The following is a 72,089-nucleotide window of genomic DNA, read 5'->3' on the forward strand; positions in this document are numbered from 1 at the left end:
GCCTGCCCCTCCGTAGCTCATATTTGACAGGATCACTGCCGGAAGCGCTAGCACAGCAGGATAAATTGTGTTCTTTTTGTATTCCAAGCAGCAGCTCGGAGTGAAGCCTTTTCACAATCCCCTGCATACACCTTCTTCAAGAACAACCCCACTTTCAAAGGCCTGGCAGTGGGTATCTGAGTATGAGTCTTATGCCCACAGAGCTATGCTGGGGGTGAATTGCTGGGGCTGCAGTGCGGGGGGGAGGTGGCGCATTTCCAAAGACACTTCAGTGGTTGTGTTACCAAGATATATCCTACTGCATCAGAGAGTGAGCACGAAACCCAACAGCAACATCTTCCACTGATTATAAAAAGCCAGACTGGAATTACAGCCACAGCAGCTTTTGAGGGGTGAATGAGCAGAACAATCAATTAAGGCTGTAAACTCTAGGCAGTGCCACTGGAGTTACTGGGGTCTATTTGGCTGAGCTAAGTGAGGCCCTACACCAGCCTAATGGCCTAGCTCCCCTCCAGCCAGCCTGCCCTCAACTGGGCCCCTTTCCCTGCTCCAGCCAGTCTGCCCCCTGCTGGGCCCCTTGTCCCCATTCCAGCCAACCCCCTCTTCACCAGACCCCTTGTCCCCACTCCAACCAGCATGCCAACTGGGCCCCTAGCCTGTCCCCACTCTGATCAACTCCCTTCCCTTCACTGAGCCCCTGTCCCCACTCCAGCCAGCCTGCCCCTAGCAGGGTCTTGCTCCTGCCCCCACTCCACCCCACCCGCCCCTCTCTGGCCAGCCTGCCACTGGGGAGAGATCCCACAGCCAGACCACTTGCCCTCCTCCTCCTCCACTCCAACCCATCCACCCTCCAGCCAGTCCCCTTGCTCCCACTTTGACTAGATCCCACAGCCAGCCCCTTCCCGCTCCCCATTCCAGCCAACCTGCCCCCAGCTGGGCCCCTCGCCTGCCCCCCCCAACTACCTCCCCTTCACCTGCCCCCTCCTCTTGACTCCAGCCAACCTCCTCCCCTTCACCTGTCCCCTCCTCCCCACTCCAACCAACCTCCTCCTCTTCCCTGCCCCCTCCTCCCTACTCCAGCCAGCCTGCCCCCACTCCAGCCAACTCCTTCCCCTTCTCCTGGCCCCCGGTCCCTGCTCCAGCTAACCAGGTACCTCGCCCCTAGCTCTGGTCAGACCCCCAGCCAGGCCTCCATGTGCACCCAGACAGGGCCAGTGCAAGGAAGTTTTGCGCCCTAGGTGAAACTTCCACCTTGCACAACTCCCCCCAGCCCTGCGGCAGCTCCCTGCCCCGCCCACCCTGAGGCACCGCCCGCCCCCAGGCAGCTTCCTTCAGGAAGCCATGCGGCAGCTCCCCACCCCAGCTCACCTCTGCTCCACCTCCTCCCCGAGCATGCCACCCCCGCTCTAATTCTCCTCCCCTCCCAGGATTGTGGCACCAAACAGCCGATTGGCGCTGCAAGCCTGAGAGGCAGGAGAAGTGGAGCGGCCGCGGCGCTGGGAGAGGGAGTCTGAGCCTCACGTGTCAGCGCGCCTCCGGCAGCTCAGCCCAGGAATGCTGTAAAAAAAAAACTGGGGGCACCGCTTTTTGGCGCCCCCAAATCTTGGCGCCCTAGGCAACCACTTAGTTTGCCTTAATGGTAGCACTGGCCCTGCACCCAGCACTTGGCCTTCATGAGTAACTCACGGATTGCCGGGATCTGTGCTATGCCCCACCCTTTAAGCAGTCCCTTGGGAGGATCCTTTCAGTATTCAGACTCCCCGGGGTCAGAGCCTGCTCCAGGGGTAGCCACCCTGCCTCAGCACCTCCGAGACTGGGCCATGGGGCCAGCACTCCTGTTTCCGACTGGGAGCTCTGCCCAGTGAGTCCAACTTCAGTTTGGAGACCTTTTCTCCCTTCAGGGATCAAAGCACATGAGCAAGTATCTGCAGCGACCCCCTGCAGCCCTTTCAGACCAGAGCAGGGTTTATGAGTGTAACCCTTCTGCCCCTCTGAGTTGGCAGCAACAAGGGCCAGGTTCAGTATCCAGGGGTTCCATTTCAATAACACAATGCATAACCGGCTCGAGCCCCCACCCAGTGACCTGGGACACTTACATACCACACCCTCCTGGGCGCCTCTAGGAGGCAATACTTCCCCTCTCGCAAGCACGGAGTCTGAGTGTAGCGAAATCTTTTTAATAAAGGAAGGAATCAATGCGGCATCCCATTGGAGAAACACCACAAACAGAGTTATAACACAAACCATAACCACTCCCCCCAAGTACATTTGGCAATGTCCTTTCCCCCTTAGGGTCTTAAGTCCAATCACTCCAAAGTCCAACAACCCAAAAGTCTCTGGTCAATGCCACCCCAGAATTCAAGAGTCTATCTGTAGAGGTCCCTCCCCCCAGCCTGGGTGAAAGGGGCACCTTACGTGGTCCAGGGCCAACTGCCCTGCCTCTCCGTGGGTTCTGCTTCCGCCTTCTCCACGAACTGCTCCGCCTTACCAGCCGCTCCACTCTGCTCCTCCGGCCGTCCTCACAAACTGCTCCGCTCCACCAGCTGCCTCGTGAGCTGCTCCAGTTGTCCCAGCAAACTGCTCGGCTCCGCTCGCTCTGTGGGCTGCTCCACACGCCCCCCAGCTACTCCGCTCTGCCAGCCGCTCCACTCCACCAGCTGTCCTGTGGTCCGCTCCAGCCATCCCCATAAACTGCTCCACTCCGCCAGCTGCTCTGTTCCACAGTATAGCTTCAGGCTCCCCCACTAGTTAGCACAGTACTCAGTGCTCCCAGCTCAGTAATTTCAGCTCTTTTGTGATTTCAGCTCTTAGTGATCTCAGCACATAGTAGGGGAGCCCAGTGCTAGTGCACCATTAGCCCAAAGTGAGTTCAGCTCAGCAACCTGTATCTAGAGTCTTAAGGGAATAAAAAATCAACTCTGACATTCCACAGTGGAGAGAGGAGGGAGTGCAACTGGTGCTTCTAGCTCCACAAGGAGCCTGCACCACCAGGCACAAATACCTGTCCCCAACCTCTCTCCATTCACAGGGTTTTGGAACCCATGTCCCTTGTCTAGCAAGTACCACCCAACTGAGGTTGAGTCATTTCTGTCACAAAGCAGTCCCACAGCTCGGCAGTCTGGGATGGGGTAGGTGTGCCTATACAAATATTTGAGATTTCACATTCCGGACATTCTTTCCACACTTCCCATAATTCACCACCAGATGTCAGGGTACAGCTCATCCTGACTCTGCTTACATGAGTCAGCTGGAACCCAGCAAAAGGGAGCCCTTCGGCAGACTGGTCAAGGCCAGCGAGGGCTTCCTTGAGCCACATTCCTGGGGGAAACCCTCTTTACTTCCTTTCTCTGTCTCTGTCCCTTTTTCCTTCTTCTGGGCAAGAGACCCATGTCTGAGCTCAGTTCTTATCACCGCCTCCTGTCACCTCTGCCCACTGTCCCCCTGTTGCATGCTGGTTTCACAGGTCCAGCCAGCTTGGGTCACCTCCCCCCCCCTTTAAAGTGTCAATTGTTGGGGTTTCTATTGTCTCTGTGGGGTCTTCTACTGAGAAAGGCTGGTTCCAGCCAGTCCTTAATGGCCCATTCAGAGCACCCCAGATGGCTGTGTGACAAAACACTCCTGTCTCCTGCTTTGCCCCAGGAGCCACATTTTAACCCTTCCACACCCACTAGGTAGAAATAGCAATGTGATAGGTACGGAGTCATAAAGAGAGTTCATAAAAATAACACAGCCATTTCCCACTAACCAAATGTGCAACCCTCTAGTTACCATCCTCCCCCGACCCCTTCTGTACTGCTAGGGTGATCAGACAGCAAATGTGAAAAATCGGGACGGGGGGTAATAGGAGCCTATATAAGAAAAAGACCCAAAAATCGGGACTGTCCCTATAAAATCGGGACATCTGGTCACCCTATGTACTGCTGGAGGGAGCCAGATTCTGAATCCCCAGGGCAGCGTCTGGCCAAAAGACCTGGGCTCTCCCTTGTGCTTGGAGAAGGCCTATTATTATGCAGAAACCAATGAGTCTTCTCTTCCCATGTGTCCCATAAGCCAGCTGGGAACTGAACAATGAGATGGCTGCATTAAAAGAAAATCAGCAGCCTCACCTCTAAAGAGACTCTTGTGTTGCTGTTACATCCAGCAGCTCCCAGGTGAGCGACCTGCATGCTAATCTACAGTCTTATCTTCCTGCTGAGCTGTATGCAAATCTCGTAGTGAATGTAATGCTTTAGAAAAGTTCTTGATTCACAGACCTGCACACAAGCTCTTGGTTTAATCTACAGCACACATACAACTGGTGCCAGCTTCCCTGCTCTACCAATGTGCCTCATCTCCGGCCTGGAAGGAGCGCTTGAAGGGAGACAGCACGACCCAGCTGTTGGGTTCCAAGGCATGTGTTCAGCTCCAGCTTTGCCTTTGAGTCACACACTCTCTGGGCACGTGACTTCGCTCTCTTTGACTCGGTTTCCCCGCTCTCTAAAATGGTATTAATAAGACGCACCCATCGTTGTCAAGTGCCTGGGAAATACAGCTGAAAAACAACTGTAGCTGTGTCAGTCTGTATCAACAAAAACAACGAGGAGTCCTTGGGGCACCATAGAGACTAAAATTTATTTGGGCATAAGCTTTCGTGGGCTAGAACCCACGTCATCACGGGAAATACATGAAAGGATGGTGTAAGTTCAGTCTAATGCAGTAGTTCTTAACCTTTACTGCAGCCTGCACCCCCCTTGGTTCTCAAAATAAGTTCTCACTCCCCTTATCAAAAATCTATATATGTTCTCACACCCCTTAAACCTAAAAAATATGTTATCGCACCCCATAAACCTAGATATATTTTTTGTTTGTATATTACAGTAATTGTTTAAAAATGTATAACAGTAATAAATACATAGGTTTGATTAAACAAAGCAGTTGTATTTAATGCCTGTGCTTAATTTGTGTTTTCAATGATTCACCTTCTAAAAAAAATCTAGTATGTCTCGCACCCCCAAAAAGGGCATTTCGCACCCCCAGGAGGTGCGTGCACTCCAGGTTAAGAACCACTGGTTTAACAAGACAAATCAATTAACAGCAAGATACCAAGGGAGGAAAAATAACTTTGAAGTGGTAATGAGAGTGGCCCATTTCAGACAGTTGACAAGAAGGGGTGAGTAACAGTAGGGGGAAATTAGTATTGGGGAAATTAGGTTTAGGTTTTGTAATAACCCAACTAAAACCTGGGAGTGGTTGGGTCATTACAAAACCTAAACCTAATTTCCCCAATACTAATTTCCTCCTACTATTACTCACCCCTTCTTGTCAACTGTCTGAAACAGCCACTCTCGTTACCACTTCAAAAATTATTTTTCCTCCCTTGGTATTCTGCTGTTAATTGATTTGTCTCGTTAGACCGACCACACACTTGGTAAGGCAACTCCCATCCTTTCATGTATTTATAGCTGCTCCTGTATTTTCCACTTCATGCATCTGATGAAGTGGGTTCTAGCCCAAGAAAGCTTATGCCCAAATAAATTTGTTAGCCTCTAAGGAGCCACAAGGACTCCTCATTGTTTTTTTAAGAGGGAGCGTATTCCAGCTTTCCAGCCCAGCCCAGCCATGGCCTCCTGCTGAGAACTGACAACAAAGACATCACATCATATTTGTCCACTGGGAACTATGTATCAAAAGCAACAGCTCCTTGTGTCCGTAATGCCTGAGCCCCTCACAATTGTCAACTGCCTCATAAAACCCCTGTGAGGCAGGACAATGCTAGTATTCCCATTCACCAGCTAGTGCACAGGGAGGCTAAGGGACTTAGTGAAGGTCACACAAGAAGTCTGTGGTGAAATAGGGAACTGGTCCCAAGGCTCTCAGGTTCCAGGCCCCCCCTCCCCCCAGAGCCATAGCCCTGCTCCTGGCCAGCACAAACAGGGGTAAGGGGGGTGTGATGTGACAAGTTGGGGGACCACTGCACTAGACCATCCTTGACCTCTTAATGGGGCTGAACCCAGCTCTTTCAGGCTCTAGGCCAGTACCCCAACCACTGGGCCATTCTTGACCTCTTAATGGAGCCAAAATAAGCCCATGCCCCCCAACCACTGGCTTATCTTTGCTCTCTCAGTGGCCCAAGACCGCCAACTCCTACCTCACAGGGCAATGCACAGGCAGCAGCTGGTAAATATCTCCAATCACGGCTACATCCAAGCCAGTGACCTACGCGTGATGTGTGGCTCATTGCCAATTCCCTGAGCCCATCTGAGCTACTCCTTTATTTACAGTCTTGTCCAAAGCTGATTGAAATCAGTATGCATCTTTCCATTGATTTCAGTGGCCTTTGGATCAGACCCTTGGCGAGTGAAATACCTCTTCACAAGCCAGGTAGCAAGAAGAGGACACCATTGATTAAGCAAGCAGCATTTCTGTGTAATCTCTGTTACCCTGTACAGAGCCATTATCATAAAGGGCTTTGGGAGGAAAAAGCAGCCACTCCACATGTTTACTTTAACCTCCAATGAAGTGACACAGTTGAAAGCCAGGTGGAAAATGAGGTTAATGATCTCTTAGAAATGTAGGTTACAATTCCCAGCGCAGCCCGACTCAATTACCAGAAAGTGCCTCGTCACACATCTACTGCTAATGAGGAAGCCACAGGGGGCCAGAGCTGGGCAGTTTAGCAGGCCTAGGTAGCGGTCTGGGAAGTTTAAGATCACGGTGGCGGGATGGTTTGTATGAGGAAATTCATAACTCTCTCCCTTTCTTTGCTAAAGGCCAAATTAGGGCTCCCAGGCTGGGAGCCCTTGAGCAGGGAAAGTTTGCAAGGAGTCCCTGGTGTGCAACTGCATGGGATAGACACTGTATAAACAGAGTACAAGGGATGGGAGGTACCATCCAGTACCATTGGCAGCACTTTAAGCCCTAGGGGAGGCCTGTCTGAGTAGGGAAGCAGCACAATCTAGCAGATAGAGCACTAGACTGGGACACAGGAGACCTGGGAACTATTAGCTCTGCCACTGACCAAGTGTTTGATCTTGGGCAAATCAATTTGCCTCAACTTCACTTCCCATTTTTTGTAATTTCGACTGAAAGGCAGGAACTATATGGACGTACAGCACCTAGCACTGCAGGTTCTGGATTGCAGTTGAGGCCTCTAGGTGCTACTATAATGCAAATAAGTACTAACCTTGCTTGGAGCAGATGGGATCTCGGCCTATGGGAGGCTAATGCAAGACGTGTGCAAGATGTACTGGGGCTTGAGAGGCAGAGGCGGTGCTTACGGGATGACTTCCATAGAATCTGTGGCCAGAAGGGACTACTGTGATCAGCTAGTCTGACCTCCTGTGTAACACGGGCCACAGAACTTACCCAGCATAATTCCTAGAGATCATTTAGAAAAAAAATCCAATCTTGCTTTAAATATTGCATGTACCACGACCCCAGGTACATTTTTCCAAAGGTTCATTATTCTAACCATTAAAAAGTGGAATTTGTCTAGCTTCTATTTCCAGCTAGTGGACCATGTTAGACCTTTCTCTGCTAGACTGAAGAGACCCTTACTAAATATATGTTCCCTCTGAAGGTACTTATAGACTGTAATCAACTTACCCTTAACCTGCTCTTTGATAAGCTACATAGGTAAACTCAAGGAGCTCAGTTGCTATGAGGCAGGTTTTCTAATCCTTTAATCATTCTCGTGGCTCTTCTCTAAACGTTCCCCAATTGATCAACTTCCTTCCTGAACTGTGGAGACGAGAACTGACACAGGACTCCAGCAGCGGTTAAACCAGTGCCAAATACAGAGGTAAAATAATCTCTCTGCTCCCACTTGAGATTCCTGTGTTTAGGCATCCCAGCATTGCTTAAACTCTTTTGGCCACAGCGTCCCAGTGGGAGCTCATGTTCACCTGATTATCCACCATGACCCCCATATCTTTTCAGTCACTGCTTTCAAACAGACGCCCCCAGGCCTGTGTGTTGCAGTTTATAATGTATATGCTGGTCCAACAGAAAGTTAGAATGGGATCAAATGTTCTACCTTGTCTGCATTTAATGGCATTTCTAATTATTTATCCATTCTCCAGTGTACAGCAGTCTGGGATGATTGCTCCTGCTCAAATTTAGTAGATGATTGGTTCATAAGTAGAGGATATTGCAGTGTAATATTTAGAAAGCGGCTTCTATGAATAAAAATTATTAAAGAGGGTGGGTATTTTGAGAAACCCATGGCCATCCAGGAACTTTAGCATCATCTTTCTGCCATATCCCATGGCCACTTGCACCCAGCAACAGAACTCAGATCGTTCTGCTCCAAAAAGCACAGACCCCTATTGAGAATGTATGTCCTGTTTCTTTAAATCTGTGGAAGGAAGAGGTTTGGGGAAGGTTCAAGGAAGAATCTGTACAGTGAAGCATAGAAAAGGAAACCGAGTGGCATTGGGGATGGTAGTTTTCACCTCTCTGCAATCGGGTTCCTTGTTCAGTGGCAGAAGAAAGCATCTTTCTTCACCTTTTCTCCATTATTGGCACAGGCCCTCTAGCCACTTGAATTGTAATAGGAGAGCATAGGCTAAGGTTTCGTCTTCACTACCCGCCGTATCGGCGGGTAGCAATTGATTTCTCAGGGATCAATATATCGCGTCTCATCTAGACGCGATATATCAATCCCCGAACGAGCTCCTATCGATCCTGGAACTCCACCAACTCGAGCGGCGGTAGCGGAGTTGACAGGGGGAGCCTTGGACATCGATCCCGCATCGTGAGGACGGTAGGTAATTCGATCTAAGATACTTCGACTTCAGCTACGTTATTCACCACTTCTACTAACTTCCCGCTAACCTAAATATCCTAGTGTTGGAGTCCAGTTGGAGGTTTCCTGTTTCTAAAAATGCTTCCGTTCTCTACATAAAGCAGCCATCGTGTTGCCTCGTGCAAGTCTACAGTCTAACTGGCCATGAGATATCGTTAAAATACCAGGGAACCCAACGCAGAGTCTTTATTAGAATAACTGCATCATCTCCTATACTTTGTATCATGTGTAGTTAGATCGTAAGTTCTTCACAGCAGGATCTTTTCTCACTATCTGCCTGTAAAACACACTATTAAAGTCCCAGCAGTTTCATGCACTGAATATTACTGCCTCTTAGTATTGTAAAAGATCTAAGTCACCATAGGCTAGTTCCTTAAGCACCAGTATGTGTAGCACATTGAAGGTGTCAAGTTACAGCAGACAATCTATATGATGCTCTTCAGAACACTTATCCATTCGTAGCTGTGTGGGACACTGATACTTAAGCCTGACACAGTGGCTCTCACTCAGATAGCCTTGCCCATACCCTTTAAATAAAATAGCTCCACTGGCCAAATTCACAGGTGAAACGAAGTTGGGTGCTGCTGCAAATACCAGAGAGGGAAGAAAAATGCGAACAGACAGAGTCCAGCCTTTCGGGTACGAAATAAAGCAATCTGAATGTAAGAAAACTGCAAGCTAATGCATCTAAGGAGGAAGTGGGGTTGGGGAAGGGTTAAAATAGGACTGAGTGTGCACTGTGATGTGGCCATTAAAAATACATAGCCAGTGTAATTTTGAGCTGCAGATACGGCCCATCACAGACAGGGGCATAACGGTCCCTTGTTTTTAGGGCTCCCATCTCACTGCCTTTGGAATCCTGTGCTCCTTTTCATGCAACTCAGTAGCTGTTGACAAAGCTGGAGGTTGTTCAAAGAAGAGCTGCAAAAGTGTGGGGGGGAGCGGGAGGGCAAAAGAAACTTCCGACGACGTCTAGAGGGTGCAAACACCACAAATGGCGAAAAAGAGTTTAGAGCGATACCAGTCAATAATGGGACAAGATTAAGAAAGGGAAACTTTAGGGTCAATGTCAGGAAAGATTTCCCAACTTCCAGATCTATTAAACTGTGCAATAACTTTGCCAAGAGATGTGGTAGAATCCTTGGCATATGAACAATATAAAAAAATTGGACAGGACAATGTACATGTAACTGTCGATTTCAGTTGTTTCTGGGGGATTAGCGTGAAAGGGATCTTTGCAGATTCTCACAGGCTAGCGTGCTCACTGGATTTGCTTGCACTGCTTTAGATACAATCTTTGTTTTACTACCATATCACTGTATAACGCTCAAAGTAAACAACAGGAGACTTTCTCTGCAGGACTCAGCAAAGCACTAAGGAAAAGAACCAACCCAGCTACGTTTCTATTTTTTACTGATAGGCTTTTCTGCATTATAGTGTCAGAGGACCACAAACAGTTGCATTTACCTCCCAGGGCAGCGCTGATAAGGTAACAGTCACCTGTATTTCACAGCTGGGGAACTGGGCTGCAGAGAAGATCTTGCTTCTACTAGAACCATCTGATGCCCCACGTGCTCTTGTAGAGCAGCTCATGGGCACACCCAACATCGCTCCGTGTGGTTTGCACACATGCCAGTGTTTAGATTTGCTGAAAGCAGGACTCATCCAAAGTGTAGTTGAGTCTCCACCATTGTTGTGCTACAGTGGACTGAGGTCCTTAGCATAACAGTACTAACGTTTTAAGGATCTGGCTGGTCATTAAACACTCCTCCTTCCCACCCCTCCTCCATATTTCCAAATTGTTCATTGTCTCAATACAGTCCTGATCCAAAGCCCACTGAAGTCAATGAGAGTCTCTTCCAGGAGTTTTGGAGCAGGAAATTCACTCTGCAAGAATCCACCGCTGCTGCCTGTCCAAAGGCTCTTTCGACTATTCCTTGCAGCAAGCTCTCTGCTGCAGCCTTGCCATACCAGAGGGAAGTCGTGGTCACTAACCCCTCTCCAGCAAGAGGGCCAAGTCAAATACAATGGACTGAGTTCTGCACCTACAAGCCCACTGCAATACAATTGACTTGGGCATGGTTAGATGGAGCATGAGAAATATGCAGCTACAGCTGGGGTGGAAGTAGGCGGAAGCTTGTGCTTTTTAATCAGCAAGGGCGCCAACTTTCCTTGGCGCTGGTGTGTGCTTGCACCCTCCACCCCGCCCCTATTAAACCCCTCCCCAAATCCCCGCCCCAGCTCCGCCTCTTCCCTGAGCACATTGTGTTCCTCCTCCCCCCCCACCCCAGTGCTTGTTGCGCGAAACACCTGTTTCGCGGGGCAAGCGGTGGGAGGGAGGGGGGAGAAGCAGGACATGGTGGTGTGCTCAGGGGAGGAGGCAGAGCCAGAGGTGAGCTGGGGCAGGGGGTCAGGGCAGGGAGCTGCCAGTGGGTGCAGAGCACCCACCAATTTTTCCCCCGTTGGTGCTCCTGGAGCACCCATGGAGTCAGCGCTTATGGTAGGTAACCAGTGACCGGTTTTCACTCTCCAAGCAGTTTGCTGCATCTGAAAAATAAACCCAGGAGCTGTTTTTGTCTCCACCAAATTACTTTATTATATCGTGAATAATCACAAAGCATTACAATGCTGCAGAGCGTGTCTAAAAAAAAAATCAAGTACACAGAGAAGGTATTTACCAGCCCTCATAAGACTCATTTAGCTAGCGGCTACCATGAGATTACAAGAGTAAATCTTGCAGTCTTCAACTGGATTGTCACATTGGGTATTAAATTTACCACAGTGGTGCAAAGGCAGTAACTTCTAGAGCCTGTATATTATCCTCCGAACATTTCATCTAAGTACAGAACTATAAAATTAAACAAATATATAATTTTAAAAATTAAGTTTTCTGCCAGCAGAAAAATTCTCTTAAAAAGGCAGGCTCCATTAAGAAAGAAAAAACCCCTAACCAACCCAAGACTGTGGCGTGTTACTATTTGTTCATCATTGCCCTCCTGATTTTATAGAATCAGATCCCGTCTAAAACAATATTGTTGCCTTTTAAGAAAAATCTTGCAAAACCAACGGCAAGCCGAGCATTGAAAAGGCTCCGTGAAGGGAAAAAAGATTTTTACAGTCTGTAATTTCAATGACAAGATACTGGATCAAGCCACTGGAGGAGCTACTTGGAAATCCAAGGCCAGGTCCTAGCTGATGTAGGTCAGTGTATTGCACCAGCTGGGAATCTGGCCCTTCCAAGACAGTGACAGGCTTTGATTTGCTCAGAAGTTTTCTACCATCACCCCAGATAGCTGGTGTGGGGCACTGTAATTTCAATTAGTAAAATACTCTCGAGGATGTAGCTGAGAAGATATAGCTCTTTCTGGAATCCATAGATACTGCAGAGTCTTTGATTCAGAATGCAAGCTACTCCACTATGAAGTATATCAGATTTTCACCCCTCCTCCTCTAACATAGGTTGGAATCTACTCAACAATTACATATGTGACCAGAATATCTTAACCTACTTCTAATGGTCTTCTTCCCACACCCACGTTTTGAGGATAGTGCATTTACCCCAGATCCCCTGCAGAATCTGTTGGTGTACTCCCTGCCTTTCACATTTTCCTTCTTGTCTGTAGCCAGCCTTGGTGCCTGGCTACAGAATGGGCCAGATTCTAATAACTGTTACACTGATTCAAGTCAGACTTCAATAAACTCTGGGGTCATCTGCACACCTATTTGCACTGGTTTAGTTAATCCGGTGCAAATTCCTATGTGGACACACTGATTCTGCTTTAAGAGTGGCTTATTGCTGTTTAGTTTAAACCTGTGGCTGATGGACTTAACTAAGCTAAAAAAAACCCTGCTGTAAACAAAAATAAGAGCATCCACACAGCTTTTTGCATGGGCTCAACTACATTGGTTTAAAAAGAAAAATAATTCCTTTAGTGAAACTGGGGCAACTGTGTGTGTAGACAAGCTCTTCGACTGCTGCAGCTGAGAGCAGAGTTTGCCCATGCTGTCTCCCTCTGCCCTCTCCATAAGGAAGAGTGGGCCAGATGCAGGCCTGGGGTAAGCAAACAACTCCACCCAGGCTGAGTTTCTCTGGGGACGTGGCTCAAAATTCCCCATTGAATTCACAGAGTGGGCGCTTGGTTCTCTTGTAGCATGTTCCTTCCCCTCCATTTGTTCAAGCTGTGCGTCTCGCTCCCTTACCACCAGTTCTTGTGCATTGTTCCCCCCTCGCTGCCTGAGGCATCTGCCGCTCCCACTCCCTTTGCTCCTGCTTTGTTCTCCGTCGGCCAAATTCAGCATGCCGGCAACTGGGCAAAGCCAACGCAAACTGCTCTGTGCTCCCAAGACTTCAGTTAGCTGCCAAGAAGCCAAGCATGAGAGTGGAAAGAATGACACAGAGCAGCAGGCCCCGAAAAGGATCCTTTCCCAGATAGGCAAGCAAGCTACCACCTTATTCTATTAAACAGCGGGAGTCAGTAGCCCCAGGCTTTGGGGCTGGAGCGGTCTCCCTCCTCCTCTCCCCCCACGTTCTGAACACATTTTTCTGGCATGAAATTGCATTAAACAGCACAGCTGAGTCACACATGTTCTTATTAGGCCGGGGAAGTCAGAGAGGAAACAGCTTCTTCTCAGTCCCATGGTTTGTATTGGTTTGATGAGGTTATCAAGATAAGAAGCCTCATCAAGCATTCTTTAAATGCCCAAGAAGGGGAGGGAGTTTTTAATTTAGTTTACATGCACTTTCCCTTTCATAGCTCAATCTAATTTACCCTACTGGAGTCTGACTCCCAGACAACCTGCCCTTATCGCAAGCTGCCTGCACAGCACCAGTGGGGGTGGGTCCACGGGAACAGCCTTCAGTCCTGCGAATGGCACAGTGCTGAATTTGGACATTCTGTCTTTGACGGACCACTAAGGTTCAACACATCTGCATCAGAAGGCCCCCGGGGTTTCCAGCAGAGGATCTAATGCAATCCTGGGCAGAAAGGATCGAGGTGAGGTGGGGGAAAATGGTTCCCAGGTACCTAGTGTTCATTGCACTTTTATGCAAACAGCAGCCAAGCATTAGAAACACCCTGTACTCAGGTTTGCTTAGTACGGTTTCTTCAGACTGAAGGTGCATGAGAATGAGCAGGGCACTGCTAATGAAGGCAACATCTGGAAGGCACTTCTTGGGAAAAAAATAGATAAAGCGTGGATTTGTAAGCAAATGACTGCGGAGTTAACACATTTTAGTACATTCTGTAGACAGGGCTAGCTTTGCTTCTGCAAATAAGCCTGGGCTGAATGCATTTTCTCCCCAGATATTCTGTCCTTCTTCAGAAATTCAAAGCAGCGATCCCACTTGGTCCCCACTCACAGTGAACACCATTTGGGGCAGCCATGCCGCACCTATCACTTGCAATACTTGCAGGAATCAAGAGGCAGACAACGGTGGGCAGTAATACGGAATGTTAAGACACACACCATCAAGTATTGGCGTATACAAACGTATAAATTATTCACGAAAGGCACAAGGCAGGTCATTTCAGTCCAGATAGCTGTACAATCTCCCCCAGCCCTTTCCCCTCAACTTTCATCACGAGACATAGGGTACTGCCACTACAGATCCATGGCTGTCATGACAACTGAGGAACTCTTTTTTGGTCAGCCCGATTTGCTGGTGATACTGTCCTTCCTTGATCACCTTAAGACACTGTACATTCTTCCCCAAGGTAATGCTTTTGATGGTAGGTAAGTATTTCAGCACAGTCTTTGGCAAGAAGGAAACACTTGTACTGGACAGGTTGAGCTCTTGCAAGGAGCTCAGACCAAAGACTATTTCGGCACTCAACAACTTAAGGTTGGGGTTGCTGGATAAATCGAGTACCTGGAGGTTGGGGAGTTCTTTGAAACTGTAAGGAGAGATCTCTCTAAAGCCACGTAAGCTGCTGAGAGATAAATGAATTAAATCCTTCAGTCCCACGAAAGCTCCTTTCTCAATCTTGGCCAGAGGGTTCCCATCAAGATTTAAGTACCGCAGGGGAATCCCTTGGAGGTTGGGCACAGTCTTCAGTCTGTTTCCAGACAGATTTAAGCTCTGGATGTTGGGGATGTTTTTGTCATTGTGTCTTGTGACTGCGTTTATCATGTTGTTGGACAGATCCACGTTAATGGGTTTCCTCTGACCTTTGGAACTAAAGACATCTAACGTTATATCCAGGAGGAGGTTGTTGCTCAAGTCTATGTCCCCCAGGGGTGAACTGGGGAAGCATTCATCTGGAAGGACTGCCAAAGAGTTATGACTCAGATCCAAGGATTCCAGATACCTGAGCCTGGAGAAGGTCGTGGAAGAGATCTTAGCAATTTTATTATAGCTCAGGTCAAGGCTCACCAAGGTGGTATAACCAGGGCCGGTCAGCATTGACTCGTTGATGGTTTCCAGTTTGTTTGAGGACAGATCCAAATAGGAAGTATCCAGCGGGATAGGGACAGGAACAATGTGTGACCCTATTCCACTGCAATCCACTTTGGTCAAGCTAAAGCTGTCAAAGAGACCAAAACTCTCCACTTCACAGTGGCATCCCGGGGAGCAGGTCTTGGCAGTACTAACACAAAGAAAGAGAAGCAGCAGGCTGAACCAGGCTGACAGAGGCATCGCTGAACCTGAAAGACAAGAGGAGGAGAGAATTAAAGAGCATCTGAAGCACTGGAGACAAACTAACAAACTTAAAACCTTGCCGAAGAAGGTTTAACCATTTGAACTGCATAACCAGTTGAAATGATCACCAGTATCCCTCTGAAGACAAGGACAGGTGTGCTTGTTGATGCACTGAACAATCCCAGGATACCTGATGCTACTCAATAGTGAAAGTATATGACTGCATGAGAGCTCAGGTATTTCCTTCCCACTGCAGGTATCTGACTGAAGCAGTAATGTGGATTGTCACACATTCAAATAAATGCAGGATGGTAGCTGGGGGCATGTCCTACACTAGACTTTTCCCTCTAAAGTTTCCCACTGTAACAGCTCTAGTGCATAGCCAGTGAATGCTGGTGTTTGGACCATTTACCTAGGCTGGCTCTGAATGGAGTTAGACAACATGGCAATTAAGATGCCACCAGTGCCTTGTCTATTGTATTCCTACCGCTGCTACCACCAGTGGGAGATTAAGGGGAAAAATTTCACTAAGACTTGGCCCATGCTAGTACAACAAAGTCAGTACTCAGTTTGGTAATTTGGGATTGCCTGGAAGAGTTATCGGTGCTCTGATGCAAGATCTGTCCTTGCTGCACCTCCACCAGTTTAAGCTGAACCACGCATGAGTCTCCTCTCGTATTATGGTTCAAACACTGGAGACATGTCAACCCTGAAAACGCACATCAGCATTTCAGGCACAGCCATAGCCTGGTTCTTTATGGGGGTTTAACAAGCTGTAGTCCAGATGCACACATCAATGCCTGGTCCAGTGGTTGGGGCACTAATCGGGAACTTGAACGACATGAGTTCAATTTCCCCGCCCTGCCACAGTCTTCCTGGGTCACCTTGGTAAGTCACTTAATTCTGCCATGCCTTGGCTCGCCATCCGTCACATGGGGACAATCGTGCGTCCCTGTTTCACAGGGGTATTGAGATGACAAATGCATTAGCGACGGGGAGGTAATCAGATACTACAGAAACGGGGCCAGCAGTAGCAGCTCTGATAGATAATCACCGTAGCATCGAGGCAAGTGAAGAGGCATAGCGAGCGCTGGAGCTTCACGGGCATCAAACATAATGGGGCCAATTCGCTCCACTGTGCCTCTCAGAGCCAGCACAGCCCAATGCATCCCAGGGGCTCGGGGAAGGAGTGGACCTAGAGGGGGGGGCATGCCACGTTTCTGCTGCCAGTCCTCCCTTGGGTATTCAGATGGGTGGGAGAGCAGCTTTAACTCCCTCCAGGAGTTCTGTGGGCAGGGGCCATTGAGAGGAAGTGCTGAATTCTCTCTCTTTTCCAGCCAGCGCTATAGCCCATTGCATGAGAGGTAGTGGTCAATGCACTGCCTGGCTTCCTGGTCAGCCGTCCTTTGGCCTGGGTTCATGCTGCGGTACAGCGCAGGTGAATCTGGACTGTGAGAGGACTTGACCATTCAGAGAGCTGCTCATGCAGATGCCCATGAAGGCTTTCAAGGTGCACCTATCCTAGCTTGCCCAGCTACACAGAACCCTTGGTTACATCTGTTTGTGCTTCATCAGCTGGCAGCTTCATCACCAACTTCTGAATTTTCCAGCTTGGGAAATAAATCTGCATCAATCCAACAACCTGGGAAAACAAAATCCTCTTGGCCAAGAGCCAGACTGGCACAAGTCTGAGTTCTCATCCATCAGTCCCCCCCAAACAGCCTTGACAATTGGGCCTCAAGTAAGGTTTTGAAGGGTCCCTTCTAGGAACCAGAGGATGGGTCACTCTTCTTGCCCTGACTGCCAACAAGGACACCCCACGTGATACCTACTTCAAAATCCCTACAAGGACAAGCTACTCATTTCACAGGCCACTGGACAGACATCAGGTAACTACGTGCAACAGCTGTTGGTCTGGATTAGGATTCTAACCAGGGACCTAGCAGTGAAGCCCTCTGCAGCTCTTCCCCCTCACACCACACTTGCCGTCTTCATAGCTGAAGGATGAAGGGAGCCAAGAGGCTCATCCCTGGTTCACGGGACTTGCCGGGACTTTCCATTGCTGTATCTGTTAACGGCTTCGCCACAGAATGGTAGTAGCTACAGCGTCGCAGTTTCCAGAAAGAGCTGATTAAAAGCTTTAGCTACATGCCTCTGGGGATTATAAAAACTGAGCAGGCTGGCATCCCACAGGTCTGCGGCAGTCACGTTCCAGCAGATAGAAGCGCTGATTATTCCTATTGTTTCCCTGCATCATGGCCTGGAATCACAAGTCCCTTATCCGCTCTCTCTTTATGCCCTTCCAAGAAGGATTTCAGGAGATCTGCAACGTGAACGTGTCCCCCAAACAATGATCTATCTACACTGTAGCTATTCTGTTCCTCATTCCTTTATACCCTCCACCTACCCCCAATTAAAATGTCACATACTATTTTTCAAGACTTTGCCTTTACCTCAACTATTCATGGTTTCAGCCTTTACTGTCCCCAGTGCATGCCATTGTCACCTCTTTCTTCGCTCTCTAATAAAAAGCAACACCCTTGTGGTGTCATCTTTGCCACTTAACCTTTGATCCTTCCTCTGTGCCTCCTCTGCAGCCTAGGAAACTTTTGCCAGCCATTTCCTAGAAGTTCACATCTACTTTCATCTTCTCCCAGGTCAGTTCCTCTCTCTTGTCAATAGCTCTTTGCTAATTTGCGTCAGAGACTGGGAGACTCATTGTGAATTACTTGCCAATTTGTAAAGTGCATTCAGGGAAGAAAGGAAGATACCTCACAAAATATGATCTGGCCAGACATTTACTATTATCTGTCTGGCAGTAGCACATAGGAGCCCTCAGTCATGGCCATGGACCCCATCCCTCTCCGTGACAGACACTGTCCAAACAGAACAAGAAGCCAGTCCCTGCCCTATAGAGCTTACAATCTAAGTGATTAAGCATTTCTGATTGTAGGATAGAGAAATGGGGTGTAGCCCACTTGTCTAGAAATCATGGCATTTTAGGAAGATGAGCCCTTGTTACAGCACTGTGCTATTTAACATTTGCTGAGAGGTGAAACCACTATTTTGGGGTAAAACGAATGAACTGCATGTTCTACCTTTTCTAAGGTCTCTGGCAAAATTAGAAAAGTTGTAGCAACAGAGGCGTACCCACCAGTTATACCCATTTGGTGTATTCGACTCCTCTCTCCCACACACCCAACCCATCAGCTATTCCTGCTTGATTCTTCAATGGGAAAGAGCCTACCAAGTGATTGCTTCGTCTAAAGCCTGACCCAACTCCTGGGGGTAAAAAAGAGTCCCATTAACTTCAGTGGGAGCTGAATCAGATGGACCCCAGGTCAACATGCCAAATATGACTTAAGACACATGATGAAATCCTAGCCCCGTGGAAGGCCTGGATAAACCTTCCATTAACTTCAGTGGGGCCAGGCTTTCACCCCAAGAATCCAAGTCTCCTCTCACACTAGCAAGAATCAGGAGCAGCTCTACTGAAATCACTGGAGTTGAGTGGAGGATCAGACCCAGTACTAGACTTCAATAACCAGAAGACCAATATCTTCTACAGTGTGTGTGTGGAGATTCCCTTCCTGCCCAACTTCAGAAGCAGCTGGGGGAAGGGAACAGAAAAGATGACTGAACAGGTATTATGGTGCCAATATACAAGACTCACGAATTCTTTTACCCTTTGGTAGGAAGCTGGAGCTAACCAGGTGCCTATGCGTCCATGTACAAGGCACAGCTGAGTAGAGCTATTTACACTACAATTACAGTTTCTTACTAGCCAAGGGAGCAATAACTTACGTCAGCGTTGCTCTGGATCTACTCTTACTCTCTCTCATTGGGTCTCTTAATTGCCTTGCAAACAGGATGTACTTTACTCTCTCTAAGCAGACTATTACACCAAGGCAAGGATTCCATTAGAGAACAGTATGAAACATTTAGAGAGACAACAAGCAAGTTTGCTGAAGCCTTGTGTGTTCTGTCTCCTATTGAAGCTAACAGGTTGTCTGTCATCCAGCCCAAGAAAAAACCTCTTCATTCTTAGGCCGTTATAAATTAAAACATATAGGTACGTTCGGCTTTTATTCGAGGCCGGAGAAACCCATAGTGCATTTTTAAGGGGGGTTAGGGGTTGAGGGAATGTGAACAGCATGTATTAAACACATGTCAAAATGCCTTTGGCCTTCTGCCTACAAGCTGTTCTGCTAAATTACGGATATATTCACACAGGACCAAATCCTACTTGCCCTTATGCCTGCAGCAACTTTCTAGTGCAGCAGGAAAGTCACTGGGCAAAGCTGTACAGCTTTCAGTTTGCCCCAAGGGTATTGCTCTACTCTTGCCTTTGGTGTGAAATTTTCCATCAATGTAAATAGACCCCCTGGGACAACTTCTGGCCACCTTGACACCTACCTAATCTGGAGCAAGTCCAACGACTTCAACCCATGGGAGCTGCTGGATGCCTTGGCCTCTGCTTCTAGAAGAAAAACAATGAAATCTAGAAGCGAGCACCCCAGTGATTCTCCATGTTAGTCACGTCACTCTTGTTGAGCCTCGTTGGAAGGCAGCATGGCCAACTATTTCAGGCACTGATGTGAATTTAGGAAATCTGGCTTCTATTCCTGGCTCTGCCACTGACCTGCTGGGTGGCCTTGGACAAGTCACTTTCCCCTCTGTGCTTCAGTTTCTCCTCCCACCCGTTGTCTATCTCATCTACTCATAGTGCAAGCTCTTTGGGGTAGTGACTCTCCCTTACTATGTATTTGCATAGTGCAGAACACAGCTGGATTCTGGTCTATTGTAATCCAAACAGCCATTGTCTGGAAGGCTTCTGGAGGCACTTTATTTAAAAAACCTCAGAAGGCAGCGCAGCAGACAGATGCGCGAATGGGCCCAGCCCAGACAGACCATAGGCTCCGTTCCTACTCAGTCACACTCCTCTGCCCCACTGACTTCAATAGGATCCTACATGAGCACGCCTGGATCACATGGCAGGAATGGGGCCTGTACTTGCCCTGGGGTTTCCTGTGAAAAATGTAAAAAACAATCAGCCAACCCACCCTGTGATAGATAAAAAATTTAAAAAGTTAGTTGAGGGCAGAAAGGGGTGGGGCTGAAGCACTGACTGGAGCATTGTTGCAAACCCACACTTTCGGGAAGGCAAACAAAATGACTATTTTCTACTAATGCACAGTCTTAACCTGTAATCAAGGCTTCTCTCATTACCTTCCAAGCTGGCAGGTAGACATGTTGGCACCACTATCCCCTGGATTTGGGGCTACTCATTCTTGGATAGCACTACCATTTGGCATGCATCTAAGCACAGCCACTTGAGAAACACAGACCTCTCAGGCCTGTGTGGTCCCTGCTATGTGAAAAGCAGGCTGGCCGGACACATCGAGACTACCTCTAGTAGCAGTAACTTCTGTACCATCAACCTGGAAATTTCATCTGAATGGATCTTCCAGCTCTCTCCATGAGGGCAGTGTTCAAGCACACTGAAAAGCAGAAAAATATACATATACATAGATATAGGGTGAGACTTTTGAAAGCTCTACCCACAGTGCTCTGCCATAGATAAGGATCACTCCATTCTGCAGACTGGAAAACTGAGCCACAGAGAGGTTCACTTCTCCATTGGCAAAGCATGTGCTTAAGCACTTTGCTGATCTGGGGCTTAAGTGATTGGCAGATTTAGGATTTCTAAATTCTCTGGTTAAACCGCAGGATTATGGCTTTTTAAACACTGACAAAAAAGGACTTACTCAGGATGTCGGCCCCTGTAATTCAGACACCACCACTTAATTTCCTGGCAGGAACATGGGTTTGGGAGGAAGGTGGGTTTTTTTTTTTTAGCACGATACTTCCACAGAAAGGGGGACCAGGATTTTAGTCTGGCATCATCCAAAAATCAACTAACTGCAAAGCCTTTATAATTAGCACAAAGAGCACAGCCGAACAATCAGGCTGGATTTGCAGAGGAGGCAAGTTGAAAAAACAAAATTCTACTTGACACCTAAGCAAGCTGCACACAGATGTCAGTGGGAATAAATCCCACAGGCTGGGAAGAAAAAAGATTGCTAGTTATTTCTAAGGCACTGAGTTAGAGTGGAGATGGGAGCCCCATCACATAAACCAAGAACCTCCATGAGGGGATTTTAATTGAATCACTCTTCTGGCAAGAACAGCTTTGTAAAGCGCTTTTTATTTTCTAAAAATGCTCCCATCACTTGCCAAGTTTTAACGGACTCCTGGGTTTCCCGTCCTGATTAATACACTTACCTGCCTTTAGTCAGGCTATACAGCTACATGAATAGCGCCACAGCTATTGCTTTCCAATAGGGGCCGTTAAACACTGTCTCTTGAAGCATCATTTGAGCTCAAAGAGATTGCCAAAGCCAGCGCCCCAAGTTTCACACACAACTGTGAATAGACAGCTAAAAAGGAACCGACTGAAACTAGCTTAAAAGCAGAGACTGTTAAGTCCTTAAAGAATCCCCCACCACACCCAAAACGAATCTTTGAAGATAAAAGAAACTTTGCATCTGTCTCCTGCAAAGGGCTTCTCTCTAGAATGTGAGATGATACAACTCAGGAGAGGCAGGGTATTATTCTTGTATCAGTTCAAGTTAAAGGTCAATCAAGCTTTTTTTTCCCACTATTTCATGACAACTGTTATTTTAGGGACTGGCTATCATAGACCTAGGTGGCTCAGTATAGAATGGCAGCTGGATCTAGGGAGGAGCGTGAGTGAAAGACTTACCGGGGAAGGTACAGAAAGTGGTTACTTTGGGAAGATGGTTAAAAGGTCACTGATGTTTTCAAGCCACAGATACTTAGTGGTAAGGAGCAGGAAGAGGATACAATGATTTAAAATGTGGTCCCAACGTTATAATTGCATCCATGCAGAGTCTTACTGAAGTCAATGGACCCTTTGCAGAACTCTGGCAGCGCATAGGAGGCCCTTTTATCCTGCCAATGTGCTGTAGAGGGGCCTTGGCATAAATGAGAACCAGGCTCATAGGGACTGCCTGCATCATTCAGAACAGAAGACCCAGGTCCATATTTATAAATGTCTCTCTGTTACATGGCTCTGGGTATGGAGGAAGCTACAGACCATTCAAAAAATAAAATAAAAGCGTGACACCCTTTAAACCTGATTCTCCATTAGCGCAGCATGATTGGAAAAAAATGTAATTCCATTGAACTCAAAGGGGTTCCTCCAGATTTACACCACTGACAGTAAGAGGAGAATCAGTTGCTTAACTCTAGCAATCTGTGCTGGTTTTAAGAGCTTTCTATCCAGAGTCTTTGCATCAGTCACCTCATCTGTGATTAGCTATCAGAGATGGGTTTATCTGCATAAAGCACAAGGCAGCTTATAATAATAATAATTGGAGGTATACCAATCTCCTAGAACTGGAAGAGACCTTGAAAGGTCATTGAGTCCAGCCCCCTGCCTTCACTAGCAGGACCAATTTTTGCCCCAGATCCCTAAGTGGCCCCCTCAAGGATTGGACTCACAACTCTAGGTTTAGCAGGCCAATGCTCAAACCACTGACCTATCCCTCCCCCCTTAGATAGTGGATACATCCCAAATTACTAAGCAGGCAGATGTGTGAAATTCTCTTCTGTCTAGCACTGCCTGGCTTTCTCTAGTGTGGGGTAGGACAGCGGGATAAACACTTGGAAACATTGTGGTGCTCCTCTACTGCTAAAGAGCCCTCGGAGACATGAATAGGAACTGAAATCATTCCTAAAAACCCCTCCGTTTAGTCTCCCTGCTCGGTGAATGAGAATTGAATGCTGAGGCTGAAACATTCTTCTATGAATTATGTTCTGCTTTAATGAGATCTAATAATGGATGTAAAAAAACACCCACTTTGCTTTCAGCCGCCAACACCACCACCATAGAGGGAGTCGTTAACAAGTAATTAACCCAACACACATGGAAGCCACATTGCTAGGGCATCCAAGGATAATCAACTTAAAATAGGAACCTGCATATACTATATTATACACACACACACTCACTCACTTCCTTACCCTCCTTACATGCAGTTATTTTGCTCTACTAGAGGGATGGGGAAATATTTAAGAAAAAGATGTCCCAGGGCAGCTCTTCAGTTCGTTTAAGAGGTATATGAGAAAGGATGGATGATCTAGGAGTTGGAGCTCAGGACTTGGAGTCTGCTTGGCCACAGACTCCGTGTGTGACCTTAGGCTAGTTACTTAGTTGGTCCGAGCCTCTGTTCCCCATCTGTATAATGGGAACAGTAGCATTTCCACCATAGAGACGATAAGTGCATTAGAGATTGGGAGATGCTCAGATACTGGGATAGTGGAGGCCACTGAAAGGTTCCGAAGAGGGATCGATGCTGAATTACAACAGCTGAGTTTCTATGTGCAATGAAACCCTTTTGACCAGTTACCTGCCTCTGTGCAGGACCAGTGTGAATTATTGCCACTGGCTGCTACACTTGACGTTCTAACAAACAGAAGGTTGGAAAGGAGGATGCCAGGGGAACTATGAATATGCCACTAGAATATGGAGCTTCTCGGGACTGTCAGGCTGAATTTAGTTCAGAATTTAATCCCGATTTAGCCAAATGTAGCCAGCAACCAGTATCGCTGCCCCTGTGCAACCTGCAAGTGTAGACCAGAAGAGCCACCATGTGTGCTGGTCAAATTAACTGGTGCTTGAAACTAGTGCAAATCCCAGCTTTTTTTGTCTACACTGTAAGTCTGTATAGATGCACTTACACAGGTTGCTGGCTGCCAATAGCAAAGTCCCAAGTATAGGCTTTGAGGCCCACCAGAAGATCAGTTTGGAGGTCTCAATTCAATTCCCACAGACCATCCATTAGCCATCTCAGCAAAGGTACCAAGGAGTGAATGGGCCATGCTCAAGAGGCAGTTCCTCCGAACAGGCGCACCAGCAGAGCAATGGGGGAGGGGAACCTTGTACTGCCACTGCACATATTTCAAGACTTCCATCTCCGTAGCTGTCCCCATCACAAGCACACCACCACTTACATACCGGGAATACCTACACTCTGAGCATACTTCACCCTGCCTCAGTGCAGGGGGTCACACTAGATGACCACTTGAGGTCCCTTCCTGTTCTATAACTCCATGATTCTATACACACAGACAGACTTCTATGCTAGACAATAACACTCAACAAAGCTTTGTCTAAGGATGCAGGGAATTTAGACTGGGTGGGGAAGGCACAGCTGGCACACTCGGTCCTGATTTTTCTGAGTGATCAGAGTTAGTCCCTTTTGTCAGTTACAGATGCAGAGTTATATCAGTGCCAAACAGCTATTAACCAACACAGTGCTCCCAGGATCGCTAATTAATAGATCTATTATAGGTGGAGGGACAGATGACAATAGCAAGAGCAAAGCCAGGCACGGAGGGAGGTAAAATATCACATTTCAAGCTAAAAAGTCTGAATGTAGAGTAGACATGTGGAGTTAATTAAGTCAGAGGCCTGCACCTTCTTCCCATTCTCTGCAGCAGCCTGATGATTATTTGCTTTTGTAGGCATATTTGGCTTCCTGTGCTCTGAAGAAACATACTCCTTTTAAGAAAAAAAGAAATTCAAACTGCTTTCCTCCAAAAACAGGTTATTTTAACAGGGATCTTATTTTGATTGTTCTCAACCCTGGTCTGCCTTCAGCCGCCTTTAATAATTTACGAGGCAAACATTTAAACAAGTAGGAGTTTATTCAAGTTCTGCAATTTTCCTCCCCTGAGAGTTTTTATGTGGAAGTCGAGGTGCAGTTTGGATCTAACAAGAGGAAAACCTGCGTGGACACGCACTGGCACAGACGTTCCAACCAATTTATAATTGGAACTGAAACAGGACAGATTTGGTGAGTACTATGCTGAGAATTACATTTCTCACAGGGCCAAACCCTGCACCCAGACCATAGTTAGTGGCCAAAAGTCCATAGACTCCAGTGCCTGCAAGCTTTGACTAGACAGGTAGCAGATGACAAGTTCCGGAAAAACACAGGCACAGTAGGAAAGAAATCATGACATCTGTCTGGCATGCCACAAACCCAGCCCCTGCCCATTCAGTGAAGCCTCCACCTTGTATCATTTTACTGAGGACCAAAGTCGCCTGAAACCGTTCAGACAACTTTGAAAAGTATTATCTTGGTCCCTGGCCTTAGGCAGAGTGCTCAGAACAGGCGTTTACCAACAGGAAATGAGGCATTCAAAGTCATCCTCCCCCAGCTGTTAATGGGAGGGAAAGCCAAGTGGCATGAGAGGTCTCCAGGCGCTCTGGGAGCCCTGGCGCACAACTGAGGAGATACATTATAGGGCTTGCCAAGAACAGGTGGGTGCAACTGCAGTTCACCAATGACAGGTTAGGATTTGGTTGCTGTTCTCAATGGATTTAATGTTTACGTCTTCACCCACTGATCCTGATCAGCAAGGCGAACAGCACAGCCTCCTCCCTACCTCACTTCATGCCTCTGGGGAGACGGAGAGGCCCTCACTGCAGAGTTCACTCCTGTTACTCCCCTCTTGGGTGACAGCAGCCCCAATGTGAAGCAACGCTCCAGATGCTGTGCTCACCCTGGCACTGCACTCGCTTCTGTGGGGCGCTAAGACTTCTGAGACGACCTCCCACCCCGGTTCTTTGTGCTGCTCTTAGCTGAGCTGCTCTGTAGATTCTTTCCCAGAGGCCTGTGGGCGAAGCAGTCTGTTCTTTCGTGGCACACGAGGGTGGAGTGGGAATTGTGTGAAGGCATTGGAGGACTAGTGGCCGTTAAGTGGAACTACCCTGTGTCCTCACTCCTGTTAGCAGCTGGCAAATTGTGCTAATTCAGCTTTAGCTTATACCCCCCATCCCCAACTTGGAATTTAAAGCACCACCACACTTGAGTTACGACTTTGTATATGGGTAGGACTGGAGCTGTGGGCAACACTAGAGTAAACCCTTGAGTTAATGCTGCTGTGATGACACACCCTAAGGCAGCATGGTCTAGTGGACAGAGCACATCACTAGCACTCCAGAAACCTGGGTTCTATTCTCAGCTCTGCTCCTGGCTGACTGTAGGTCATTCACCTCACCTGTCTGTTCCCTTTGTTCGCCCTTCAGCCATCTTCTCTATTTCCACTGTAAACACTTTAGGGAAGATTCTCTTCTTACTATATGTCCACAATGCTGCCTAGCACAATGGAGGCTGATCTCAGCTGGGGATACTTAAAACCTGTAACAAACGAACCCCAGATGGACTAAAAATCAATATAGACCACTTCTTCAGAAGCGAAAGGGCCTGCACACACAAATTACCACCCCGTTGTTCTAATGCAAGTCGGAGTGGAGAGCAGCCCTTCAGAGTTGCAGGGAATCAAAAATGTAAACAGATCGGGGAGGGAGAGAGTGTCCATGTCCTTTTTATTATCATGTCCTCCTTAGAGAGGCAAAAGCTATTCAGCTTTATGGCTTTTTCATTGTGAGAAAGCTTGTCAAGGAAACGCTCTTGATCACAGCAGTGTGAGCACTTAAGGCCAGTGGTAAACTGTTCCGTTGCATCATGTTGCGGGGAGGGGATGGGGGCCAGTTAATCACCAACTGCCTTTCATTGCCATACACTATCCCTAAGGCCCGGAGCCAGCAGGATTTCAAAAGGGACTGTGGGATTGTACGGGCAAGAGGGATCTCCCCAACAGTAAATGTTAAAATACATAAGAGTTGTGGCAGGGCTATATGCCATCCTGCTTCAGGACTTAAGCTCATCTCTAGTTATTCAGGGTTCAGAGGTTAACACCACGGACAGGCTAGCCAAAAACACTAGTGCAGGGCTTCTTGCACCTTCCTCTGCAGCAGCTGTTCTTGGCTACTGTTGGTGACAGGACTAAATGGTTCTCTGCTCTGAGCTAGTCTAGTTGCTCCTACGTAACAAAACATTCTCAGGATACAAGGCAAAGAGAGCGCAAGCAGGGTGCTTGGTCTATGCTGGGAAATTATCCTGGTTCCAGCTATTGAAACCTGGCAAGGTAAGTAATCTGACCTGCGCCGTATAGTGAGTCTGTGGCAGAGGCTGGAATTAAATCCGAGTCTCCTGAGTCCCAGTCAAGTGCCTTAGCCACAGGGTGTGGAAAGGAGACATAAGTAGGTCTGTTCGGTTTTTAAGCAGCCTGTTTTCCTTTGTTCCTTCTCCCACAGCTTTATATGGTTCTTTTAAATCCGACATGAGGCTTCCCGCACCTGGCTACCCAAATGCACTCGGTCTCATTCTAATCACACATTATGACTGAACCTCTCTGTAGCACTCTGGTTTCCAGAGACATGATATAATCTGGGTGGAATGCACTTGGTTTTATAATATGCTGCTTGTCTCTCAGAGCTGCAAGGCAAGTTCTGAGTGTTCAGAGGTGGAGGAAACCCAACCAACACTGCTACTGCACCATCCACCTTTGCAGAAACCTACTAATCAAATATAGAATACTGGATCAATCTCTGCGCTGACCTCTACCGGGAGCCACTCGACTGTGTCGCCTCATGCAATAAAGTATGAGACCACCACACCTTCGGTCAAGCACACAGCCCACAGGGCAGGGTCCGGGGTTCAAAACATGAAAGCAAAGCCAATGGAGGAATAAATATGATAAGAGAGCATCTCAGTGTCTAAGAATTCACAGATACTGTCCTGGCTTCAACGGTACCGTTCCGCACCCCCTTTGAAACCTTCTACTCTAAGGAAAGCTCCCACTGCCTAAGAGACCTAGCAATTAACAGGGCTGACGATGCACCACAAGTCAAGTATAGCCACAGCCCCCTGAGGTGCACATCAGGATTAGCTCCCTCCCAGCCCCACCCTCTGAGTACAGAGGGAGGCATCCTCTATAGCAGTGGATCTCATGTGAATGGCCACCAGAATGTGTTGCAAACCAAGCAACAATGGTGGGGTCAGGGACACTTGAAATATTCCCTCCCTTAAGAAGTGGCCCACTGGACTATAACATTGAAAGTTGCTGCATTCTGGTGGTACAAAGCATAACGGCACAACACATGCGTAAATTAGATGCCGTCAATAGCATCCAGCCTGTTGGCTGCTACTAATGAACGATGGCTTATATCTACACAGGGCCTTTTCACATGCCTCCCCTCTCCCCCCCAAAAAAGGGGTGAACTGACTGTTGAAGTGTAACACTGGGAGACTCCTTCTTGCACAGCCTCCTTCCCAAATGCAGACACATCTGGAGCACAGCATGGCCAGAGTTTAACAGCGCACCATAACTCTGCATACATTTTAGGAGCGGAAGAGAAGAATGCTGTATCCAGCTGAAACTGCATGAAGACCTGAGCGAGGCAGAAAGAACTCCGCCCTGGAATCCTGCAAATGAATTCCAGGTGGATAACACCTCTGATCTTGCAGAAAGTGCCATGAGATCTTAGAGGGCCACAGCATTATGTCTCATTCAAAGGTTACCCTCCCCTGCTCCCACCCTTAGCACCATGCTGGGGCACTGATTCAATGAGAATTTGGGGGAGGGGGATACAGTGCTACCTCTGCATTCCCCCTTCCCCACACCAGAAGCTGCCTGCTCCTCACATCTTTAGTGCTACACAACAAAGAGATTGCAACCCTACTCTCCTGAGCTGAAATTTCTGGTGCCCTTCAGGGCTGCCACAACCAGACTAGGTTTTTGCTGTCGTTGGCGAATAATCTCTCAGCCACATGGGGCACTCAGAGTGCAGCTGCAGATCCTCCGTTGGAGGAGAGCATACATACACTCCCAGCTATCATTGTTGCTAACAGCACAGCTGTAAATCAAAGGCTCCCAAAAATTCTCACAACATGACTATCCTGAGTAACGAACGCTAACAAAATGCCAGGTTTATGGCATAGCTGATGCCCAGTGGAATACCAATGATGCCATGCAGCTGGCTTGTCTGGAGCAAGCTGCCTACGCCTGACGAGCTGCACTGAGCAAGTTTTATAAAATGTTTATTCTGGAAAGTTTGGGTGGCTTTGCCTTCCCCCTCCCCATCCCCCCAGTGACGACCAAGGCTTAATCGGCAGGTTACTACTGGTTTTTTGCTCACAATGTGTATCTTGTCTATTCCAGCCAACTTGAAACAGCAAGAGGAAGGATGGCCCAGATGTCAGGACACTAGGAAGACCTAAGTTCAAGTCTCTGCTCCACCACAGACTTCTGGCGTGATCTTGGGCAAGTCACTTAGTCTCTTTGTGCCTCCGTTCCCCAGCTGTACAACAGGAATAACAGCACCGCCCTATTTCACTGGGGTTTTAGGAAGATAAATTGGTTTAAAGACAAACCCAGGAGTTTGAAGTTCTCAGATACTACGGCAATTTGGGCCATGTAAGCACCAAAGGTTCTGTCTACACAGCCAGTGGCAGCAAGTCACTGGAGCTCAGCCTCTGAAACTCAACCCCCTCCCGAGGTTTCACAGGCTGAGATGCAACTTCAGAGTTCTGTCTGCACAGCTGTTTTAAACCACAAGCCTAAATCTGTCAACCCAGGCTGGGAGGCGAGCGGCCAGGCGGGCTGTGTCTCATAAAATCATAGAATCTCAGGGTTGGAAGGGACCTCAGGAGGTCATCTAGTCCAACCCCCTGCTCAAAGCAGGACATGTAGACATCCCCTAAGATGCCTTCAAAGCTAAAAACATGGTACAAGCCAGGCAAGAAAATTTAGTTAAATAAAAAATAAAACTGACATGGTTCTCTTAATTTAAGTGCGTTAAACCTCATGCGTGGGTCATTGTGGATAGGAGTCTTATACAGCCTTTTCCATCCACAGATCCCAAAGCACTTTGCAAAGGAAGCAAGCAGCATTATCCCCATGGCAAACACAGGGCGCTGACCTGTGCTCTCAGATATGCACAGGAGTGAATGATTGACACTAGTGTAACCAGGATGGGAGTCCTGATTTTCTGAAGTACCAATGCCCTGCTCCTACTGGCATTACCCCACCCCTGCCAGGGTGGCCCTGCACATACGGTGCCAGAAGAGCACTCACCACATTCTGGCCCCAATAAACCATTCCTTGTATTGGGCCCCAGTCCAGACTAGCACATAAGCACACATTTAAGAGTTAAGCACACTCTTCAGTCCCACTGACTTAAGTGGGATCCAAGCACATTCTTAAGCACCCTTCTTAAACAAGGATGCTTCCCTGAATTGGGGCCCAGGAGCCTGCATTAAGGGCATGCTTCCATGGCCAAGGGAGAGCTGTTTCCTTATGGCGATGCCTATGATGACACAGGGTTTTCAGAGACGCTCCCCGCACTGCTCCAGCAGTGGGGCCTACCAGTGATGGGAGCCCTAGCTTAGCCTAGCTGCTGGCACATGAGACTACGAAGTGGCTGACTCTGCTCAGAGCAGCTCACGGTGGTCTGAATGGCGAGGCCGGTCTGCACTAGTGCTCTGCCATGGTCCTGGCCTCAGGACAGCAGTCACGACAAGGGCTTGGTGGCAGGTCTCCCACCAGTCTAGATGCTGCTCCCCGAAAGAAAGTGGTGAAAGCTTCACTACCTGGGACTCTCAAGCGATAGAGACACTGTAGGCAGCAAATCCTGCACTGCTGGGGGCTAGCCATAGCCTATGGCCCATGGGGAATTTTCCCATCTCAACTGCTATGGCTTTGTGCATGCTGGGAACAATGAGCAAGCTCCCGTGGTTACCATGCCCCCCCCATATAGTTTGTCACACTCACGTGGTGCCTTTGTCTTGACTGTCAACACTTTGGATCAGGGACCACGCCTTTGAATGTACCTGAGCAGCGGCTAACCCAACAGGGTCCCAATCAGAGCCTTCAGGCCCTGCTGCAGTACAGAGGATAAGAAGCAGTCTTTAAATGGAAACTCTGCATTAAGCTGGTTCCAGCAAGTTCAGTTTCTGACCCAGCTGGGCTCAGACCACACTGGCTGGCCATCTGGTAGCAGAGCCACATTTCCCAATACATGTGAGAACCCTTGAGGGCCAGAGCGGGTTAGCAATCATTTTAGCTGGAACTCGGCTTAACAATGGCCATAGACAACGATCAGAAGGCCAGTGGAGCGCAGAGGCCTGACACAACGACCCCTTTGGGTGACGACCCAGCAGCTGAGAAGCATGGACCCAGACGATCGAGGCCTGCAGGCCCTCACCCAAAAGAGCTGACCACTGGACTGAACGAGCCAGCATTTCTGCAACAGGAATGAATCGGAATCATTCTTCTGAGTGTCATAGGCCCTATTCTGCTAACAACTCATGAGATTCTCCTGGAGCTCAAGTGGCAGGTGGCTGTGCTTCTTTCAGCAGGCATCCCATATTCTCTGTTGCTAAGTCTGGGTGGGCTATGCTGTGCTGAATAATGACAACCATGAAGTGCCTAGCTAGGCCCCGTGTAATATCAACACATCCATGGTAGCATGCTCTGAAGAGCACAGTTTCTCTGTTAGCTATGCACTTTCCTCCCAGCCTAAAAGCCAGGAGGCTGCTCTGCCTGAAGGGTAGCAACTAAGAGAGAGAGGGAAAGGAGAAGAGTCAGTTAGATGTCAACACAGAGAGAGGATACAAAAAGGGGAACGAACAAGAACCCACAAGCACCACCACCAAATATTACATCCAGCCACAATCCCGGCCCAACGGTCGGCCAGGTTTCATCAATCAACCACTGCACTATCTAGTTAGATTTCAGCCTGGCTTGAGTGGCACTGGGAGCCAATTCCATACTAATAGATGTCATTCCATTTCAAGTTCGCAAAGGATTCCTGGTTTTGTTTTTCCTGCCTCTTTCGCATTCATGCTGCAGACGGAAAAATCTTTAGAGCAGAAGTAGAAAAAGGAGGCAGCTCCCTTTCAAGAAAGAGAATCAGCACCAGGCCGATGCCCATATGGCTTTCAGCTGCCTTTTTTACTGTTTAATTCGTTAATTTTAGTGCCAAGGTTTAAAATAAAAATGTGTTGGTTTGGCCAAGGTTTATCTTCTCCCCCAAAATCTCAATGTTTGGAAGTTTCTTTTGATTGCCTGCCAAAACACTAGGTCTGGGAAGCACCACACAGAACACCCCTGTTCCTCTCTGATCCCAGACTCGTCCCCAGCCATCAGAACCTCACGCAGTCAGTCGGGCTGGTACAAAAGGAATTACTGTCTCATAAAGCAAGAGACCCATCCCCACAGCCCAATGCTCTTCCTCCCCCCACCTCCAACCAGCTGACTAGCAAGGAGGAGGGAGAAGAGCCTGAAAGAGGAAAGGGAACAGTTAGGGATGAAGTGAAAACTCTAAACCTCCTGAAAATTCAAACCTCACGCATAGATTTCACACTGAGTGGAGATGCACTTCACATCCACATTGCAGGCACTGGTTTAAAATTACTCTTTGTTTTAAAGCCCCTTCCTGGACTGCCTAATTTACGGGCCTCCTTTCTCTCACCTCTCTTCCCAATCATTCAGCACTGGCTTTTCCTCTGCATCTCCTCCTGCACTCTGGTGCTGCAAGAGCTTTCTCCTCTGCAGCTCCTGCAGTCTGGAGCCCTTCCTGGATTTCCCCATCCCACCAATGCCTTATCAGGATATCTCAAGTCAACACCACCACCTTAGGCACACTCCACATTATCTTCTCTCTTCAGTCTCCTATAGTGGAACATGTAAATTCATTCACCATCCCAGGCATTCACACCAGTTTTGCATACTTGACACCATTACTGCCTGCTGCCCTAGGTAATTCAGCTAGGCGCATGGAGTACAGTTTGCAAGGATGCCATGCATATAGAATTGTATTGTACACTCTTGACAACATAATTGCTATTTAATATAACCATTGACGTCTCTTTCTCACTCACACGCACTCTTTCTGCTCCTCACCACTAATCATACCCTCACATGCACATGCACGGGTGCATCCACACACGGATCATGCTACCACATTCAAGACACTATAAAACAAGATTTGGGAATTCTCAGGGGATCTTCAGGTTAAGGCTTGGACTTCGGGTGACCTAGGTTCAATACCTGGTTCTGCCACTGACTCCCTGTATGACTTTGGGCAAGACACTTAATCTGCACCTTGGTTCCCCACATCTCTATCTGTAAAAATGAGGATAATTATGCTTCTTCTGTCTGCCATCTGTTTAGACTGTGAGCTCTTCAGGGCAGGGACTGTTTCTCCCTGTGTAGCTTTACAGGACTTAGTAGCACAGAATCCTTAGCAGAGATCAGAGCTTCAGGTGATAGTGTAACACAAATAATGACAGTGATGATGGAGATGAAAGCTAAACCAACCCTTACAGAGCGAGGGTCCCCTCCACACTCTCGGCTAGTAGGGTGCAGGAGAACAGGCTTACACTACAAACTCTTGGAAAAAGGTTTTAACTGTCCTGCCCTCTCCAATCATATTAGCATCTAGTGCAGAGGTGGGCAAACTACAGCCTGCGGGACACCGGCCCCTGAGCTCCTGGCTAAGCCCCGGTCCCTCCCCTGCTGTTCCCCCTTCCCCGCTGATGTGAGCTCCTGGGGCAGCGCAGCTGCAGGGCCCGGCCTGACCCAGTCTCTGTGCTGCATGGTGGCTGCAGCGTGGCTGGCTCCAGCTGGGAGACACGGCTGTAGTGCCACCAGGGGTGCTCCAGGCAGCGCGGTAGGGGGGCAGGGAGATTGAATAGAGGGCAGAGGAGTTTGGTGGGGGTGGGCAGGGGTGTGAACAGGGGTCAGGGCGGTCAGAGGGTGAGGAATGGCTGGTTGAATGGGGCAGAGGTCCCTGGGAGGCAGTCAGGAATGAGAGGAGGGGTTGGATGGGGCAGTGAGGGGCAGTCAGGGGACAGGAAGAAGGGATGGTTGGATGGGGCAAGGGTCCAGGGAGAGGGAGGCAGTCATGAATAAGAGGGGGGGTTGGATGCGGCTGCAAAGGGCAGGCAGGGGCAGGGGTTCCAGGGGCAGTAACGGGACAGGGAGCAGCAGGGGTGGATGGGGCAGGGGTATCAGGAATGAGAGGAGGGGTGGATGGGGAGGCAGGGGCAGTCAGGGAGGGGTCCTGGGGGGCTCTCAGGGAACAAGGGATGGGACAGGGGTTGGGGGGGGGGGGCGGGGCTGTCAGGGAAAGGGGGTTGGATGGCAACAGGTCCCGGGGGGGGGGGCAGATAGGATCCCCTCCCCTAACCAGCCCTCCATACAATTTCCAAAACCCGATGCAGCCCTCGATGTAGTGGCACAAGGAAGTGTTGCTTGACAGAGTCAGAGCGGCATCTTTAGAAGTTTGCACAGCTATGGTGCAGGTTGTTCACATCTTCTACCCAGGTATTTTCAGTGCTCACCATCATCATGAGATCTGTAGCATCTTGAAATACTAGCACTGGTTCTATGGCAGTAACTCCTACAGTGTGATCTGAAGGTAATCACAGTGCTCAGCACCAATTGTTTGCACAGCGCAGAGAGCAGTGTCCAGAAAGAGGAGCTTTCTAATGTAACTTGAGCAAATGCTGTATACAGGGGAGCACAATCTGATTTATTAGAGGTGATGTCTGGGCAAATCTTTCATCTCAAGAACTCAAGCTCCCCAGGCAAACCAGGAGTTGAGAGTTCAATCCTGGGGGGCCATTTAGGGATCTGGGGCAAAAATCTGCTTGGGGCTTGGTCCTGCTTTGAGCAGCGGGTTGGACTAGATGACCTCCTGAGGACCCTTCCAACCCAGATAGTCTGTGATTCTATGATACTTGTCTTAACCACTGTAGAAGTTACATGGCGCATTTCTTCTTGCAACATTACATTAAGATTTTGCCCCCAAACCAAGAGCAACACGAATCATCGATTATTGAACCCCTCCCATGCCAGTAACGATCTTACATATTTAGCATCTTCCCATCCTCTTTAGTTTTGCACAGCACTTTCAGTCAACTCAGTTCATGATTTTTCCAACCAAGCCAGCAGGATAAAGAGTTTTTTGTTCACAATCAACTGACGTGTGCCGGGGTCTAGCATATTAATAAACTGACCATGAGCTACTGATTAAGGCGCGATTCTCATGACTGGTTAAAAGTTAGCTAAGGCGTGTATGTATCCATTCTCTTCCCTCTCCTCTGGCAGGCTGGCTGCTTTTTTTCGAGCAGACAAATCCTCAACTACTTCCCCCTCTTCCCCTCTCCAGCTTAATCCAGTTAGAGAGGCTGGAAATCCCGGGACTAGGCAGGCTGCATCATGCACCGGATTTGAGACCAGACCATGAGATCAACTTTATCCTTCGCTGTGTAGCTTCATTCCTTCCACCAGTGTGCATGTCTGGGCTAATCTAGGCAGATGTTAACGAGATAGTAACCTCTTAACCTGGGCGAGCACTGCCTCCGCAGCGGCTTTTTCCTCCCCTCCCCCGTCTGCTCTCGTCTCCTTGATCAGATCGCTGCTCCCCAAAAGTTTCTTTAAAACTGTGTGTCTTTGGAGTACCATTGAGCGCAGCCAGACAAGACAGCCTCCTTCCTATCCCCCCCTTCCCCTGAATCCTGCGCCTATGGGGAGAGAGAGCTGGAAGGTGGGGAACCAGGGAGCAGCGTGTGAAACCAAAGCCCTGAATCTGGGCACTGATTCCAGCTGCTGATCGGATTACTTGCAACCGTGGCAATCTCAACTGCTCATCAGACAGCCGGGCGGGGAGACAAGAGCCAGGAAGGGGAATACAATGAAAAGCGAGAAAAGAAATCATCACCAGAGACACATGCATGCCACACCATCTGCTAGGGAAAACGCGACAGCGGCAAAGCTGTGCAAATCTTTTTCGGAAGTCAGGAAGCCCGCAGATTTCCTTGGGACTGAAATCTCCTGCAACTCACTGCAGGGCAGGTTTCAGTCTTTGGAAACCAAACAGTTCTGCTCCCCAAAACCCTATTTTATATCGAGACATCTTCCGTGTATACACACAGGCAACTCTCTGCAAAGATTTAAAACAAAACAAAAACACACCCACACCAACCCCCTTCCAGACAAAGTTCTCGCTCCTGGCTGAAAAGCAGCAGGGCTGCTAATGTGCCAACCGCAATCCCAGCCCGGCGGCGGAGCAGACAGCAAAGTGCCCGGCCCGAAGTTGAAGGCGATCCTTGAACGATGAAGCAGGAAAGGGTTTGGTGAGTCCGGTTTCCCCAGGAAATGGAGGACGAGCCGGCAGTGCCCTCACCCCCCGGCCGGTGGGAGCTCGGGAGAGCCCGCTGCATGGCCAGCCCGCCTTGCTCTGCAGGCGATCCCCGAGAGCTGACGGACCGGGGACCGCGCAGGGTAACCGCGCTCCAGGCTGCCCGGTTCCCAACTCATCACAGCCCGGGGCGGGCAGGCGGGCGAGCTCCCCTCTCCAGGCGCTGCAGCAGGAGCGGAGCTGGGCAGTGCCCTGGGCTGGCAGCACCGCTGGCTGCGGGGAGCAGCGGAGAACCACTCACCTTCCCCGGGCCGGAGGGAGCGGCCCCCCTGGACCAGCACCTGGGCAGAGGCGGCGGCAGGCTGGACGCTGGGGTCTGGCTGCTGGCGAGAGCGAATTCCGCTTGCACCCGGTCTCCCCTGCACACACCCCTTCCTATGCCTGCTGTCCCGCCCCCCGCCCAAGTCCCGCACCCCCCGATGCTGCACCCCCTCCCGCCCGCTCCTCTGCATGCGGCTCCTCGCCTCCGCCCCCTCCAGCGAGCGTGAACCGGCCGCCTCCCGGCTGCACCCGCTGAATGGCAGCCCCGCTTCCCGCCCCGGGGAGCGTCTCAAAAGTGCCCGGCCTCGCTAGGCGCGCCCAGCTCCCGGCCTCACCAGCCAGACGCAGTTTTGCCACCAGGGAACGTCCGCAGCGTGCGGCGTTGCTGCACCCAGGCCGAAGACACTGCCCCTTTCCCCTCCAGGCTGTTATTAGTTTGGGAAGCGCGGGGAGGAGGGCAGGGATCTCAACAGATGGCTGCACACAAGAGAACATCTGGGAGCGAAGGAGGCGGAGGCAGCTGGGTCTGACTTGGGCAACTTTGCTCTTGCAGCGCTGTACAAAGTGGAGGTGCAGAAAATCCTTTTGCCTGTGACAGCTTCTCCCTTCTTGGAAAATCTGAGGGGGGTTAGGTAGGCCAGACCTTGGTCGTGTTTCTTCCCATCACACCCGTTCCTACATTCCCGGGGGGCACGGTCTGATTTCAGTGGCGTCACCCCCAGTTTACCCAGAGAGCAGAATTGAGTCCTAGCTCCGTGAGTGTCCAATCCTGCACAGCACCCAGTGTTTGCTACCATTGGCTTCAATAGGCTCGCTAACAACATAAGCTCTAGGCTTGCTCCAATAGCATTTGCAGCAGCACTCCCTAAGTGTTAACCTAGTTCTAGTTACCGTAGTATCTAGGGACCTGGTCCTGCTCGGGGACAGGGGTATGATCAGATGGAGTTCATTGCAAGGCAGGGGTAGCATGTACCTAGCAATTCCTGTCCCTCACTTATGTACCATAACATTTAGGTTTGAGCCGGCATGACTGTTGCATTCAGCACTGTCACTGACTGCAGTGGAAGTTTTGGGTGCACAAAAACATTGAGGCTGAGTCCTTAAAATATTAGAAGACAGCATAAAATAGGAAATAAATAAAATACTAAGAAATAAACATAGGGCCTGATTCTGTCCATCCTAAGGTTTGCAGAATCAGACCCACCAACTATAAATTTTCTTAAGGCCAGGGAAGTAAATGATCACATCTATGCATTAGGATCATTCTCTAGGCTGTACTAGGTATTATAGCAGCAACCAGAGATCTCCACCAAGATCAGGGCCCCAGTGTGCAAGTGATCTATCTACCTACATTAACACAAGTTAAGTGGCAGAGCTGGGGCCAAAACCCAAAGGCCCCCTGGGATAGCATGGTTCACTAGATCACAGAGCCAGGTAGCATTAGGGGGTAGCCAGCTTCCAGGTGGCAAGGACAACTGCTTCTCCAACAATATGAAGCATAATATGTTGGCACGCTGTCACTGCAGCCCACCCAGAAATGAAGTCAGGGGTGGAGTCAGATGAATCATAATGTTTTTTAAAATTTGAATCCACCTTGCTTCCATTATGCTTCCCACAATGCACAGCAAGAAAAGTCCCAGGATGCACACTGCTCTGCAGTGAAGCCAAGGACCATGGGATACCCTCCGCGAAGACCATGTGCTTAGTATGCAGCAAGCCAGTGCCAGAGTGAAAGGGTGAACACCTGTCCTGTGTGCATGCTGTTAGTGTGGCTGCGTATTGCACGTAACTGGATGCACATCAAAAAGCTGCAGATTAAGCCCCTCATGTAGACAAATCCTTAGATAGTGTGTCACTGAGTGGGAAAAGACCTGCTTCTGCATTTCTTGCACACCCAACACTCCTGTTGCTTTTTTATAGGAGTGTTGGTGCACAAGGAATAAGAATCAGGCCCCTGCAACAGGGAAACAAATAGCAATAATGATTCCCATTCTGTTATCTCAGGTCATTTTCTTTAAACAATCAGGCTTCTGAATACATAAATTCCCTTGAAGAGTCCCAATCCCACAACCTTTAGTTCAAATAACAGTCCCTACTCACACAAATAGTCACATGGATTTTAATATTAGTGAATGAACGTGGCAGGATTGGGCCCAGAGTGGGATATTGCCCTGGTAGGGACCTATATTTTTCTAATCTTTTTGTGTGTAAGGAATTGGGTGTGTCAGAGCTGTGGAGTTAGGAATATCAGTTATGATCTTTTATATATTTAGGGTTTATTTTAAACATATGAAGAGAGATCGCATGAAGGTTGAATTAGCACTGGCTCAGAGGGGTGCAGGGGGAGGGATAGTTCAGTGGTTTGAGCATTGACCTGCTAAACCCTGGGTTGTGAGTTCAATCCTTGAGAGGGTTGCTTGGGGATAAGGAGTAAAATCTGTCTGGGGACTGGTCCTGCTTTGAGAAGGGGGTTGGGCTAGGTCACCTCTTGATGTCCCTTTCAACCCTGATATCTTATGGTTGTATCACTCACAAGTAAAGAGAGGGAGCCAGAAATAGTTAGGCAGATCACCTAGGAGAAAGGGGGGCACCAGGAAGCTAGTTATGGTTCTCCAGGCCAACCTTCACCAGCATCTCTAGCCTAAGGACTATGCTAACCAGCAGTCCCCAAGGACTGGTAGAACACAGGGCCATTTCAATGCCCACTTCTCACACCCTGTGCTAAGATGGGATGGTACAAGAGCTGGTTTTATGTCACCTGAGACTTCTCCCATACTGGAGGGATTATCAACTGACCAGATCCAGCTGCTTTCTGGTTCTGTTATGCCAGAGCAGCACATCTGACCAGAAACCTTTATGCCACTTCATCATGCATTCTATGTCTGGTACAGAAAAACTGATTTAAAAGTCACAAGGACTGTTTTTTGTCTCCTCCCTGAAAAGCCAGGTGTCTTACCTACCACCTATTTATAACCAATACATTAAAAATGACCTTGGACTGTCTTATACCTAAAAATGCCATGGGCCAGATTCTCTGTTGCATGACTCCTTTTTTTTATGCTGGTGTGACTCTACTGATTTCAAAGGAGTCACTCCAGTGTGAATCTGGAGTGACAGTGAAGACTCTGACCTCGTCCTATATCTTGAGACCTTCCAGGACTAGAGTAAGTAGAGTGGTCCTCAGTGGAGACAAATTATTGAGATTCAGGAGCAAATTTGTGAGATATCAAACTTTGATCTGTCGTTGGCCCAAATACAGGATATTGCCTGTGCTGGGCTTCCTGTAGGTAGTTTTGAGGGGAAATTCCACGTTTTGCAGAAAGGAGGCATTTGTTTAGCGGGTTGATTAAAAATAAAACAGTGGCTCTCTGAAGCTATGTACACATTTGTAATGTTAGAAGTATTCCCATGGGACAATGCACGGGAGGTCGTCAAAGGTGGAATTTATTCCAAGGGCTTTGCAATGTATCACATAGATAGCACCATATGTGTCATATTAAGGTTACATTTTTAACCCTTCCAAAGTCAGAAAGTAGAAGAGTAAAGTGCTCAAAAGCAACCTTACCTTTCTTACACTTGGTATAGGACAATTTTGGCCACTGATACATATATATAATACCAATTGTGCATGCATTTTTGAGGGGATAATTAGACCCCTCATGTACTGTATTTACATTTAGTAGAACTAGGAGTTTGAAATATTCCACATGTGCATTGTTAATGAATGAAGTTTGATCTGAGACTCTTACCTTTTTATTTCTTGATTTATATTTTTGTCATTAAAGTAGATTTGTGTTTACCTCTCCTTTTTATGAAAAAAGACTAAAAAAGACATTTAAACTTTCGTTTCTCGACTGATTCCTCCATGTACGGCCACAGTTAGAGAGCCAGAAACCACAATGCAACACTGGAATTCCACAGTGAATGTGTGGCACAACCCACACCTACTAACTTTAACCACACACCTTATTGGGCTTATGTTGCACAACTTTCAACGAGCATATTCCCTAATGGATCAGCAATGTAACAATGAAGCAGCGTTAACCCGCACAACTTTAAGTGAGGAGTTACTGTATCATGTGGCTCTGCCATAGTCCTGTAAACAGTATCACGCACTAGATTCTGAGCACTTTGAAGAACCCACTGTAAAACTAGATTGACTCCACTGAGCTCATGGGGGAGAAGGATGGTGGTGTGATTAAGACAGTGAAATGGAATTTAAAAGTCTGGCCCAGATCCTCAGAGGTATTTAGCTGACTAAAGCCATGTCTACATTACAGCGTATGTCAGCTTAACTTATATAGCTCAGGGGTGTGAATAAACCTCCCCCTAGAGGCACATAAATTACACCTACAGAAGTGCTCACATGCACAGCGCTATGTCGGTGGGAGAGCTCATGCAGGTAGGTTTTTTATGCTGATGGGAGAGTCTTCACTAGACGTGCTGCAGTGGGACAGCTCGGTGCAGTTGCGGTGCTGCATGTGTAGACATGGCCTAAGTCCCATTCACTTCATTGGAGTTTTGAGGATCTGGGCCTCTGTACTCAACACTATGCTGTGTCACAGGCTTCCTGCGCAGCCGTGGGCAAGTCCCTTAATCTGGCTGTGATTCCCGTCTCCATTTAAAGTGAGTGATGATAAAATTGCCTTACTTGAAAGGGGTGTTGCAAATGTAAATTCACCAAGATTCTTGCATCTCTAGTTGTTATAATTCCATGTGAGCAGAAGGTGCGAGCTAGAAGCTCTTGTGTACCCTCCCTTTTGCTTGTTCCTCACCTACTTACAGCAGAGACAACACCTCATAGGAGCTAGTGTGACATCAACCACAGTGGTTAGGGCATGGCCCTGAAAGAAAGATCTAGCTAATGTGTTTAAGCTGCAGCTAACTCCAGCTAGCCTAGTGATGAGGTGTCAGCCAAAGCTTCTGGTATAGAGGCAGGAGCAGTAGATGGGCGTTGTGCTGCCTAGCTGGAATTAAGTTCAGTCACCACTATTGTGAACCCCAAGCAGTAAAAAATCCCCAGGAGTGGCTTAAAAACCAACAACATAATCAGCCACCATCTTTCCCCCTTATTTCTCCCAAGCTTCCTTAGCGGACAGGGAGATCTTTCAATAGCTAATTTCCTCTGCAGTGTCAGTGACCAGGATATGCGTAAGGGCTTGTCTACCTTTGTCACACTCCCAGATGATTGCACAAAAATCCCGTATTCACTGCAAAAAAGAGGTGTGGTTTTAACTCAGGTTAGCAAACAGTGAAGATACAGCAATTCAGATTAGGAGTTTGAGGGACTCCTTTTGTGGAGTTGAACTCAAGCTGCTAAACTCAGTTAAAACCAAGTCACTATGTCTTCACTCCTATTTTAAGCAGAGTTAAAACCACACCTTTTTTCCCCATCAAAGACATAGCCAATCTAATCTAATCTAATCAAAGCACCCACCATCACATTACCTTGACACTTGCATGACTCAGCCTGTAGCTTTGGGGAATGCTTAAATGTTACACCACAGTTGCATTTTCTGCCCTGGCCGCTCAGACTCAGACTTCTCTGCCCAGCTAATGAGATCAAAACCCAGTCTTGTCAGCGCTCATCCATTTATCTTATTCATTATTCTTTGCATTACAGTAGCAGTGTGGCCCATCCCAAACATTCAAAAAATCATGAGCCAGGTCTAAAAAAAAAATCAAAAAAAATCTTGAGCTTTCAAAAAATTAACAATTGTTGAATTCCTTTTTTAATATCCCTTCAGCTTTTTGAATCTCCAGGGGCCCCCTGGGTTTTGCTTTCCAGTTTTCCTCTGCAACCATGAGAGCTAGAAACTTCTTTTTTGTTTAATGAGAGCTAGGGTTTTCATGATTCCTCGAGCAGGGCCCTCAAGAAAAATACCGACAGTCATGAGAGTTGGCAATACTGCATTAGTCTGGAAGCCCTAAAAGGGATCATAGCCCTGTTATACCTACACATTGTAAGAGACAATCCCTGCCCCAAAGAGTGACAGTCTAAATACAGAATGGGTGGGAGGGGAAACTAAGGCACAGATAGATGATGTGACTTGCCCCAGGTCATGCAGTAGGTCAGGGGCAGAGTGAGGAGTCAAACCCAGGGCTCTAGTTAAGTGCCCTGCTCACTGGCCTCCCTGCCTCTGGCCTTACTCTTTCGGGACAAGCTGATGGTGAAAGTGAGAGTAAGGCAACCCTGGTGTCAACCGGTGGCCTCTGATTTCCCTGAGAAAATCAGACATGGCTATGGTGCTGCAAGATCCAAGCCCTTAGTCCCAACTCTCTGATTCTACTTTTGCTATCTACGGATCATAAGCTTTGGATTTGTATACATGACACTAGGGTTGCCAACCCTCCAGGTTTGTCCTGTAGTCTCCAGGAATTACAGATTAATCTTTAATTAAAGATTATCATGGGATGAAGCCTCCAGGAATACGTCCAACCAAAATTGGCAGGCCAAGATCTGCTCAGATCAGTGCAGAAGGAGCAAAGGTTTTCAATGGACAATCAGGTTACAGTTGTAACTGCTACTGTTGTTACTATCACCAGTAGCGCTGCAACAGCAGGAGAGTTAAGAAAAAGCTCAGTGCAGACAAGGCCTATGTGCATGAGGCTTGATCACTGAATCTGCAGCCCCCCAAATAACCTCGCCCTGAACAATCCCTTTGTGGGCCAGCTATGGAGACTGCTGCAGTATTACACATCACAGGGGCTGCCGATTCCCCCGCCCTGCATTTCAGACCTCACTTTGACCTCCCCCTCCCGGAGGAACTGACTCAATCTGTGTACAGACAAAGAATGCAGGTAGAGACCTGTATTTAGGAGAGTGGTTTGGTCTGATAAAGTCAAGGCAATTCAAAAGTCAACAGCAAATGGGAAAGAAAATTGATGTGAAATTCCCAGCATGAGTCATTTTGATTTTCTCTCACCTAATTCCCACTAGATACATCCTGGCAGAAGAAGTCAGGGAGAGAACTCAGATAACATAAGCACTGCCTCTTAGTAAAAGGAATCTGGTTAGCCAAGATTATAAGTATATTTATTAGAGAATATTTAAATAAAGATGATACACAGAGTTTGATGCGTCAGTTATTAGTCATCGGGGGTAACATACAGAGTATAGGGGACGTTGGTATTTGGTTATTGTTTAGCATATAATATATACAGTCTGTAATGTCCCCAATGCGGGGTGTACGGTGGGTGGGGTCAAGATACAGTAGGGGGGCAGTGAGGGTACATCGCTCATATAATGGGTTACACATAGCCATGGTTAGAGTAGGCAGGCCGGGTAATGGGGACAGGATGACCCTCACATGGTGGAATCCAGGTCGGTGGGTTCAGGACTTAGGGGATATAGTTTAGTAGGGGGGTTTTAAGGGTTTCCCCCCTCCCCCCCGTGGGTGCATGAAGCCACGACGGCTCACTCCTGGTATTGGCGGTGGCCGGTAATGTGTTCAATGTAGATGTCCCTGGACCACCGGATAGTGTCCGAGACCATCAAACGTCTAATGAATCGCGCACAGCGACGGCCCACCCCACAGGCCCTAACAATCCAGCTGAGTGTGGATAAAAATCACTGCCTTGAAGAGGTGCGAAAAATTAGTGTGAATTTTTTCACTTATGGATTTCATGCAGTTCTGCACCCTCTGAAATATCGATTTTCCTCTTCTCATGACATTGCACGAACAGAACTTTCCTATGCAATGAACAACCTGAAAACTCACAAAGTCCCTGCAAGGTTAACACTAGACTTTAAAGCCTGAAGGGACAATTGTGATCATCCAGTCTGATCGCCTCACTAACACAGGTCACAGAATTCCTGCTGAGGAAGGAATTATCCTTTCCTGCAGTGTAAGCGAACTCTATCAAGCCCAGTAACTTCTTGCTGGCCTAGAGCAGATGTTTTAGGAAAATGTCCAACCTTGATGAAAGATGAAAGGTCTCTTCCTGGAGGATTCATGTTTATAACAAAAAATATAAACAAGTTCCCAGCAGCAGAAAAGGAAACAGAAATCTGATAGAGCCTGATCCCATAGTTCTGGGAATTCAGAAAGGTATTCTATTCCCCCGCTTCCTTCTTCCCTTAGCATCTGTGCAAAGGCTAGATGAAGCTAGGCTGATGTTAACCTCTGGGTTCCCCAGGAACCGGGTAGTGCCCTTCCCCATGTCACAGCTCCTTGTACATGAAAATACCTCCTCCCCGCCCGTGAATCCTGTAAATAGCAACCCGCTACCCCCAACATTCACAAGTGGTGATTTTCGAGCTGACATGGCTTTTGTGCAAATTTCATTGGGTGGTTTCAAATTTGCCATCATTGCTCCAGGGGTGCTGGAAATGTTTCGCAAACTCATGCATGGACAAGTCTCACTGAAAAGAAAAAATACACATGGTGAGAATCCTTCACCCCACTCTCCTGCCGCCACAACCAGTCAAATGTTTATTGTACTCTGTGCCATTAGGGATGGCCTGAAACTGGGTCACTTAACTCAATCTTGACTGATGGTCTTATATATAATCCTTTTCCACCTCTCGTCCGCCTCTCTACCTGTTTTCTCCTCTGGCTGCTATTGCAGTTGAGTAGTCTGAGCATAGGACTGGGAGTCAAGAGCTCCGCACTTGAGACACTAACTTCCACTCTGTGGCCTTGGGCAAAACACTTAAGGCCTAAACTTGCACCATGGAAATCAGTGGGAGTTTTGCCACTGACGTCAATGAACCCAGGAAGAAGGCCTTACCGCCAGCTCTTTAGATGCACTGAGCAACCGCAGCTCCAATTGACTTTGGCTGGAGCTATGAATGCTCAGCACCTCTGCAGATCATGCTATTAATCTCTCTGCCTCAGTTTCTCCTGATGTACAATGAGGAGAATAATACTTTTAGGCCCAGGATCTAAAGCATGTGCTTCCCTGAAAGTGTTTTAGTGCTTCACTGAATCCTGGCCCAAGTACTATTATGTTCTTTTGACCCAGTTTCCTACCAGTCTCAACTTGTTAGCTCTTTGTGGGAAGTAGAGTTTGGTATTTCCTAGCCAGTCATGCAGCTCCTGCCCTGGGGAGTGCAGATATGCCCTGGGTGTATCTCACAGCTGCTGCATTGTTTTGTTATCCCTCCTGGTAAATATTGACTGTCCTTTCACCTCAGTCAATATTTACCTTTGTTTCAGTAAAGTCTATATGTTCTAAGCTATTGCTGAACTCTGCCATTGTTCATCACTTAGCCCTAGGGCTGATGTGCAGGAAAACAGCAACATAAAATATGGGCCCAGTTCTGCAAACCCTGATGCATTTGAGTGCATTTACTCCCGTGAGCAGTCTCACTGAACACAGCAGCACTACTCAGGAGAGTAATTGCTAGGGTTTAAATGTTTTCAGGATCAAGGCCTAAAGTTGCATTGCACCTCATCAGGAGTCATCATGGCTCAGAAAAATATACACACGCAATTTTAAAAACGTTACTTGCTTGAAAGGTCACATTCCTCTCTCTTGTACAACATACACAACTCACAGCTTTACAATGGGCCCAGATGATACCTATGCGTGGGACACATCTCCCCTCTGTCGGGGTTTTATACCATCCTTTGAAGCATCTGGTTATAGACACTGTCTGAGACAGGAAACTGGACTAGATGGACCCTGGTTCTGAACTTGTGTGGCAGCTGCTATGTTCCTTTACTAGAGGGGCCTCTGAACTTTATTGGGAGAGTTCCAGGGAAAAGCCTGTGTGCTGCAATCCAGCCTTAGAGACCACAACTCCTATGATGCCTTGGGGAAAGAGGGAGAGACTTCCTCGTGTAGGGCATGCAGGCGGTGGACACCATTTCTGGGAAAAGGAATGAGATTGCTGCTGTGGAGCTCTGTCCATACCAGGAGCTGCTGCTAGGAAGCCAGAAGCTGCTGCTGAGAGCCTGCAGTGGCTTTGATTGAGGGAGCCTCAGAGGCTGTTGTTGGCTTCACTGAGGTCAGCGCAGAGACTGTTGCTGTGCCTAGAGCTGACTGAGGTGGGGCTGCAGTGAGGGAACTATGAGGAACCCCCACTGTTTGGGAAAGTACTTGCAAGGGAAGGGGCACAGCAGAGAGACTGAGTCTGAGGAGACGCAGAGTGATCTTCTCACTGAACCAGGGCCCAGAGCTGCTGGCATTTGGTGGGGCCAGCTCCAGTCGTCAGAGGGGTTGTTGTCTTGGCTGGACTGAGACACAGAGCCAACCGAGCGCTGTCTCCAGCTGCAGATCTTCCAGTGCCCCCACACAAGCAAGTGCCTGGGACTTTAAGATCCAGAGGTGTGTTCTTGGTGGGGTGGGGTGAATGGTGGCAGGGTAAATGCCACTTATATAAGTTTCATTTATCACTGTATATTATATTTGTTAATTGATTTTATTCAACTGCCCCTGTGTATTTAAATTAATAGTGACATTTCATCTTAGTCTGTTATACCCAGTTTCTTAAATTGTTGAGTAAAGGTGTGTTAACTCTAATTTAATTATATTGGCTGTATAATTTATAATTGGTATTCGAGTTAGACCCGTGCCACAGGTTATTCTTATTGTTACTATGTGAAGGGCTTTATTGCTGAAGGTTCCCCAGGCACGCCATTGAGTGTGTGCAGGAGTCAGCCAGGTGGAGGCACTGCCAATTTTAACTTCCTTTAGGAGTAAAGAGACTGCAACAGAGGGGTGACTAGAGGATTCCCACCTCTCCACCATCACCACTGGGATACTCAGGATCTTCTTTGACGTCAACAACATCAGGTGCCCAGGCGCACAGGTGAGTGTTGCCTGTTCCCGAGTAACCCAGGGAAGGAAAGGGGGTTCCACTGTTCAGCACTTGGGGACCAAGTCTCTGATCCATTAAAGTCAATGGAAAAACTCTTATTGATTTCAGTGGGCACTGGATCAGTCCCTGATTCAGCAATGCATGTGCTTAAGTCTCATTAACTTCACTTGTGCATGTCCTTAAGTGCTTGGCTGAATAGGAATGGCTTGGATCACATGCATACGTGCTTTGCTGGATCATGACATTAGTATCCTCAGGAAAAAAATGAGGAAAAATAGAGGGCACGGCTATTTTTTAAGCAACCAGAAGTGCAACACTGAAAACCCAGACCACATTCAAGCAGATTACATCGCTAATGTGATGAGGGGCTAAAGCACTAATGAAGCTGCACTTAGCTGCTGACAGACCCTCAGCATTAAGCTGAAGAATTCACAGTGATGGTCCAATGGCTCGAAAGTCGAAGGAGGGGCCATACATCGGGGTTGCAGTCAGATGGCACATGACCAAGATTCGTCACCGAATTCAGCTCATTCGCTTCCCCTGCCCGGGCACTGACAGGGAGTGTGGCGTCGCATATCCTTGGAAAGTGCCTGCAGACTTACTTTGCCGGTGGGCTACCGCCTCTTCACCTGGCTGATAACCATGCTATCAAATGGCTGGGCATGTTGTGCCGACCCTGAGAGAGACCACATCCGAACCTAAGTAAAGATAGCGCCAGAGATATATATTTTTTCACTCTTTTTGCTGTCCTAACTCTGAGCCAAAATGGCCCAAAGACATTTTTTCCCCCCTCTTTTAATTTGGAAAAATCAAATGTGCTTATGGGCTGAGACCTTGGAAGCAAGTTCCCTGCCCGCAGCAACACCATTTCTGTTGATTAAGTTATTAATCCCCAAAAGGTTGAATTTCTAAGACAAAAGCTGACACAGACACCATGCTAGTGGCACTTGTGCGTGTCACAAATGAAGATTTAACACCAAGTAATGGAGGGAGGGGGAGGAGGCAAGTGGATCTGACTACTAGGAAAAGCTTGCTACAGGTGATCTCTGTTAGATGATGGATTAGCCTCTGAGGGGAAGTAGTGGATGCTCCATTGCTTACACATTTAAAGTTTGATTAGACAAAGAACTATATAGAAAGACAAAGAACTACGGAAATATACTGTCTATCTATCTCAGGGGTCAGTGGGCGGCTAGTGCACTTATTCCTGTTACCTTAAGTTCCTGTCTCTTATTACTTGTGTTCTTAGCAATGCAGTGTTTATTAGGAGCACAGCAGAAGTGCTGTGCCGAGTCTTCATTTATTCACTCTAATTTAAGGTTTCACGTGCCAGTAATACATTTTAACGTTTTTAGATCTCTTTCTATAAGTCTATAATATAGAACTAAACTATTGTTGTATGTAAGTAAATAAGGTTTTTGAAATGTTTAAGAAGCTTCATGTAAAATTAAATTAAAATGTAGAGCCCTCTGGACCAGTGGCCAGGACCCGGGCAGTGTGAGTGCCACTGAAAATCAGCTCGTGTGCCGCCTTCGGCACACGTGCCATAGATTGCCTACCCTGATCTATCTGCTTTATCCTGCTCCCTTTGACAAAAATATTAATTGACTTGTATAATTGCGAGTGAGCCTTTGCTCTCTAAATTGATGTATCTATCTAATCATCAGGGTATCTAGAATGTCTATCTAAGCACTAGAGGCAACATGGACAAGATGTCATAAAGGTCTTTTCCATCTTCTCTTTAAGAGACCAATTTTGATTAGATTGTGTTTCATTCATTTCTGAGCCACCACAGTATGCTACATAGACTTGCATTACTTGTGGACAGCGATGATGAGTTTATTGCTCAGTGTACAACCAAGTCCCACGGACTGTCATAACAACATCGTATGGGCCAGCAATTGAGCTGCGTTCCTCTGAGGTTTAAACAAACAGATTTTTTACCCAGTGGTAAGAACAATATTTTCAGAGAAGCCATTTTTTTAAAAGTAAACTCGAAGCATAATTACCCAATAAAGTGCTTAGGGAAATAGGGTTCATGAATTCTTGGCTTTGTTAGGCAAGCTAGTTATTAAAGTTTAACAAATGACACCAATATTCTATTTCAGCAAGTCTGCATCAGCTACCATAGCTCTATAGCTGTCCACTCCCACAGCCCTTTGAGAGTGCATGTCCCACTGAGATCAGTGGGAGTTTTTCTTGCCATGGGACTGCAAAACAGAGCCCTGGTGAAATAATCAGACTGGAAGTAACAATATGAAAACCCATTTATATATATGCACAAAATATTGGGAAGCCAAAGTGGAGACCTGGCCTAATGGTGCCCTATGGAAGAAACTATACCATGCTGTCGTCCCCCCATCCCCACTCCCTGCTCAGCTCAAGATGAAGCAATGCATGCTGGAAGTCGTAAAGCCTCCATTGGCCATACCTCCATGTTAAAAGTGACGGTGGCAGCAATGCTATCATTTTATATCAAGTTCAAATAAGTCTTCAGGCTCCTGATAAATTGCTACTGTGACCCTTGGTTGGGCAAAGTGTGAGCATCAGTAATATCAGGGATGAAACATGGACTAGAGCCACCCTAGGTTACTTTGGCATCACCTGGTATCAGTGCCTTGATTTTGACCCTCTTTTATATCACAATAGCACCTGCTTGTCTAACAGCAGCACCCAGGAGCTGCAACCGAGATCTTGGCCCCACTGTGCTAGGTGCTGTACAAACACACAGTAAAAGACAGTAGGGTGGCCAGATATCCTGATCTGATAGGGACAGTCCTGATATTCGGGGCTTTGTCTTATATAGGTACCCATTGCCCCACCATCCCCTGTCCCGGTTTTTCATACTTGCTACACCTTAAAAGACAGTCCCTGCCCCACAGAGCTTATAATTTCAATAGACCCAGATAGAGGGCAAGAGAGGCATTGGAGGCACAGAGGGGGAAGTGACTTGCCCAAGGTCACCCAGCAGGTCAGAGGCAGAGACAGAAATTGAACTCAGGTCTCCTGCTGTGTTTATACAATACCTAATAGGAGGGGGCCCCACAATCTTGGTTAGGGCCCTAAAGGTGCTACAAACAAACAACAACAATCATAACAACTCTGAACAGATGGGTCACACAAGGCCGATAAACAACTTACACCCAATTTAAGCCCTCTTTGGGTTGACAAAATCCATGGGCAGTGGGTATAAGAGGCCAGGGGAGGCTAAGCCTCCTCACACAGGAGGCGGCGTATCTCCCTTTGGAGGTGTGCCGGCCTGCCACCTTTGGAGTGCTGCTGCTGGAAGGGTGCCAGGGCCATGGCCCCGCCTGAGCTCCACGCTGAGGCCCTGCTCCTACTCGTCCTCTTTCCCTGTGGCTCCTCTTCCCATTCCTGCTCTGCCTCTTCCCCTGAGATCCCCATGCCTGTTTGCTCCTCAGAGTGGAGGAGGGGGCAGAGAGGAGCAAGAGGCAGACCTGGGGGGCTTCAAGGGAGGGGGCAAAGAAGCGTTCTGGGGAGGTCTCAGGGGAGGGATGAAGAGGTGCAAGCAGCAGGCAGGGGCCTCAGGGGAAGGGGCCAAGCAGGAGCAGGGCCCAGGGTGGAGCTAGGGTTGTCAACTTTCTAATCACACAAAACCGAATATGTCCTGCCCCTTCTCTGAGCCCCCCAACTCATTCCATCCCCTCTCCCTCTCTCTCACTCTCCCCCACCCTCACTCACTTTCACTGAGCTGGGGCAGGGGTTGGGGTGTGGGAGGAGGTGAGGGCTCTGGCTGCGGGTGTGGGCTTCAGGGTGGGGCTGGGAATGAGGGGTTTGGGGTGCAGCAGGGGGCTCAGGGCTCGTGCAGGGGATTGGGGTGCAGGAGGGCGTGCGGACTCTGTGAGGGAGCTCAGGGCTGCAGCAATGCCAGCAAGAACACACTTCCCCCTACACTGCCAGAACCCCATTGTTCCCCTGAAAGCACTAAAAGGCACCACAGCACGTCTGTAAGGTGCAATTTAGCTAGAAGGTGGTATTACCCTTTTGTCAAAATGAAGGTAAAAACATCCCTCAACAGTTCTTGATTTGTTTGTTCTGTCCTTTGATCAATGGGATAAGAAGAAAAGCCTTCCGATGGATTGCAGCTTCCCTGGGCCTCTTTTGTGGTCACTCTGATTGTAAATGCAGATTATCTGAGCTATCGTTACGATTGTTGTCTGAGCTGGTAAGAGAAAGAAAGAGATTTATCCCATGTTTTATTCTTTTTGTGGCTACACTCCTGTTAGAATTTATGTCACACTTTTAAGGTGTTTGTATTTTATTTTATTTTTTGCAATGTCAGTACTGAGAAAAGTTTAAAAGAATCAATTCTGAATGACCTTGCTATGCAACAGCTAATGGGGGTGCGGGGAGGTGTAATGTGGTGAGTGCCCCCTTGTGGTCAAAGGTCGCTCTACAGCACTCTGCCCCTATTTCCCCATCTTCATTGGGCACCACCTCACTTTGCCCTTGTATCGGGGACAACCGAAGCGCCCATGTTCTCCCCCCTGCATGACATGGCAGGGCTTCTCCCCAGCTTAACCAGCACTCACTGCCATGCCTTGTCTCCTTTAGGTAGGTTTATTTGTCCAAACACAAGCACATAACAGACAAAAAACACACTTCAGCTGACCCCTTGTTCTATGGTTTTACGGCCTCCCCTCCCAGGGGTCTCTGGCAATCCAGCGTCTTGCAGCTTCTTGCTCCCAGCCAGCTCCCTTCTCACAGCTAGTTCTCTGAAACAGCAGCCCTAGGCCTCCCTCTCTGAGCACCTGGCCCTTTCTTCCAGGGACCCACCACCTAACTTAGCTCCACACCTCTGTGGTTCATCCCTTCCCCATGCACAGCCTGTCCCAGTCACGCCTCTTCATCCTGCCCTCTGACAGGCCTTCATAGCTCAGGTGTAGCCATGTCCCTTTTAATTGATTCAGGTGGGCCCACCTTCTCTGACAGAGGAATGCTGGGCCTGGTCTTCTCACAGGGACCAGCTACCCTGTGATGGGGGTGAGAGGGGGCAGGCCTCCCTGACTTGGCTCTAATTTATTTTTATATATATTATGATAGCTGTCTAAAAATGCTACAAAGCTGAAAGCACCAAGGATGGAGGGGAATTACATAGGGTAGCACAAAAGGAGTCAGATGCCCCAGTGATGGGCGCATTAGGATTGGAATACATGCAAAGATTCCCAGGCCAGGAGGGATCTCTGTGATCATCTAGTCCAGGAGTCGGCAACCTTTCAGAAGTGCTGTGCCAAGTCTTCATTTATTCACTCTAATTTAAGGTTTCGCATGCCAGTAATAAATTTTAACGTTTTTAGAAGGTCTCTTTCTATAAGTCTATAATATAGAACTAAACTATTATATGTAAAGGAAATAAGGTTTTTAAAATGTTTAAGAAGCTTCATTTAAAATTAAATTAAAATGCAGAGTCTCCCAGACCGGTGGCCAGGACCCAGGCAGCGTGAGTGCCACTGAAAATCAGCTTGTGTGCCGCCTTCGGCACAGGTGCCTACCACTGATCTAATCTGTGGTCTGATCAGCCCGCCTCCATCACTGCTACAAAAACATGGATGCTTTGGAAGAATAATGGCACCAACCATCACAGGATTTTCCCAATATTTCATCTTGGACTGCAGCCTGAAAGCCCTGGCCGTGATTCACTATTCACTGATTCACTATAAACCTGTGTAATCATTTATATCAGTGCAAAGGAATGAAAAATGCTACCAGGTTAGTATGGAAGCATTTTACATGCACTTTGCACTGATGTAAAGGACTGCACAAAGTACTGAGCCAGTGTGAATGGGGCTACCTAGTAGTTAGTAGTTACCTCTGCCACAGCTGGTAGTCCTCAGATATGCCATGTGATCCTGGTCAGTAACAATAACACCATGCAGCCAACCATAAAAGCAATGATCTCTATACTAATAGTATTTCTTAACGCCTGGAACATACCTAGAAATGGGAAATGAGCTCAGAGACAACAGCTGAAATGTAATGAACTGAGCTGGGTCATCATCTCGCTTTCACGCATTACTTCACATCTAAACAAACCAGTATGTAACCAGCATTCCCTCCAGAAGTGTATCCAAGCCAATCCTGCTTCCATTGAAGTTCATGGCTACGCTCTCACTGGCTTCAAACAGGAGCAGCACTGGGACAATGTGGAATGCATTCCTCAGATATTAAATATACACAGAATGAAGGATGGGTCTAAGATGCAATATCTGAATCTAGGCCTGGACGAGCTCAAAGGTCAGGTGTGCTTAGCTGTAGGGGTTTGTTCAGGCCTGTTTTAAATACATCTGCCATTTGGTAATGATATCATGGAATTCACTCTCTTTCATAAATGCATAACAAAAATTTGCATGCTGATTTGCATGCCAATTTGCATACACCATATTTTGCAAACTCTTATCTCTGCTGCTGAAATTGTCCTACCTGATAAAATTATTTGCGAAGCTGGGCCTGACCAGGACTTGAATAAGTCACCTCCCCAGAGGAACCCAGAGGCTATAGGAAGTGCAGTTAGTTATTCCTCTTCCTTGTGAATCCATCTTGAATCAATATCCCAACACAGATTCAGAGATTTCATGACCAAAAGGAACCACTATGATCATCTAATCTGACCTTCTGCGTAACACACGCCACAGTATTTCTTGCATGAAGTGCAATAACTTGTGGCTTGTGCTCCTACAAGGACATCTAAGCTTGTTACAGCCTAGGAGAGCTCTATTTGTATATACGTATATATTTAGCTAATAGATCAGGTGCCGGTGGATGGCGCTCAGAAATACGTAGTAACTTCCTAGGTTATGCAGGACCAGTTCAAGGTGTCGTGCACTGTAACTGACTTCCTCTGGCAGCTGTTTACATCAACTCTTCACCAAGACGTCAAGCCATGGAGGATCCACCACATCCTTTGCTAAGCCGTCCCAATGGTTAACAAAATTCAGTGTTACAAAAATGGCTAATGGCCACTCTGCTGCAAGGCGTGATCAGTCAAACAAACTTCTGCTCCAGGGAGCAGCTGTAGACAGCTTGACTCGCTCTCCCTAGAGAGGCAGTGATCCTCACAGGCATTTTGTTCCACTCCCACTGGCAGCGATGCCCTAACGTTTGGAGTACATATGCAATGCTGCATACATACCCGATGTATAAACACATTCGCCTAGAGAGAAAGGATGATAAAAACCAGACTGTGTTTCATTCAGACTCACTATTATCAAGGCCGAACCTTTTCCAATGAATTTAAGCTTTGAAACCAGGCGGATTCACATTTTGTACAATTCATTCACCACAATGATTTTTATTTTTAAAATGGCAGTTAACTAGCCCTGGCACTGAGCAGTACTGGAAGATACAGGAGAGCACTCAAACACAGCAATAACTTTTATACAGTTGGCTTTATGCACTCGGCTCTGCACAGGGGAATGTCAAGTAATATCATAGGGTGCGTTGTTTGAAAACAAGACAGAACGCCCAGCTGCTCGCTAGCACACAGAGATCCGAGGGTGATTATGAAGTGGGGGAGATTTATGACTCCCAGCAGAAATGAGCTAGGCCAAATTTCCAGTTTTCGCTTCCGCCAAAACATCATATTAGTGATACAACTTGGCACTTATGGCTGCGGTGTCAGAGCTGCCTGTGGGGTTTGGATGCCTGATTCCTATTAAAATGAACAGGAACGAGGTGCCCAAACACCAAGGCAGCTTTGAAATGCTCAGCCTGTATGTTCTTCCAAACAGTTTACACACATAGGCCTAATCCTGCTGCCTGTACTCTCAAGAGCAAATGCACTGAAGTGAATGGGGCCAGTTCAGGGTGAAATGTGCCCCAGCACAAGGAGTGTGAACCATTCCTGCCCCTCTCAAGACCTGACATTGTGCCCCAAAGGCCTGATCCTCCAGGCCCTGTGCACCCAGAACCCACAGTGAGTCAAGGCAGGGCCGGATTAAGGTTCTGAGGGGTCTAAGGCTATTGGGAGGGGAAGGCCTAAGTATGAATGACATATTGCAAAAAAAATTGTGAAGTCATCAAACATTTCTCTATATACATATTTACATATTATTTATGTATGCAAAATTAACACGTTTATTCTACTCTACTGTAGTGTAGATATAGCCTGGGAGGCAGCCAGCTTTTATTATATAACAGAAAATCACTTAGATGTAAAATCCACTGAAGTAGAAGAAGTAGTGGTGGGAAAACTAAGTCGGGTGGCATTGTATTTCAGGCTGTCTTGCTCTGAAAGCTGCCTCCTAGTGTTGTACTGGCTGAAGACTACAGATTGCTGTTTTCACATTGAACCTAAATATTATTTGTGGGATGATACCCAGTTTGTGTAGTGAATCACCAGTGATTCACCACATTAGGCTGTTCTGTCACCTAGCTTTGGGGAGGGATAGCTTGGTGATTTGAGTATTGGCCTCCTAAGGACAGGCTTGTAAGTTCAATCCTTGAAGAGCCAATTTAGGGAGTTGGGGTAAAAAAAAAAAATGTCTGGGGATTTGTCCCCTTTTGAGAAGCGGGTTGGACTAGATGATCTGCTGAGGCCCCTTCCAACTCTGAGATTCTATGGAAGGGACCTCAAGAGGTCATCTAGTCCTGTCCCCAGAACTCCTGGTAAGACTAAGTATTATCTATTCTAGAATGTGTGATCAGCAGCTCTGGCATGTTTTTTTAAGCATGAGTTCTGTGTGCACCAGCCCCCTATGGTTTGCATTTGTTGGTTTTAAGCTTTCTGTAAGAAAAAGGGTAGCAGCTAGAAGTGACACAGATCTTTAGATGGTTGCCCAGTCATAATATTTAGCACTTCGGTACTATGATTGCTGTTCAAAATCACTGTACAAACATTAAACAAACTTAATCTAAAGGCTTTCAGCTTCTGAATGCCTAGGAGTTGACAAAACAGAGCTATTCCCTGTTGTGTTCTCTGCCTCCCTGAACAAAAAGACTTCACTGAAAATCAGCATCTTAAAAGAACCATTAAGGATCTTTCAAAAGAACAGTCCAACCAGGGCTGCTGTAATGACAGCCTTATTACATCAGGGCTGGTGTTTGTTTAAGGCTGGTGTGGAGTGAAGGGAGCGCTTCCTGTTTTGTTTGCATGTGTAAATGAAGCAGACCTTGCTTATTTAGACTCATAGACTCATAGGTCAGAAGGGACCAATATGATCATCTAGTCTGACCTCCTGCGCAAAGCAGGCCACAGAACCCTACCCATTCACTTCTATAACAAACCCCTAACCTATGTCCGAGTTATTGAAGTCTTCAAATCGTGGTTTGAAGACCTCAAGCTGCAGAGAATCCACCAGCAAGTGACCCATGCCCCACCGCTTGCAGAGGAATGCGAAAAACCTCCAGGGCCCCTGCCAATCTGCCCTGAGGAAAATTCCCTCCCGACCCCAATATGGCGATCAGCTAAACCTGAGCATGTGGCAAGACTCACCACCAGCATCAGGGAAGAGTTCTCTGCAGTAACTCAATCCCATCCCATCCAACATCCATCACGACCATGGCAGACTTATCTGCTGATAATCAAAGATCAATTGCCAAATTAAAAATATCCTATGTACCATCCTTCCATAAACTTAATCAGCTTAGTCTTAAAGCCAGATATGTCTTTTGCCCCACTACTCTCCTTGAAGGCTATTCCAGGACTGGTCACTCCTCTAATGGTTAAACCTTCGTCTAATTCAAGTCTAACTTCCTAATGTCCAGTTTTACCCATTTGTTCTTGTGTCTACATTGGTACTAAGCTTAAATATTCCTCTCCCTCCTAATTTATATCCCCTGATTATTTATAAAGAGCAAGCATATCCCCTGAGCCTTCTTTTGGCTAGGCTAAACAAGGCAAGCTCTTTGAGTTCCTTCATAAGCAGGTTTCCATTCTCGGATCTGACTAGACCGTCTCTGAACCTGTTCTTCAGTTTTGATTCATCCTTCTTAAACATGGGAGACCAGAACTGCACACCATATTCCAGATGAGGTACTCACCGCTCGCCATATTAATAATGGTACTAGCACCTCTTATCTTTGCTGAAAACTTCGCCTGATGCATCCTAAAACCGCATTGTGCTAGTATTAACGGCCATATCGCATTGCGCTCATAGTCTCCTGTGATGACTCAATACATCCAAGTCCTTCTCCTCCCTTTATTGCTTCCAACTGATGTGTCCCCAACTGTATATCTAAAATCTTTATATTAATCCCTAAGTGCATGACCTTGCACTTTTCACTATTAATTTGCATTCCATTTCTGTTTACTCCATTAACAAGGTCATCCAGATTCCTGTATGATATACCGTCCTTCTCTGTTTTAGCAATACCCCCACTTTGTGTCATCCGCAAATTTATTAGCACATTCCGCTCTTTGTGCCAAGGTCAGTAATAAAAAGGTTAAATAAGATTGTCCAAAACTGATCCTTGAGGAACTCCACTAGTAATCTCCTTCCAGCCTGACAGTTCAACCTTCAGTACGACTCGTTGGAGTCTCCCCTTAACCAGTTCCTATCCCCTTACAATTTCATATTGTCCCATCTTTCCCCTAAGTGCTCAGATTTAGGAGGAAAGTGAATAAGATTTTGCTTATACCACATGTAAAAGACAAAGAGACCAAAATCTATTGTGCAAAAATCTGTTCCTCTGAAGTCAATAAGGCTACACAGGTGTAACTGTCAGCAGGATGGCCTGTGTTCTCATTCTGTCGTGAATCACACTAATTCAGGCTTACCCGAATTTCCACTGGGAAGAAGTTAGTTTGAGTTGGGGCAGAAAAAAACGGGCTAACTTCAGTTTATTTAGCTTTACATTTGGAATGAACTCTCAAGAATCAAATGTGAAGTACTTTTATGATGGATTGAATTGCTAGAGAACCAGCAAATGGACAGAACCTGCCTTATTCTATTATGTGTTCTATCATAGCCTGTTAGAAATTGATTAATAATCCTGAGGGAGAGAGAGCAAAACCTACAACACTGTGTGTTGAGCTTCCTCCATGCTTTTGCAAGCCCTTAAAAGTTTAAGATGCATTGGCCTAGGATAGGCTGGCATAAGGAGAACTTGGTTGCCTGTGCCCAGTACAGAAATTCATCAAAGAACAAATTGCATTTATTTGATTTTTAGTACAGTTCAATACAGTATTGAACATAGTGCTCATGACTCTGAAGCGCTCGAAAGCAGGACTGTAAAAGTTAAAGTAGTGTATCCAGATGGTATGTTTTGTTTTGTTTTCCTAAAATGTGTGGGAATTCGTTCAGGCCGCCCAGAGGATTCAGAGGGCTTGGGTCTTCGCCCGGGGGGGGGTAGGGGGGTCTCAGAGCAGAAGGAATCCCCCCTGCCACCAAATTGTCACCGAAGACCTGACACTTCAGCGACAGGTCCCGAGGCGGAAGGACATCCCACCGCGGGTCTTCAGGGCACTTCGGTGACAGGTCCCAGCGTGGAAGGACCCCCCGCCATCGAATTGCCACCGAAGACCCGGAGTGGAAGAAAAACTCTCATGGGGGCCCCTGCGGGGCCCGGGGCTTGGGGCAAATTGCTCCACTTGCCCCCCTGGGCTGCCCTGATTCGTTCCTTATAGATGAGAGAGGCATTAGTTCTGGCTGGAGCTGGATAGAGTGTGTGCAGGTTCTGTGCAAGCTTCCCTCCCTACCGGTCTGGTACTGCCTCTTCCCCCCACAGGCACACACCAGTTGTCCAGAAATGGACCCAGCACACATAGAAGAGGATGGTGATGGGCACAAGGACCCAGAAGGCAGTGCCCAGGAGCTGCCTGCCAGCCTCAGCTGTGGAGAAGGACAGAGGGAGCCTCTTTCCTCCCTGACAGCTAAGCAGAGCTCTGGAGAAATCGGGGTGAGGGGGGCAATGCCTGCTCAAACTACACCCATGACTGGCATGGATTCCCATGGTAACCGGATTTTAGTGTCCAGTCACCAGTGTTAACCAGATCCTTGGCAGCATGTTCCTGCAGTACGGGGCGATGCAGCAGGCTGCCAGCTGAGCTCCTTCCAAGCCATGGGGGGCTGCTTTGCCTTTCCTGCTGGCAGGAGCACTTCAGCAGGGCTGCGTGAGCAAGCTTACTGCCCCCCAGCTGTGCCCCCAGCCTGACCAGTATGGCCTAAAAATTGAAGGGCCTAAGCCTAATGATTAATCTGGCCCTGAGTCAAGGGGTGACAGTGGGGACTGGGGCTCCTGCAAGGAAGGACAGGGCTGCCATCTTAGGTGACCCCTCTTTCTGTGCTCAAAGCCACTGCAGGGGCCTGAGGCACTGGAGTATCTCCTCAGTCCCTCTTGTTCTCTGCCTGTGACACATCATAGTCCAGTCTCCTGTGAGTCTCTTTCACTTTGGTCTCATTTCAGCTGCTGGGTCAGTGTGCAGGTGCTGGGTGGGGTTGGTGACCTGTGATGCACAGGAGGTCAGACTAGATGATCTAGTGATCTCTTCTCGCCTTAAATTCTATGACTTGGCTTTGCATGTGCATATAGCATCACATCAGTCTGACGTAGCCCTCCACAGCTGGGAAGCAGGGAGCGGTGTGTTGGCCAACCCCGCCCCATCACTCTCCGGGATGGTCTGAACATCTCACAGTCTTTACTTTATCCTTACCACACTTCTGTGATGTAGGGACATGCTACTAACCCCATTTGTTAGGGTATATTGAGGGCCAGAAAGATTAAGTGACTTGCCCAAGGTCACGCAGGAAGTCTGTGTCAGAGCCAAGTCTCCTAACTCCCCGGCTAGCACCCTAACTACTAGACCAAAGTCTCCGGGGTTTGTTTTGCTTTGTATTCTGGTTTTTGAACTCCTGGATGTCTCAACCTTGCAGTTTTTCAGCCAGGGAATCAATGGCATGTCAGATGGACCCATGCCTCTCTAAGGGTTAAACCAGGTAGTTAGTCCCCATGCCCAAATCCAGACCATTCCACCGCAGCATTCACTTGGTGCCAGCGGTCCACTATTAAAACACCCATCCCATCTCTATCTCATATGAAACACTCACATCATGGAGCAGGGCCACTTGCCGGGGCCACATAATGCTTGTGATCTGTCCTAACTACTCTAGTCCCTCCTGGCTTCCAATCTACAAAGTCCTAATGGTTTGAGACCTGCCTTCCTATGACAATGCCTCTGTCCCATGTAGTACCACCACACATGTGATCAGAGGAGACTCTAAAGCTGGAACTTCTTTGTGTAAAAGGAAATCAGGGGAAGAGCTGTCAAAGGTCCTGGACTTTGGAGCTTGCTTCTCCACTCAGTCCATCAACAAGGACAAGTGCAGAGTCCTGCACTTAGGAAGGAAGAATCCCATGGACTGCTACAGAGTGACTAGGAAGCAGTTCTGCAGAAAAGGCCCTAGGGGTTACAGTGGATGAGAAGCTGGGTATGGGTCAACAGTGTGCCCTTGTTACCAAGAAGACTAACGGCATTTTGGGCTGTATAAGTAGGGGCATTGCCAGCAGATCGAGGGACGTGGTCATTCCCCTCTATTTGGCACTGGTGAGGCCACATCTGCGGTACTGTGTCCAGTTTTGGGCCCCACACTACAAGAAGGATGTGGAAAAATTGGAAAGAGTCCAGCGGAGGGCAACAAAAATGATTAGGGGACTGGAGCACATGACTTATGAGGAGAGGCTGAGGGAACTGGGATTGTTTAGTCTGCAGAAGAGAAGAATGAGTGGGGATTTGATAGCTGCTTTCAACTACCTGAAAGGGGGTTCCAAAGAGGATGGATCTAGACTGTTCTCAGTGGTAGCTGATGACAGAACAAGGAGTAATGGTCTCAAGTTGATTGGGGGAGGTTTAGGTTGGATATTAGGAAAAACTTTTTCACTAGGAGGGTGGTGAAACAGTGGAATGGATTACCTAGGGAGGTGGTGGAATCTCCCTCCTTAGAGGTTTTCAAGGTCAGGCTTGACAAAGCCCTGGCTGGGATGATTTAGTGGGGAATTGGTCCTGCTTTGAGCAGAGGGTTGGACTAGATAACCTCCTGAGGTCCATTCCAACCCTGATATTCTATGATTCTATGATCAGAGCCAGATTTGTAATCTTCTGTGCCTGCTGGAAAGCCCTATTCTACCCCTCAAGCTTTGGGATGGCGGTAGGTTGAAGAGGTTGGATGATAGCATGTGGGAGGGGGCTGTTAGCTTTCATGGATTCCTAGATTTTAAAGGGACCATTACATTGATGTAGTCTGACGTGCTATGTAATGCAAGCCATAGAATTTCACCAGCAGTTCTTTGAGTGCAGGGAGTTACTAATGATTACACCCATATCATATTTCCTTATATAAATTAATTATAAATATATTTTGCAATAACCTCCCCCCAACTCAATAAAGTTTTTTTAATAAATTAATAGCATTCCATCAGTGAGCAGAGACAAATCCAGCACTCCTTGGAAGCTGCTTTCAGCCGTCCTTTCCAGGGGCAGAGTTGTAAGGATTATGTTTTCAAAATGAGTTGAAAATGAAAAGTGTCATATGTTACTATTCACACAGATGTGTCCATAGAAAACTGAGACCGCATGAATCTGCAGAGAAGTTCAGCTCCTTGGAGAACTGTTGAGAACTACATGCAAGTGTGAGGTACAAAGTAGCCAGACTACAGAAGGAGGGGTTAGGGTGTTGCGTATGGTACACTGGCATCAATCAGACAGAGCCTTCAACAGGAAAGGGATATATTTCAAAGCTGTAAGATTCATGTCTTGGGCACGTACAGTCAGATGCACAATGGGTTACTTTATCCATGTAGCTTTGTCTAACCGAGTAACAACAGAGAAGGCTTTAGGCCCAGATTCTGATCTCATTTACATTGCTGTACATTCAGATTAGCACCATGGAGTAAGTCAGTGTGATTATTCTGGATTTACACCAGCATAATTCAGATCAGGACCTGGGTCCTTATTGGTAGATAGCTGAGACTGGTTTAAGTGAAACTGAAAAGCTGCCAGCTGGCTCCTGTAGATCCAGATATGGGCTGGCAAACCAAAAGATTTGACACCTTTCATCAGATTTTGCAATCTTAGATACTGATACAGCTTTCATTGCCTCTCAATAGCCCTGTGAGACAGGGGAGTGTGCATATTCCAGGTGGTGAGTTAAGACACAGGGAGAACAAGTAACATGCCAAAGTTACAGAGGAGAGGGGTGGTAGAGTGGGAATTTAACCTGGGTTGCTAGAGCCCTAGTCTAGGGGCCATTGTTCCTTCCCTCTGCCAGGCTTTCTCTGGGCTACTGCAGGTAATGCAAGACCCATCACAACCCCCATGGATGTTGAACCAGGTCCCCTGTGGGTGCTGAAATTCCACCAGTGATCTACATCTTGTTAATTATTTCCTCCCAGCGACACCCTACTGTAGGGATAGAGTTAAAGGCCTAAAGAAAAACATGGAGGCTTTTTAAAAAGCCTGGCTTCTCTATTTCATTCTGATGCTGTTACAGGATTCATACCAAACCCAGGGCCATCCCTAGCCATTTGGGGGCCCTACGCAGCCCCCCCACGGGTCCCAGGCCTCCCCCCCCGGGTCTGGGAGGCAGGGGCTGTGGGGGGCCACTTTTGGGGGCCCCACAGGCCCAGAGTGGCCCAGGGCATCAGCGGGGGGCCGGGAGCAGCTCGCTCTGCTTCCCTTGCCCCGGCCCCAGCTGTGCCACTTGGGGGAGAGGGCTTGGGTAAAGGGATCCTCCAACACTCACTGGCAGCGGGGGGAAGCGGAGCAGCCTGGCCCCAGCCTGCTCTACTCTACCATCTCCCAGCTGTGGCGCTCCACTTCCCGCCACCGGTGAGAGCCGAGAGCAGTCCTTTCTCCAACCTGAGTGACATGGCTGGGGCTGGGGCTGCGTCGCTCTGCTTCCCACTGCTGGTGAGTGCGGGGGTCACTAGGGGAAGAGCTGGAATGGGGGCGGGCTGGGGGCAGAGCAGGGGGAAGGCTAAGAGGTAGGGTGAAGGGAGTTCTCCAGGGCCCCACATCCCCCTAAGGATGGGCCTGACTCTTGCAGTGGGTGAAGCCTGCAGGGGGGCTGGCTGAGGGATAGGGCTGTTAACTGGGGCTGGTGCTGCCGCATAGGCAGCACGCAGCTGCCTAGGGAACTATGAAATTTGGGGCAATTTGGTGCCCCAAATTTCATGGTGCCCTACGCAGCTGCGTACCCCATCTGCAATTCCAGTTGGGTGCTTTTCTTTGCCATCGTCCACAGAGAGAGATCTCTGTTAGCCAAAGGATTATTCTTGGAATAATAAAAACTTGCAGCTGGGAAGGCGAGCCTGACTGATTCAGACAATTAAATCTATGGGAAGACACATGAAAAGAAGAGATTGCCTCAACAAGCAGGGCTCAGAAATCTCTCCATCCTGGCTAGCTTTCCGTCATGCAAGCCTAACTCTCCAAAACAAACACAATTGTTTCCACGCTGGAGAGAAAGAAAAAGAGAAGAGGATGGAGCGAAACTTTACCTGAAAGAGAAAAGTCTGTGCAGAAGCCTTTAGAACAATGAGAAGATACAGAGCACCGCACAGTGTACACCCCACAGGAAAACATCTGCATGGGAGGAGAGAGAGAAAAAATCCCAGAAACAGAGACACAAGAAAACGCAATCCCCTGTTGGACAGCAAACATAGGAATCTTGTTTCAGTTTGTGTATGAACGTTGATGCCTATAAAAATAGAGGCCTAATAGCATTAAAGCTGCAAACTGAACCACACTAATAGTTTATTTAAGTCCAAAATCACTTAAGTCTATCCCTGGTCAGCTAATCGTGTGCTGAAGTCCTGCTGAAGTCAATGGGACTTACATATACGCATACGTGTTTTGCTGAATTGGTGCTACAGCGCTTTTCATCGCAAAGGATCCCAAAGCGCTTGGCAGACAATTACATGACAAGACAGATCAAAATATTAAAACACAAACACCATGTAATATACATCAACTATAGTACTCAAGTCTGATCCTGTGAAAGGCTCCACCTCAGCTACCACTGACATCAACAGGAGCTGAGGTCAGCTCCCAGGCCCTTGGACGTTAGGGCTGGGTTTACAAAGGGACCTAAGGGAAGTTAGGCACTCAGCTTTTAGTGGGACTTGAGCATCTAACTTCTTTCAAGTATCAGAGGGGTAGTTGTGTTAGTCTGGATCTGTAAAAGCAGCAAAGAGTCTTGTGGAACCTTATAGACTAACAGATGTTTTGGAGCCCATGCATCCAACGAAATGGGTATTCATCCACGAAAGCTCATGCTCCAATATGTCTGTTAGTCTATAAGGTGCCATAGGACTCTTTGCTGCTTTAACTCCTTTTAGGCTCCTGTGAAAATCCCAGTCTACGTCTATGCAGATAGTGAACTCTGCATGAGAAATATACATATTTACCTACTGCTACTAACTGATGATCTGGAAACAAGCCAGGCAAAGAAACCCCCAACAGTGTTTTATCATCCCCACCCACTGACATAACAAACCACCATATCATATTAAAATACAGCGTGATTAAACCAGAAGAGGCAGCCTGGGAAGTTTCAGTAAATGTAACAAACTCAACACAAAACTCAGAAAAAGGAGTCAAAATGTCCCAAATAAACAAGATTGTCAGAGTATTGAAGACTAGAATTTGTCTCTACATATCAGGCATATTTTAGAGTCCTTAGCATTGCAAAGCACTTTCGATGTTCAAAGTTCCGCTCCCACTGATTTCGGTTGCAGCTGGGAGTGATCAGACCTTCTGCAAATCAGACCTCAGGGTCTCTCAAGTTGGGCACTGAGAAAATGGTGCACACGCAATTAGTAGTCACGTGTGAAAAGCTTGGCTTAAGTGACTTGCCCAGCAACACACGGAACCTCTGTGGCATTGGCACGGCTAGAATCGAATTCTCTATTGCAGCCTTCAAATATCTAAACCATAAGACCATCTTCTCTCTTCCTTCAATCCCCCCCAACCCCCGCTCACCGCACACCTTCCAATTTCTGCAACAGATCACACAGAGATCCTACAGACAACAACCTCCTTTGCTAAACAACTCTGTTTCATCCCCAGAGCACTGTCAGTCCTGTGCACAGAATGAAGCAGGGGTCCTGCGGAAAAGCTAGTATGAGATCCTTTATTAAAGCCTGCATCATAACACACACACAAGAGGAGGGCTAGCTTTGGGTGCTTGACTTTGCAACTTTAATATTCTTTTAACGTAGCTTTTTGTGTATAATTTTGCTACATGGATCTAACTCAAATGTTAATTCAGCTTTAGGGTTGAGATATTAAAATGAAACACCCAGGAGATGGTGAGGTTAAGGTCCTCTGGTCGATCATGCATACGGATTTCTACACGAACAACCACATAGCCCTGAGCAATGGAAGACACATGAGAGGAAGTGTAGTCTGTTAAGTCAGGCACTGGACTGGAACTTAGGAGACTGATAGAGGGTTTATTCCTTCACCCTCTTACTTCCCTGGTCCTTCTCGCATGAACAGAGAGCAACAATACCCGAAGTCCAAAGGTGCAAACAATTCGATGTTTATTGGGGTGAACTTCCAGCAAGCACAATTCCAGTTTCCTTCCTTAGTGTCCCCCTTTCCAGCTCTGACACCACAGAGCCTTGCCTGTGTCCCTTTTTCTGTTCCATCCCTGTTCCATTTCCCTTTCGCAAAAATGATCCCATTCCCCATCCCTAGTCCCTGTTCCCATCTCCCCGCCCACTTCTTGATTGACTTCAGACTATATAGCCAAAACCTGATTTTGCTTAGCTATTCCTTAACCAATCATTTTACTGAAATTAACTAACAAGCCTGACATATTGTAACATGGTTATTTAACCAATTATACCCCCCACCTTAATTGGTTTACACCCAACAAATTATTTAACATAGACAGAAACATTACAGAACCAGACAGAGACCCTGCAAAAAAACATACAAAACATACAGAAGTGAGTATTTACAACTACATCTATACAGACATAAGGGTTTTCCAGCTGTGTCTATTGATAAGTGAGTTTTGCCAGACAGTGCTATTAAACTAAGTTTCCTTTTACATCTTCTAGGTTTTCCCTTTCTCTGGAGGTTGATAGGATATTCAAGACAGGATTGTATTCCTAATAGCCCTAGTACCTTATTTCAATGTGACTACTTTGGAATGTGAGGATGTGATACAACACTCCATTTTTTGGCTGCCTAACTACATCTTACTGAAGCCTTAGCCTGTCACAGTAAGAGAAGGCCATTACACAGACAGTGATTTTGATTCTTTCTTTATACCTCTATAACTAGCTAAGTGATAAGAATACACTTAAATTCTTAAAGTATAGGCCTTTGCAGAAGGCCTGAATATCTATTCCTAACGAGGACCTGGGTGCTAGTCTCACCTCTCCCCCTATTTGTTGTATGGCCCTGGGGCTCTGATCTCCTGTTGTTTTGTCTGTAAACTCTCCAGGCAGGGACCTGTCATTGTATAAGTGTGGCTAGCATTTAGCACAGTGAGGCTGGAGGTGGGGTGGGGCTTCTAGACACTACTGTACAAGAAATCATCAATAATGGCACCAGTGCATAGGTGCTGGAACTAGGAGTGCTGGGGGTGCTGCACGCTCCTTGGCTGAAAGTGGTTTCTATATACGAGTTTACAGTTTGGTTCAATGGCTCTCAGCACCTGTGACGTTCCTCTGGTGTTATCCGAGCTGGTAATCTGCTAGGTCACTCCCATCCATGACTCTTGGAGCCAGCATTACCCTGCTTCACTGTGAGACTTCCGCTCCTGGGCTGTTCACGCACAACTGCTGGCATGTAAGCTGCTGTCAGCTACGTGGCGTGAGCACTTTTGGTCAGCCGCTGCTTGGATTGTGCCACCAAATGACACTAGCCTATCGCCAGTCCCAGACACAACCTTAGGAACCTCTATCTTGCAGTGTTCAGTTATGCCTGCTGGACGCTGCAAAGTATGTATGAGTTCGTCAATTTAACAAAGAAATTTATATGTACCAGATTTGGTATCCCAAGGAGAGTCTCTGCATGCTTCAAACCAAACGCACTGCTTCAGATAGAATAAACAAACAGATTTATTAACTATAAAGACAGATTTTAAGTGATTATAAGTCAAGCACACAAAGTCTGATTTTGTCAAATGAATATAAGCAAATGCATTATAAGCTGATCTTATATCTTCAATGCCCTTACAACTTGGATGCTTCTCACAGAGGTTTGGCTGGTTGGCCTTCAGCCAGGCTCTCACCTTTGATCAGCACTTCGGTCATTTGGTGTGGTGTCTGTAGAGTAGTGTGGAAGAGCAAGCGAGCCATGGACGCGTCTCCTCCCTTTTCTCATGGTCTTTCTACCTCTTGGCTTTGCACCCCCTTTCAGGGTCAGGTGAGCATTACCTCATCATAATCCCAAACTGACCAAGGGAAAGGAGGTGACTCACTTGATAGCCCAACAGATTGTTTGTTGCTGCCTAGGCCAATGTCCTTTTGTTCCTGTGAGGCTGGGCTGGGTTTGTTCCATACATGCCCTGATGAGGTGTGAACTGCATCTCTGCTCCTGGAGTTTTTCCTATTTTTTTTTTTAAGCCAGGAAGACACATTTTCAGCCTCATATCTATATACATGAAATTACAACCTATAACATTACTATAACAACAATGCTCAGTGCATCATGAACCTTCTGAAGACACCCGACATGACCAACTTTGCATTGGGTACCACACAATCATATTATAAGGATGAACATGGTGGTGCGAGTTGTTCCTCCGAGGTACAGAGTGTCACACACACCCACTATACAAATTGTTCCAGCACCCCTGCACCAGCGTTTGACAAGTATGTCCTTTACACCTGATGTGGTAGCTGCTGCATGTGGAGGTAAAAAACAGCCCTAAGCAGGCTAAATCTTAGCTGTGAAGGGTTATTTTTGCTATAGTTATTCATGGTTGGAGAGGAAACGGGTTTATAGAAAAAATATTTTCTTAGCCTTAAAGAATTGTCATAATTCTAGGAATTTATATAATCCCACTCTCAAAAAGTACTTATGGATCGATGCTGTTAACAGCCCAGTGGGGTAGGAAAGTAGCATTACCTTCATTTAACCGATGAGGCACCAAAGCACAGACAGAGATTAAGTGACCTGCCAAGGGAAGTCTGTGGCAGAGACAGGAATGGAGACTGGTTCTCCTGAGCCCTAGTTTTGTGCCTTAATTGCAGTACCAGCCTTACTAAAGACACAAGAGTCACCTGATTTGCCCAGAGGTCAACTCCATGCTGGACTTTGGGCGACCTGAGAAGAAATAGGAAGATTTAGAAAATAATCGACTGAATGTGCCACTTACAGCCAAATCTGAAGACATCCTGGTTGTGTCTTACCTCCTTTAAGAAGAGCACTGCCCACTGGCATGATGTTATATAATGAACAGATGTGCCAGGGTAGACCCATTAGGAGTGACCTATGTATTAGGGTTAGACAAAGTGGAGATATATGTATTAGATGTAAATTGGGTTTGAGGTTAGGGTTCAAAGCCAAATAAGGGCCAGATTCTGGTTTTGCATTTGATGATGTCAAAATCTCAGGAGATGTTTGTGATGTTTCACTCAATTTTCTTTATGGGAAAATATGCTTATGATATGAATATGACATAACTGAGATGTACTTTATGCAAGATGGGTCTTGTAAGGTATCACTGGAAAGGTTAGAATTTACTGAATGTGATTATCCAATTTGTATGCCTGTATCATTTTTGTATCTGAAGTTAGGAATATTGACTATATATCTATATTTCAACTATGCTACTTTGGGTGAAGCCCACTGCCAACACGTCAGGTACAACAATGGAAAAGCCAGACAGGGCTGATGACCCATCAGCAAGGACAATGGACTATGAAAAGGCTTGGCCTTCCTGCGGATGCTCCATACTGCCACTGACTCGTGGATGCTGTGGTACTACAGAGTCAGGTGGTCTTGTCACCTGATACTCAACATTATCCTGGAATTCTTGTAACTTTCCACTGGAAGGGAAGGGGGGGGGTCAAGTTTGGTAAACAAAGGATTCACGCCTTATGAAAATCCTATTTAAGGGTGGGGAGGAAGGCAAATGGAACTCCTCCTCTCCATGGCCAGTGCCCAAGAAGAAAGACTGCTAAAGCCACCTGAAGGGAAGACAAGGGGGGAGTCCAGACTAAGACAGGGGTCCAGTCTGAAAAGGAATATAATTGGAACTCTGAACCACAGAAACTTTGCAACCCACCTAAAATAACAATTAGGGTGAGAATTTGCATTTTTGTAACCTGTTCTTAAGCATATTGAGCTTTGCTTGCGTATTTTGCTTTATTTCGTCAGTAATCTGCTTTGTTCTGTCTGTTCTCTCTTATATTCACTTAAAATTCACCTTTTTTAGTTAATAAAGTTATTTCTTGTTTCTAAAATAACTCAGTTTATGTAATTTCTAATTGAGTGGGGGAGGGGGGAGAAGTTGTGCACATCTCCCTCTACACTGAGGGAGGGGGCGAATTTCATAAAACCTTTGGGTTTGACCCCCTTAAAGGGAGTGGGCACCAGAGTGTTGGGGAGAGCCCCTAAGGCTGAATCTTTCCAGAGTGGATCTCTGTCTCTCTGTGCAGCGAGGTGTGGCCCTGCCTGTGTGCTTGGCTGGACGAGGCTTGTGAGCCAAACCCAGCAAGGTCAGGTGAAGGGGACACAGGCTGGCAGAATAGGCTGACTCAGTGGCATCCCAGCACATCAGGTGACACTCCAAAGGGCCCAAACTTATCACAATGTTCTGGCAAGATTCTGACTCTGTGTGGTCTCAGTATCACTATACCCACTGGGACCAAAAAAATAAGCTCTGCTTGGAAACAAAACCTCAGGGAGGGGTTTTTAAAGATTTCTTTTGGACCGAATCAATTTGGCAAATACGATACAAATTCACAAAATGTGTCAGTGGACACAAATCTGCATTTTTTTGATGAAAATGTTCACCCCACTCTACTCAGTGCCCATGATTAGGGCAAGTTTCTCCAATGAGCCCCGCTCCCACTTAAGCACCAGAACAAGCTGTGGGTGCTGAGCATTTAAAAATCAAGTGCAGAACTGCTCGCTACCTCAGTTCCCCCTCTGTAAAATGGGGACAATAGCACTGCCCTGGCAGGGGTGGTGGGAGGATAAATTATATGACCCTGGGGTAACTGGATGGGGTCCAATGGCCTGTGATGTGCATGTCAGCCCAGATGATCCATGGTCCTCTCTGACTTAAAGCTCTATGATAGGTATTCTGACATTAGTAGAAGACAACCGTTTCGCACCTTTTTCCCTGGGTGAACTGTGCAGATGCCATAGCATGGCAAGCATGGACCCTGCTCAGCTCAAGACAGCAATCATGGACGTTGTAAACACCTCGCACATTCTCGTGCAGTCAATGTTGAACCAGGACCTGCAAAACCAGGTGAGGAAGAGGCAGCTACGGCAGCGCGGCGATGAGAGTGATGAGGACATGGACACAGAAGTCTCTCAAACTGCGGGCCCCTGCGCTTTGGAGATCATGCTGTTAATGAGGCAGGTTCAAGCTGTGGAATGCCGATTTTGGGCCCGGGAAACAAGCAAAGACTGGTGGGACTGCATAGTGTTGCAGGTTTGGGAAGATTCCCAGTGGCTGCGAAACTTTTGCATGCGTAAGGGCACTTTCATGGAACTTTGTGGCTTGCTTTCCTCTGCCCTGAAATGCCAGAATACCAAGATGAGATCAGCTCTCACAGTTGAGAAGCAAGTGGCGATAGCCCTCTGGAAGCTTGCAATGCCAGACAGCTACCGGTCAGTAGGGAATCAATTTGGAGTGGGAATATCTACTGTGGGGACTGCTGTCATGCAAGTAGCCAAAGCAATCATTAAGCTGCTGCTACGAAAGGTTGTGACTGTGGGAAATGTGCAGGTCATAGTGGATGACTTTGCTGCAATGGGATTCCCTAACTGTGGTGGGGCGATAGATGGAACCCATATCCCTATCTCGCACCGGATACCAGGGCACCCAGTACATAAACCGAAAGGGTACTTTTCCATGGTGCTGCAAGCACTGGTGGATCACAAGGGACGTTTCACCAACATCCACGTGGGATGGCCAGGAAGGGTTCATGACCCTCGCATCTTCAGGAACACTACTCTGTTTAAATGGCTGCAACAAGGGAATTACTTCCCAGACCAGAAATAACAGTTGGGGATGTTGAAATGCCTGTAGTTATCCTGGGGGACCCAGCCTACCCCTTGATGCCATGGCATCATGAAGCCATACACAGGCAGCCTGGACAGTAGTCAGGAGCTGTTCAACTACAGGCTGAGCAAGTGCAGAATGGTGGTAGAATGTGCATTTGGCCGTTTAAAGGCGCGCTGGCGCACATTACTGACTCACTCAGACCTCAGCCAAACCAATGTCCCCATTGTTATTGCTGCTTGCTGTGTGCTCCACAATCTCTGTGAGAGTAAGGGGGAGACCTTTATGGCGGGGTGGGAGGCTGAGGCAAATCACCTGGCCGCTGATTA

At 47.5% G+C, this 72,089-nt stretch overlaps 1 protein-coding gene across 2 annotated transcripts; it reads right to left on the reverse strand.

Moving 5' to 3' along the window:
* Window positions 1-11,353: 11,353 nt before the first annotated feature.
* On the reverse strand, window positions 11,354-36,929 carry TSKU (tsukushi, small leucine rich proteoglycan). Of its 2 annotated transcripts, none has more exons than XM_032771525.2 (2): window positions 36,815-36,929; window positions 11,354-15,430 (listed from the first exon to the last, which is right to left on the reverse strand). In XM_032771525.2, the coding sequence occupies exon 2, from the start codon at window positions 15,420-15,422 to the stop codon at window positions 14,364-14,366; it is 1,059 nt and encodes a 352-aa protein (XP_032627416.1). In that variant the 5' UTR covers window positions 15,423-15,430; window positions 36,815-36,929; the 3' UTR covers window positions 11,354-14,363. The 2 variants fall into 2 exon arrangements, with proteins under 2 accessions (XP_032627416.1, XP_074917904.1); XM_075061803.1 differs by lacking the exon at window positions 36,815-36,929 and adding an exon at window positions 31,137-31,225 and having other exon boundaries at window positions 14,284-15,430.
* Window positions 36,930-72,089: the final 35,160 nt, after the last annotated feature.

Source organism: Chelonoidis abingdonii, chromosome 1 (genome assembly GCF_003597395.2).
Source record: "Chelonoidis abingdonii isolate Lonesome George chromosome 1, CheloAbing_2.0, whole genome shotgun sequence".
NCBI classification, from domain to species: Eukaryota; Metazoa; Chordata; order Testudines; family Testudinidae; genus Chelonoidis; species Chelonoidis abingdonii.

Bases quoted from the DNA above. Each gene is read 5' to 3' on its own strand.
- TSKU (XM_032771525.2), bottom strand. From the start codon at position 15,422: ATGCCTCTGTCAGCCTGGTTCAGCCTGCTGCTTCTCTTTCTTTGTGTT.